The sequence below is a fragment of the Vipera berus genome (assembly GCF_964194415.1).
Source record: "Vipera berus genome assembly, chromosome: 3".
Taxonomy (NCBI): Eukaryota; Metazoa; Chordata; class Lepidosauria; order Squamata; family Viperidae; genus Vipera; species Vipera berus.
Window position 1 is genome coordinate 52413787 of NC_138204.1, and position 57663 is coordinate 52471449.

The 57663-nt window shown below is 40.4% G+C and overlaps 1 protein-coding gene across 1 annotated transcript; it reads left to right on the top strand.

The window, feature by feature from the left end:
* The first annotated feature begins 17657 nt into the window (after positions 1–17657).
* On the top strand, positions 17658–45152 carry TULP1 (TUB like protein 1). Its single transcript, XM_081322436.1, has 10 exons — positions 17658–17742; positions 22779–22892; positions 23801–23935; positions 26164–26252; positions 27188–27358; positions 29021–29133; positions 33930–34038; positions 35194–35292; positions 37112–37283; positions 44950–45152. Exons 1-10 carry the CDS (start codon positions 17673–17675, stop codon positions 45081–45083), a joined length of 1206 nt encoding a protein of 401 aa, XP_081178562.1. The 5' UTR covers positions 17658–17672; the 3' UTR covers positions 45084–45152.
* The last annotated feature ends 12511 nt before the right edge of the window (positions 45153–57663 follow it).

Genomic DNA, 57663 nt, shown 5'->3' on the forward strand with positions numbered 1-57663 from the left:
CATGACATGACATGTCGTGACATGTCACGACCTTTTTTGCATTGCTGGAGCTGGGGTGGGTGCAGCCTTCGCATGATGCAACCGGCCTGCAGGCCAGCAGTTTGAAACCCCTGCCATGAAGCTTGTGTCATCAACTCCTGTGATGTTTCACATAGATTCTAAATTTTGTTGTGATGCAAGAAATAGTTATTCCCTATTTTTTAAATTCTACAATCCACCATCACCAAATCCTCTCTCCATTTTTCAGTGAAACACCAAGTCCTAATCTCCCGATCACATTTATTTGAACTCCTATATAATGTCCAGGGTAATAGTAAACAATCTTTGATATTCTGTAATAAATGCAGCCAATGATTCAGATCATCCAACACTCTCTCTCTCTCTCTCTCTCTCTCTCTCTCTCTCTCTCTCTCTCTCTCTCTCTCTCTCTCTCTCTCCTCTCTCTCTCTCTCTCTCTCCCTCTCCCTCTCCCTCTCCCTCTCTCTCTCTCTCACACACACACACACACACGGAGAGAGAGAGAGAGAGAGAGAGAGAGAGAGAGAGAGAGAGAGAGAGAGAGAGAGAGAGAGAGAGAGAGAGAGAGAGAGAGAGAGTATTCATATCTGATCATATGTGCTGCAGCCTTATGCCATTGCCATTGTGTAACAAAGGAAGATACATGGGTGGAAAGTGGTGTCTTCTACCTCCACCCTTTTATTATGTCATCTAATAGTGGGTGGGCATGTTGATACTTTCTGCTTCCTTGTATTTGAAAAGAACCTATATGTTGGAGCACACCATGGCTTGGGGGGGACACACAAATTAGGTATGTAACTACATAACGCAACGTTGCCTGCAGGTTTTCTGATTTATCAAGGACTTTGTAAACCTGTCCTTGTCTAAAAGTCTTGCTTTTCAATAGTTTGCAAATACCTGCTCAAGTTGATTAGCCCCATCATTTGAAGGCAAGGATGACATAACTGCTTTAACCTTGTCCCATAAAGAAATGCACACTCTTTTCCCACTAGAGAGTTAAGGAGTGGGTTGTTGTATATCGAGTCCTTCCATAGCCACCTTTAAGAAGAAATAATGTTTCAGGAGTCGTGTCTCACATCACAGTATAACTTGGCTTTCATACAGACTCTGCAGTTTAAAACATTCTGCTTCCTCATATGAGTTTTTTAAAAAAAACAAATGGGCATCACTATTTCATAAATAAATAAATAGGAATCAATAACTTTCACTGCTTAAGTCTTCTTATATCTGCCAGTTCCAATAGTGTAGCTAGAAAGCAACAATATTCCCCAATTTGTACTGGCTTGTTGAAAAGAATATCACTGCAATTGGAGAGAAATAACATCTGGTCTTGCCATGACATAAGCAAAGACATAGTGTTTTCTCTAGCATCTAGGCCGAATTGCAATGTTCTGTCTCCCTGCTACTCCTTACTTGACCAGCTTAATAATAATAATAATAATAATAATAATAATAATAATAATAATAATAATAATAATAATAATAATAATAATAATAATAATAAGTTGGAAGGGACCTTGGAGGTCATCTAGTCCAACCCCCTACTCAGGCAGGAAACCCTATACCATTTCAGACAAGTGGCTGAATAACAACTTCTTGTTTCTTTCTTTCTTTGCTATCAATTGGAACTCTGACTGGTAAGTTCTTTCAAGGATCATTTCTATCTTATTCAAATATGCAAACTTCTTGGCATGCTTATAAGGAGGAAACTTTGGTTATAGAGTGAAATTTTATAGGCTTTATTTTTATTTGTTTTTAAATCAGTAACTCTAACAATGAGATTAACTTGTATAAACGCTGCCGGTTAAATTCAAGCAAGCTTGATGGTGTTGAAAATGGTAGCAAGAAGTTAAGCTTTGCTACCGTTTTTCATATTAGCACTCTTTAGATATTAATCTCGTTCTGATGAAGGATACTCCAGATGTTTCTGAATTGCTGCAGCTTCTTCTCATATGCCTATGTGCTTTTAAAGTTATTGATGCAAGAAAAAAAACATAAACATTATATTTCTTGGATTCCATACGGACTGACTTTCAAATACTGTCAGATATCAAACGCAGAACATCAGATACTGATTCCAAATACAGGAATTGGACATACATCCTTAGAAACCATGGTGCAGGGTTTTCAGTGCAACTCTAAACATGTTTATGCAAAGGCAGATCTCATAGAAGATGCATAGAACTGCAGTCTAAAAATAGTCAGATTTCTTGCAGTTGTAATAAACATTGCCTAGAAAAAATGTTACAAACCTTATTACTGTTTATTAAATGCTGGAATCCCGAGTAAAGGTTGACAATGAAAAAAGGCATTATTCTACTTACACTATGCACTATGAAGCCATATATGTCTAAGCCTACACGTCAAAGATTTCTCAGTCCTTGTGGTGCTATTTAATGATCCTTAATAAAAGTTGTCCATCAAATAACCGATGAACTATTTTTGCCCTATCTGGGACAAAGTCATTCCTACTTTTCTGAGCCACATTTCAGATCTTTATTTCAGTGTGCTAAGGTAGTAGAGATAGTTCACAAGTGCAGTATCTTCAGCCAGTTTTGCCCTGGCTTCCAATAATTGGCTTGAGACGCTGAGCTTCCTATTTGAAACAGACACCGATTCACCTATGTGCTGGGTGGATTTCACTTCTAGGATACATACTGAGTTTGCACAACACTACCTTTCTGTTATACAACTTTATGGAAATCAGATTATCAAACATAATTGTTGAGTTATGCCCAAACCAACCAACAAAAGAAACCATATCATGAGTTTCATATATCATAATATATCTTGGTTCACACACCATATTAAGACAATGGCTGAGATCCCATAACACAGAGGTCCCCAACCTTTTGGGCACCAGGGACCAGTACCATGGAGAAAGGTTTTTCAATGGACCAGAAGGGGTGTGGTTTTGAATACTGCCTGCATCCCGAGGATGGAGCTTTGCTTGTTTGTGCAGCCCACTTGCTGGTATGCTGCGGACTGGTGCCGATCCACAGACCGGGGCTTGGGGAACCCTGCCATAACACACTCAATCAAATCAATTTTAATGTATTGCAGTTTAAATGTGAGACAAATCTACCTAATAAGTTGCAGTTTTTAGCAGAAGTAATGGGGATATAGAGCAAGCATCTAGACTACTTATATTTATGTAATCTTAAGGTTTTCCCCAAAAAAATACCTGGCATGGCTGGCTCAGGAATTCTGGGAGTTGAAGTCCATGAGTCATAAAAGAGCCGAGGTTGCCTACCCCTGCAGTAGGTGTAGTTCAGCTACTGAAACTCTGGATGACCACTAGATGGCAGCAAAGAAATACCCAAAACCTTAATTGATTTAATAGCCACAGATAGTCACATCCCCTACTTTCATCATGTTTTCTTTTATCTTTTTAACTGGAGATGAATGAAGCCCAATATTATTTGGGGTCATAACAGCTTACTTGATAATTTAAATTTTAAAAACTTTAACTTGAGTTGAAAGTAATGATTATTATCATTGCTTTAATTATCTTTCTTCTTATTTTTATTTACTTTTTCTTCCCATTCCCCTCGCCTTCCTCTTTTATTTTCTTCTTTAAATTTCTAACCCTGTTGGTTAGGAAGAAGATAATGATAATGTGATTATGGCTTACTTCATATGTTTTGAAAAACTAGTAACTATATTTTAAAAAATCTTTTTCACCAATTCATAATTTTAGAGGCATCAACCCTGAACTTTTAACTTGTGGGGTTGGCAATAGTAGATTGGTTTTATGTATTGGCTGCTTTGTTTATTTTGTAATATGCCCATGACTGCAAACCTCTCTGAAATTACTCATTTACTTCTTCTCCTGGTATTTTTCACTTGTAAGTAGGCCTGAGTTATAGTATCTTTTCACACTGTGCAATCATAAGAGACTGGTTTGTTCTTAGGTTTTGATTCAGAGCCATCCCCCACATCTCCCTCTTTTTTTCAGGCAACCAATATGAGTTGCATTTGTTTGACACAAATGGACACAACATTAACAAACACAGAAGCACCCAGCATTTACCACTGTACATGTTCTCATAAGCATAGGTCAAAAACTACAGTTCAAATACTGTAAACCAGCAATTTATAAATTCTGTTCTCAGGATAAATTTAACATTCATTTTGCTTTTTGTGACCAACATAAACATATTCATGTATTTTTTAACAGTAAAGACTAGATCAATACACCAAAGGCAGAAAACTTGGAAACACATAGGTAACAGGAGGAAAACTGTCACTACAGGGCAAGATTTATAAAATATTTTCAGATTTTTAATTTCTGGTGGGAGGGAGGGAGGGAGGGAGGGAGGGAGGGAGGGAGGAAGGAAGGAAGGAAGGAAGGAAGGAAGGAAGGAAGGAAGGAAGGAAGGAAGGAGCTATTTTTGTGGATCCTAATGTACCAAGGTCAGCTCTGGTGTCAATGATCAGTTTGCTGCCCTTATCCCCTGCCGCTCTCTATGTGGTCCTTTGTCCCCACCCTACCCCAGACTCTCGTGTTCTGAACCTTTACTTTGAATACTATTTCTTAGTATTCCTCTATACTCTCTATCAGATGCTTTGATGCAGAGATTCCAGCAGTAGAACTTTCGATATCCATAGCAAATTACAGAGGTCCATCCCGCATATGACAATACTGTAAAAGGCTGTATCTTCTCTTTGAGTATTATTAAGCAATTTTTTAAAAAAGTATCCTGTAGAGATTTCCACCCCTTCATGGATTACTGCCTTGTCGTGGCGAAGGGGCTTGCGTAATTCAATGAAGCTATGAGCTATGCCGTGCAGGGCCACCCAAGACGGACAGGTCATAGCTGAGAGTTTTGACAAAACGTGATCCACTGGAGAAGGAAATGGCAACCCACTCCAGTATCTTTGCCATGAAAACCCTATGGACAGTACCAAAAGGCAAAACGATATGACGCTGGAAGATGAGCCCCTCAGGTCGGAAGGCGTCCAATATGCTACTGGGGAAGAGCAGAGGGCTAGTACTAGTAGCGCCAGAAAGAATGAAGCGACTGGGCCAAAGCCGAAAGGACGCTCAGCTGTGGATGTGTCTGGTGGTGAAAGGAAAGTCCGATGCTGTAAAGATTTTTTCTCCATAGGAACCTGGAATGTAAGATCCATGAATCAAGGAAAGCTGGACGTGGTCAAACAAGAGATGACAAGATTGAACATCGACATCTTAGGTATCAGCGAACTAAAATGGACAGGAATGGGTGAATTTAATTCAGATGACCATCAGGTATACTACTGCGGGCAAGAATCCCTCAGAAGAAATGGAGTCGCTTTCATAGTCAATAAAAGAGTAGGAAAATCAATACTGGGATACAATCCTCAAAATGACAGAATGATCTCAGTTCGAATCCAAGGCAAACCATTCAATATCACAGTAGTCCAAGTCTATGCCCCAACCACCAGTGCTGAAGAGGATGAAATTGACCGGTTCTATGAAGCCCTACAGCACCTTATAGAACTAACACCCAAAAATGATGTCCTTCTCATCATGGGGGATTGGAATGCTAAAGTAGGAAGCCAAAAGATAACTGGAATAACAGGCAAGTTTGGCCTTGGAGTACAAAATGAAGCAGGGCACAGGCTGATAGAATTTTGTCAAGAGAATATGATGGTCATAGCAAACACTCTTTTCCAACAACCCAAGAGACGGCTCTACACATGGACATCACCAGACGGTCAACACAGAAATCAGATTGACTATATGCTCTGCAGCCAAAGATGGAGAAGCTCTATACAGTCGGTAAAAACAAGACCAGGAGCTGACTGTGGCTCAGACCATGAGCGTCTCCTTGCAAAGTTTAGGCTTAAACTGAAGAAAGTAGGGAAAAGCACTAGGCCACTCAGGTATGAATTAAATCATATCCCTGTTGAATTTACAGTAGAGGTGACAAATAGATTTAAGGAATTAGATCTGATAGACAGAGTGCCTGAAGAACTATGGACAGAGGTTCGCGACATTGTACAACAGGTAGCAACCAAAACCATCCCAAAGAAAAAGAAATGCAAGAAAGCAAAATGGCTGTCTGAGGAAGCTTTGCAAATAGCTGAGGAAAGGAGGAAAGCGAAAGGCAAGGGAGAAAAACATAGATATGCCCAATTGAATGCAGAATTCCAGAGAATAGCTAGAAGAGATAAGAATGCCTTCTTAAATGAACAGTGCAAAGAAATAGAAGAAAACAATAGAATAGGGAGGACCAAGAGATCTTTTCAAGAAAATTGGAGAGATGAAGGGAACATTCCATGCAAAAATGGGCATGATAAAGGACCAAAATGGCAGGGACCTAACAGAGGCAGAAGAGATTAAGAAGAGGTGGCAAAATTACACAGAAGAACTATACAAGAATGAGCTTAACGTCCCAGATAATCACAATGAGGTGGTCACTGACCTTGAGCCAGACATCCTAGAATGTGAAGTGAAGTGGGCCTTAGAAAAGCTGAGCAACAACAAAGCTAGTGGAGGTGACAGTATTCCAGCTGAGCTATTCAAAATCTTAAAAGACAGTGCAGTAAAAGTGCTACACTCAATTTGCCAGCAAATTTGGAAAACTCAACAGTGGCCACAGGATTGGAAAAGATCAGTTTACATTCCAATTCCAAAGAAAGGCAGTGCCAAAGAATGTTCAAACTATCGCACCATTGCACTCATTTCTCATGCTAGTAAAGTCATGCTTAAAATCCTACAAGCTAGACTTCAGCAGTATGTGGATCGAGAACTACCAGAAGTACAGGCAGGATTTCGAAGAGGCAGAGGAACTAGAGATCAAATTGCCAACATACGCTGGATCATGGAGAAAGCTAGGGAGTTCCAGAAAAACATCTACTTCTGCTTCATTGACTATGCTAAAGCCTTTGATTGTGTGGATCATAACAAACTGTGGCAAGTTCTTAAAGAGATGGGTGTACCAGACCATCTTATTTGTCTCTTGAGAAACCTATATGCGGGTCAAGAAGCAACAGTGAGAACTGGACACGGAACCACTGATTGGTTCAAAATTGGGAAAGGAGTCCGGCAAGGCTGTATACTGTCGCCCTGCCTATTTAACTTATATGCAGAGCACATCATGAGAAAGGCAGGGCTAGATGAATCAAAAGTTGGAATTAAGATTGCTGGAAGAAATATCAACAACCTAAGATACGCAGATGATACCACTCTAATGGCAGAAAGTGAAGAAGAACTAAAGAGCCTCTTGTTGCGGGTGAAGAAGGAGAGTGCAAAACCTGGGTTGAAACTTAACATTAAGAAAACCAAGATCATGGCATCTGGCCCTCTCAATTCCTGGCAAATAGATGGGGAAGAAATGGAGGTAGTGACAGATTTTGTTTTCCTGGGCTCCAAGATCACTGCAGATGGGGACTGTAGCCAAGAAATTAAAAGACGCATGCTCCTGGGAAGGAAAGCCATGGCAAATCTAGACAGCACACTAAAAAGCAGAGACATCACCCTGTCAACAAAAGTGCGTATAGTCAAGGCTATGGTCTTCCCAGTTGCAATGTATGGCAGTGAAAGTTGGACCATAAGAAAGGCTGAGCGCCAAAGAATTGAGGCCTTTGAACTATGGTGCTGGAGAAGACTCCTGCGAGTCCCTTGGGCTGCAAGGCGATCAAACCGGTCAGTCCTAGAGGAGATCAATCCTGACTGCTCTTTAGAAGGCCAGATCCTGAAGCTAAAACTCAAATACTTTGGCCACCTAATGAGAAGGAAGGACTCACTGGAGAAGAGCCTAATGCTGGGAAAGATCGAGGGCAATAGAAGAAGGGGACGACAGAGAATGAGGTGGCTGGATGGAGTCACTGAAGCAGTAGGCGTGAGCTTAAATGGACTCCAGAAGATGGTAAAAGACAGGAAGGCCTGGAGGAATGTTGTCCATAGGGTCGCGATGAGTCGGACACGACTTCGCAGCTAACAACAACAAAGAGATTTCCAATAAATGTCTATTGCTGCCATCAGAACTTCTTTCCTGTGGTCAATACTAAACAATTGGGGGCAGAAATTTATTAAAAAGATATACTCGATTTATAGGTGGGCACTGATGGTATTCTTTATGTAGCATAGTTATCAAGTTGTAAAATTACATAATTCAATGTATCATGTATCATTTTATCATTAAGATACTGCATTTCCATCACTTTTTGCAACCTGTTTCTACCTGCAGCTCCCCATCTGCTGGAGCAGAAGCTGAGGAAGAAATTGAAAGACACTACACTGGAGGCAAAGCCTAAAAAATCCAGAGTGAAAAAGCAGGAAAAATCAAGCTCTGCAGAAGAAGCCAATAACGCTTCAGCTAATAGTAAGGGGAGGAGCAAAAGTTTATGGTCATACCAGAAATATAGATATTGGTCCATGAAGAGGAACTCAATGCTATTATCTTCTTTTTGATAGCAGATGGCCATAGAATCGCTGACCTTTCAGGTCATCACGCTGGCAAGAAGCATATGGGGAAGGGTGATGGGAACTACTACAATTACATTTGTGTCAGAAGCACCTACTAAGGTGCTTCCGAGTTGAAAGGATTAGCCAGTGACATTACCATTGCCCCAGGCACAGCCGAGGGAGCCTCTTTCATGTCCATATTATTTTCCCACCAAAGTGGTACCTATTTATCTACTTGCATTTGCATGCTTATAAACTGCTAAGTTGGCAGGAGCTGGGTCAAATTGACGGGATCTCATTGTGTCACATGTGTCACTCTTGGGTTTTGAACTACTGAGCTATTGACCTCTCAATGATCCTCAGACTCAGTGTCCTAACCACATGAGGCACCATGTCCCCTTGAAAAGATGGCTAAACCACACTCAGGGGTACAACCGCCATCTTTCTCTTTCTCCTGGATTTCTGAAAAAAATATGAAGTTTTAGTACATAAACAAAAATATCTCCTTCTATCAAAGCGCTTGGCAGATGAAAGTAGGATTGCTGATATTTTAATGTTTTAAGATTACTAATTAATATTTATTTCCTACGCATGCTAGATTTATATGCTACCTCAAGGTAATATGCATCGTATTCCTACCTCACCATAATGGCTGCTCTGTGGCTGAGGGTGGACTTGAACCTTTGTCTCTTAGGTTTTAGTCCAAAGCTATAGCCACTATACTATGTTGATTCTCTATAAGGTATTTCATTTAATGAGCTAACAAATATATTTGTTGTGAAGAGCAATAAACACTTGATTGTATCTGCTGGGGAAAAAAGATCTGCATATAAGTTTAGTAAATAAAGGAAAAAGAAGCAAAAATAGCCAGAACAGGAGCTTTCATAGTTTTGTGCAATCATTCTATCCGTGGTACGGACATGATAGCGACTTTACAAATATACACTTGTTGGTTGTTTAAATTCTTTCATTCTTATTACGTCATAATATAAAATGGAACACTGAAGAGAAATCAAATCAGTTTAATACTTAAAGAAGCTCAGGATTTGGGGGAAAGATCGTTTAAATTTTGTAGGTGAAAAAGAAGGGACTTTCAACCAACTATTTGCCACTGTCTCATCTAAAAGAAAACAAGATGGGACAATAGCAGAAAAGAAAATCCACATGTCAGAATTAGGTTCCATTTGAATCACTGTAGAGTGAGGAGGAGGCCATTTAAACAGTAAGAGGGACTAAACTATCCCACCACCACCCCACCACCCAATCCATGATTTTACACTGTCTCCAGAAAAGATGTTTCTAGTTTTACTGGTAAAATGATAAGACCAGAGGTAGTTGCTGCCCAAAAGAGGAAGGAGTACTTTAATGGGTAAATCTTGACTGAAATGGCCTTCCATGACTAGTATGGTACTTTGGATCCCCTACTTTTATGAGAATCTCTACTGAAACTGTTAGAAAATGTTGTTTTTCCATCATGTGATCAGCTCCTAATAGTACAGATACCATATTGTAGTCAAATTCATTCAGACACACATTAGCCAGGGCACATCCAAAGTATCCTGTAGCAATGGGGATATCACCATCTTTTTTGTCTCAATAATCAGCATAGGACAACTCAATTTGAACCCAAAAGTCAAGGTACTTCCTGCTTTTCCAAAGCCATCCCATTCATCCCATTGTCTATATCAGGGCTTTTCAACCAGTGGTACAGGTACCACCTGTGGTACATTGGCACCTAGCAGGTGGTATGTGACCATCCTAGAAAAGTGGTAGCAGGGGAGGGGAATGAGCTAAACCAGTGGCAGCACCGCACAAGCCTGAGCAAGAGACGGCTGGAGCTGCAGGGCTGTCAGGGCTCAGTGGAAGCGCCAGGATCAGCGCTTCTTTGGGGCTGTCAGGGCTCAGCAGAAGTGCTAGGATCAGTGCCAGGCTCCAGCTGGAGTTCGGCGCTGATCCTGGCACTTCTGCAGAGCCCGGAAGAAGCGCCGATCAGCTGGAATGTTGCAGCATCTCCAGGGTCTTGTGGTTTACATTCAGATGCTTGGCAACTGATTCATATTTATGATGGTCATAGTGTCCCAGGGTCATGTGAAGAGACCAAAACCTGCTGCAACTACCCAGCAGACAAGGGGAATAAAAACCAAACATGCCCCCACCCCATCCCCGCTGCCAATCCTCAACAGAAATGCTCACAACAATGAAAACCTCGGACAGGAGGAAGAGAACCGCCGGGCGGGCAGGCAGGTGTCTTGCTCGGCTGTGGCTTGGGGGGCACTTTTTTCAGTGCCATTGTAACTTCGAACAGTCACTAAGCGAACTGTTGTAAATCGAGGACTACCTGTACTTCATCACTTTTTTTCCTTTTTTTTTTTTTGGTCATCAAGTTTTTGACACCTTGCTAGGCGACTGGTGGTACTCAGATATTGCCATATCCTAAAAGTGGTACAATGAGTGAAAAAGTTGAAAAGCCCTGGTCTACATTATATCTGCACTATCCTTCATTTCTCAAATACCTGTCTTGACTCTAGTGTCTCTTCCTAAGCTGTTGTCAGAAATGTAAAAAAACCTAAAAAGGAGAAGCCACGAGAACAGGATGAGAAAGTCACGTATGCCAGATTAATTAAGGAGCCCAGAAAACAGAAGGAAATCCCTTCTTCTCATTCCAGCGTGAGCAAGACACCAAAAAAGAAACACGGTAAGGTACCACCAGCTCCTGCTTCCTATGTTACAAGTAAGGACATTTCTGTAGAACAGTGTTTCTTAACCTGGGCAAGTTTAAGATGTATGGATTTCAACTCCCAGAATTCCACAACCAGCAGGGAGATGGAGCATGGAGAATGGGACATCAGTGGGAGCGGACATCATTCTGGGAATTGAAGTCCTCATCTTTTCAAGTTGTCAAGTCTGAAAAACACTGTTGCACAGGCAAGCTTGAAAAACATTGATATACTAAATCTTTTTTTTCTCCCTGTACATTTATCTTTTGGGGGGGAAAAACTCATCACAAATGTGGAAACTGTTTTTCCAATATCATGCTTCAATTTTTGAATTTTTAAAAATATTAATTTAATCGCCAACCTGATGAAACTGACAAATCCTGAAAGTATAGCATTTCCCCAATCATGGGCACCTGTGTGGTATGGTAAAAAAAAAATCAAAATGGCAGCCAGGACAATGTAATCACATATAAAAATGTGTTCCAGGTAAAGAACATAAAAAAGAATAACAACCAGGCTGAGCATTGATCACAAGGATTGAACAAGATTGTGGTCAACATCCTGTTTTTTGACCACACCTTATGGACATCTCTGCCCCTAATGTATCCAGTAGCACACATAGAGTGAAAGTATCATACAAAATTTATTTATTTGTTTGTTTGTTTGATTGATTGATTGATCTATGTGCTGCCCATCTCGTCTAGAGGCAACAAATGAGATAAATGTAATTGTGAAATTGCAGTAATCTGTGAACAAATTCTTCATCACTATAACAATAGCTACTGCCAAACAGAACGGGAACATTGTTAGCTCCACTACTGACAGAATATTGTTGTGTAGCAGGTTCTTTGGTGCAGGAATGAAGACGAGACAACTGAGTACAGGAAAACTCATGGTTTATTTCGTGCAGAGTCAAAACTAGGGAAATGGCTACAATTAGCTGCAATATATAGTCTAGCCCCTAGGCGGCAGCCAATAGGTTTGAAGCAACCATTGCCACCTAGGGATAGCCAATAGCAGCACTAGAGACTTGTAGTCTGGGTTGCTGGAGAGCCGTTAGCTGCTCCAGCAACCCACGTGGTATTACTAATGAGCCCAGTACATAACACCCCTCCCCTCTTAGATCAGACAATATTTAACACAAGTTAGTCTTAATGCAAGTATCAAGACTCATTATCAAAACAAACTTAAATAATAGTAATAGAAAAAAACAAACCATATAGGTTACAATGTTATTAAACAACATCTGAATGAATAGGCTTCGTTGAGAGCACACTAGACAGTTACATCATAGCACCTGAATGAATATGCCTTCATTGACAGTACGCCAGACAGTTAACATCATAACACTAGTTTCTGTAGTACAGTGGCAAGCTGCATGCAACAATATTATAGCTCTTTATTTTACAATGTAATCAGCAAGATGAGAAGGAGGCTTGTGTGCCCTTGTCTTGGAGTTCCAGTCACTTTGTGGTCTACCAGTTTACCCAGTGGACTGGGTAGACCTGTGTCCCTTGGTGCTCATGAGTCAAGGGGATTAGATGCTCTCTGGCTGGCCTCTCCAGGTTGGCCCACCCCAGAGTCAGACTGATCTGCAGAGTAGGCACAGCGGTTTCTGAAGTTCAGTTGGCTTGCTCCTTCAGGGGACCCATGTTGCATTCCTGGACTCCCCACTTCTCCCTCTGGTTCCTCCTCAGTTATGAAGGAAAAGTCCTGAGAGTCCATGTGAGGACTGGCTTGGCCACAAGTTTGAGTACCTAGGGAGGAACTTATGATGCAGTCCTCAATTAGTGGCCGTTCTGGAAACCATTTTCTGAGTTGATCAATGTGGCGTCTGACAACTCACCCTTCCTCCAACCCCACTTCATAAGACAGGGGCCTGGATGCTTTGGTAATTTGACCAGGAACCCACAGATTTCCATGGCCATAGTTCCTGGCCCAAACCCAGTTGCCCATTTGCAGTCCCCTAGAGGGTTTTGGTTGAGAGGCTTCTGCTGCCACTCTATCTGGATGCAACCTGTCCAGTTTAGTGATCAATCGCCTTCCCCAACGTAGTTCAGCAGGACTTTTGCCTGTAGCAGTGCAGGACATAGAATGCTGGCTGAGTAGAAAATCTGCCAATCTGTGCTGCCAGTCACCTGTTACAATGCACTTGAGTGATTCCTTCGTTGTCCTCACCATGCGTTCAGCTTGACCATTAGAAGACAGATGAAAAGGCACAGACATTGCATGTCTGATGAGATTAGCTCTAAGGAAGGCCTGAAATTCAGCAGCAGTGAATTGGGCCCCATTGTCTGAAACTAAGACAACTGGCAACCCATGTGTGGCAAAGAGTTTTCTCAGCACCTGGATGGTCCTAGCAGTAGTCATGTTAGGAACTGGAATTACTTCCAGCCATTTGGAGTGGCTATCCACAACTATAAGGAAGAGCTGTCCCTGAAAGGGCCCAGCGTAGTCTATGTGAATCCTAGACCAGGGAGTGTGCGTTTCCTCCCACATGTGAACTGGAGCCTGTGGCATTTCAGGCCTCAATTGCTGGCATGTATAACAACCATGGACTTGTGCCTCAATGTCCTTATCAAGGCCAGGCCACCAAAGGTAGCTTCTAGCTAAAGCTTTCATTCTGACAATGCCTAGGTGGCCTTCATGTAATGACTGTAAAACCCTGTCTCTTAGGGAAGTGGGAATTATGACTCTGTTTCCCCATAATATGCACCCCTTGTGGGCAGATAATTCAAGCCTTCTTACAAAATGGTTCTGAAATTCAGAACCCGGGCTTTTGTCCAACCAGCCCATGTATACCCATTACAATACTCTACTAAGTGTTTTATCTGTGGCAGTTTCAGCAGCAATGTCCACCGCATGGAGGGGGAATTCAGGTAGGTCCTGTATGGACAGTATTCTAGCAGCTGGAGCCAGATCTGGTTCCATTAGTCGCAGTGGTAGTCTGCTGCGGCCATCAGCATGGCCCATTTCTTTGCCCGGTTTGTGAATCAATTTAAAAGTGTATGCAGATAGAAAAATAGACCATCTTAGCATTCTTGGAGAAAGTATGTGGGGGGTTTGTTTGTCTGTTGTGAAAAGTCCCAACAGAGGTTTATGGTCTGTAAAGACCATGAAGTCCCTGCCATATAAATAGTCATGGAATTTTTTTATTCCAGCAATGATGGCTAGGGCCTCTTTGTCAATCTGAGCATAGTTGCGCTCAGCAGAGGACAACGTCCTTGAGTAAAATGCTATAGGAACCTGTGTTCCATTTTTTTCTATGTGACTTAAAACTGCCCCCACCCCATAGGGAGATGCATCGCATGCAAGACATACTGGTTTAGACTCTTTGTAATGAGTTACCATGGACTTTTCTGACAATAGTGCTTTTAAGTCTTGGAAACTTTTTTGCGGCCTTATGAGGTAGAAATGTGTGATAGAAGTTTAGGAGGCCCAAGAATGCTTATAGCTCTCCTTTGGATTTGGGCCTAGGAGCCAATTTAATGGCCTTCACTTTAGAATCAGCAGGGTGAATGCCATTAGCATCAATTTGGAAACCCAGGAATTCTGTTGAAGGAACCTCAATACTACACTTGCTCTTTTTTAATTTAAGGCCTGCTTCGCGAAGCCTCTGCAAAACAGCCCTGAGCCTACCGGCTAGCACTTCTGGGGAATCCCCTGCAATAAGATGCAGACACCCTGAATACCCTTAAGTGTACGCTCCATGATTCCCTGGAAAATTCCAGGTGCAACACTGACTCCAAACTGTAAGCGTTTAACTTTGAAAGCCTCCCTGTGAGTCACGATCGTCTGAGCCACGGCTGTGGCCTCATCAACCGGCAATTGCTGATAGGCCTGTGCTAAATCAAGTTTAGCAAAAATAGTAGCCCCTTGCAAGGAGGCTAAAATGTGGTTGACCACTGGGACCGGGTAAGCATGTTGCTTGAGGGCTTTATTTAGAGTGCATTTATAGTCAGCGCAAATGTGAATTTCCCCATTGGCTTTAAGTGGAGTGACTATAGGAGTTTCCCACTCCCCACCATCAACAGGCTGTAAAATGCCTGTTCTACAAGCTAATCAATTTCTGAATCAATTTTATGTTTTAAGGCAAAGAGGACCCTACGAGGCTTAACCCTGATTGGGACTACGTTGGGATCTAGCTTAAATGAGATAGGCGGGCCTGTGTATGTTCCTAGGTTTGAATCAAAAACATCTGCATAGTCTTCGCATACTGATGCAAGGTCTGCAATTTGTGTCCAGTTGATACCAGTAATCTGAATACCTAAGGCATCAAACCAATCGAGTCCAATGAGACTCATTCTCTGTCCCCCTACTACTATGACATCCAGGTGCCCAAAAAACCCCTTAAATTTTACCGTCAAAGTGGCTTCTCCCTTAACTTTAACTTGAGCATTTTGAAAGTCAGTTAGGATTATGTCTGAGGGCCTTAGTTTGGCCCAGTTGTTACTGCGCCTACACACGAAGTTAAAAGTGTCTTGAGAAATAATGGAGACTGCAGAGCCAGAGTCCAATTCCATCTTACATGGTACTCCTTGTAGCTCTACCAAGAGTCTGACTTTAGGTTTCAGTGGGCATCGGGCACCGGTGTGGCACACGCTTCTGTGGCTTCTGAAAAACCCCACACTAACTGGACCCTGGGCCCCAATACCTCTCCTAATTGGTTCTTCCGACTGGTGCTTGGGTGGTCAGTCTCGCTGGCAGGCTCTGCAAACCACTGTGATGTGGCCTGTCCTTCTGCAAGCTTTGCACGTGGCTGATCGGAATCTGCAATGGTTGCCGCCGCACCCTTTACAACTAGGGAAGAGAACTGTCTTGTAAGGGTTCTCTCGCTACTGGCTGTTGCGGTGTTACGCCTTGGTTTGCTTTTGGAGTCTGTTGATTTCAGGCTCTTCTTCCTCGGAAGATTCTTCGGTGCATTTGGCGTCCTCATGGTGGATTGTTTCTTCCTGCTTTGTCGTTTTGGCGGGCTGTACCATTTGAACATAGGGACGCGGTGGCTCAGTGGGTTAGGACGCTGAGCTTGTCGATCAGAAGGTCGGCAGTTTGGCGGGTCAAATCCCGAGTGCCGCGTAACAGAGTGAGCGCCTGTTACTCGTCCCAGCTTCTGCCAACCTAGCAGTTCGAAAGCACGTAAAAGTGCAAGTAGAAAAATAGGGACCACTCCGGTGGGAAGGTAACAGCGTTCCGTGCGCCTTTGGCGTCTAGTCATGCCGGCCACATGACCACGGAGACGTCCTCGGACAAGCGCTGGCTCTTCGGCTTTGAAACGGAGATGAGCACCGGCCCCTAGAGTCGGAAACGACTAGCACGCATGTGCGGGGGAACCTTTACCTTTACCTTTACCTACCATTTGAACTGTGCCCCCGGTGGCTTCGTCGGCCATTACTTCGTCTTGTGCTTCTGAAAATGTTAAGTTTTGTCTGGCAAAGAGTCTCTGCTGAAGCGTTCAGTCCCGTAGGCCGCAGACGAGCCGGTCTCGTAGTCGCTCTTCTAAGTTTGAAAATTTGCAAAGGTGTGCGGCCTGCTTCAGGCCCACTATGAATTCTGAAGCTGATTTGCCGGGTTGCTGCACTCTCTGGATGAACTTGAACCACCAAGCCATTTCAGACATCTCGGGCTGGAAATGCTCAGTTAGCTTCTTTTTGAGGTCTGCATAGGAGACCACTTCTATCGGTGTCGGGGCGAATAGGTTCTCGGCCAAATCAAAGGTTGCTGGGCTGCACAGACAGAGTAGCATTGCCGCCTTCAATCCTTCTTCCACGATCTGCTTCACCCGTAGGTAATTTTCTACTTGTGACAAATAGGATGGCCACTCCTCTGGGGGCTTTATGTCAAATTCTCGAAGTATCCCGACCTTCGGCATTCGGCCTTTGCTGGTTCCTGCATTTCTTCTGAATCCTGATTCCCAGGCTCAGGGAATGAGTCCACTGAGCACGAGGTTGCTAGCATAGCTTGCTAGCTGACCTTGAGAGAGAGGGGGGGGGGAAATGCCTTTTCCCTCCGGCGTGTGCTGCCTTTCTCTTGTATACTTCAGCTCTTTTTAAGGAAGCAGGATCCCACCCTTGTCGCCAGTGTTGTTTAGCAGGTTCTTTGGCGCAGGAATGAAGATGAGACAACTGAGTACAGGAAAACTTATGGTTTATTTTGTGCAGTTAGAACTGGGGAAATGGCTGCAACTAGCCACAATATATAGTCTAGCCCCTAGGTGGCAGCCAATAGGTTTGAAGCAACCATTGCCGCCTAGGGATAGCCAATAGCAGCACTGGAGACTTGTAGTCTGGGTTGCTGGAGAGCTGTTAGCTGCTCCAGCAACCCACGTGGTATTACTAATGAGCCCAGTACATAACAATGTATCTGTATCCAATACTTTTCTTCTGTTTTTTCCCCTCTTAACTGCTTAGAAACCTTTGCCTTTTTATTTTCTATTTATTGACCTCTACTTATTCAAACCTTTAGAGGATTCTGACAATGAAGATGAGGAGGAGGAAGAAGAGTGGGAGGAAGAGGAGGAGTCTGAAAGTGAAAAGGCAACAAAGATGCCCAAAAGAAAGCTTCTCAGGGGTACTTCATTGGACAAAACTAAGGGGAGGAGGATCAAAAGTAAAGGTGAGTCTCAATTTCAGGGTCATTTATGGGCCATAGACAAGTTGGCTTAGCTGTGGCTTCATCTCCATGAGACTTCTATAGTTCTCAAGTGTAGATGAAAACTATTCCCCAAAATCCTTTGGGAAATCATATCCATAAGCTGCTATCTATTGTACAGATATAGATATAGCCAGAATGAAAAGCTTGTTTCTGTTTTCTAGTGTTTTGGATGTGTGGACTTTTCAATGGGCATGTTTTTAAAACTGGTTAAATTATATTTTAACTATTGTGGAACTCACTTTTTAAGCTACTACTGTTGCAAGTTTAGTTAGACAAAAAGAGTGAAAAATTTTTAGGACGTGGGAGGACCTCCACAAATCTAATGCCGCAAATAGGCCTATGGTTCCACACAACATGGGAAGAGATTCATAACAGCAAACACTGAGAAGATGTAAAGCAAGCAATCACTTTCCTCCTCTGTAGCTAAAAGTGTAGCTTCTTCTCTCACTTCACCTAAATGTTTATTTATTTAGCCATATTAGGAGCCCTGGTGGCGCAGTAGTTAGAATGCAGTATTGCAGGCAAACTCTGCCCGCAGCCTGGAGTTCGATCCTGATGGGGCTCAAGATTGACTCAGCCTTCCATCGTTCCGAAGTCGGTAAAATGAGAGCCCAGATTGTTGGGGGCAACATGCAAATAATTACATTATTGCCCAGAGAGTGCTGTAAAGTGCTATGGTGTGGTATATAAGCCTAAATGCTGCTGCTATTGCTATATTTGTATCTTATGAAATCTACCCCTCGTGGCTCCATTTGGTTTATGGTACATAAAATTACAGCATGTGAAAATGAAATTAAAGGAGATTAATAAATACAATGGCTAATACTGCTCATAAAAATCTATCCCTAAACTTACATAGACCTTTCTGCTTGGATGCCCTTGTGGAGGAAACATGTTTCTTGAATTCATGCTCCAAAAGAAGGCGACTACTTTTCAAACAGTAACAGAGTTCTCTAAGTCCCAATCCTCCAACTTCCTTCAGGGTGGGCACCTAATACATTCTCTCCATTTTAGGCTGTGCAAGATGAGCAGATTGTACTTGGAGAAGAAAGTCTGGAATGAATGATGAATGAAGATCTGGAATGCAAGAACTGGCTAGTCTAGAGACAAGAAGGACTAGGGGTGACATGATAGCAGTATTCCAGTATTTGAGGGGCTGTCAGAAAGAAGAGGGGTCAAATTATTTTCCAAAGCACCAGAAGGCAAGAAAAGAAACAATGGATGGAAACTAATGAAGGAGAGAAGCAACCTGGAATTAAGGAGAAACTTCCTAACAGTGAAAACAATTAACCACTGGAACAACTTGCCTTCAAAAATTATGGATGCTTCATCACTGGAGGTTTTTAAGAAGAGACTGGATAGCTCAGAGGTCTTCAAACTCGGCCCTTTTATGACTCATGGACTTCAACTCTGTGGGTGCACCGGATTTATGGAACCATCTTCCGGTCGAGCTCCGGATGGCGCCCGATCTCCGCTCCTTCCGGCGCGATCTTAAAACCCATCTCTTTAAACAAGCTGGCCTGGCCTGATGGGACAGGGTGGGATTTTTATAAATGGACTTCAATTTTTAATCTGTATTAATTTATTATGGGCATTGTTTAATCACGTTTTAATAATTTTTAATTTTTGTATCTAGTTTTTATGTATTGCCCTGTTCACCGCCCTGAGTCCTCCGGGAGAAGGGCGGTATATAAATTAAATTAATAAATAAATAATAATAATAAACTCCCAGAATTTCTCAGCCAGGCATGCTGGCTGAGGAATTCTGGGAGTTGAAGTCCATGAGTCATAAAAGGGCCGAGTTTGAAGACCCCTGGGATAGCTACTTGCCTCAAATTATATAGGGTCTCCTGCTTGAGCAGGGGGCTGTACTAGAATACCTCCAAGGTCCCTTCCAGCTCTATTCTGATTGATTGAATGAAATGAGTGCCATATCTATACTGGTCCAGAAAGCTACTGACTGGCAGGATGAACTCAGCTCAGCAAGCAGACAGATAGACACACTCTCTACCAGCTGCAGTTTCTGAGTTATTTCACATGAAGCAAATTGCAGTCTTCTGAAAGATGACAAGGGCATGAGTCACAGTCCTCAGCACCACTTATGTCATAGAATAATAGAAGAGGACTTCCATTAAATATTGTTTAATGTTCTTCCTGATATATACTAATGACTGTAATTATATTTGATTATATAGTGATATTGTTCAGATATTTCATGCAAACTACCGGTGATAGACCATTTTCTCTCTGAAAAACTACTTTGTTATTTGAGTGAGGAGGATGAACAAATGGAAGACTGCAACTTGAAATGAAAGAGGAATACATGATAAAGAGTATGACTTAAGAAATGCAAACAAACAAACAAAAGCAGTTACGTATCTGTACAGGTTATTCTCAACTTATGACTGGTTGCTGAGCAACCAAAGTTATAACAAGTACTTATGACCCGATTTTGAAGTTACAATGGCTGCACCCCTTGGCAACCAGCTCACCTTTGCAGTCATTTGCAGTAACTTGAGGTGACATGACCACTTTTTTTTTCTTTTTTGCCATTTTCTAACCTTTACTTCCAGTTTCTGACAAAAAAATGGCCATAGCATTCCCTTAATGACTCCACCATTCACTTAAATTTAAAGCCCGCCACAAGAAATGCTGAAAAATCTGCCCTCAATGTACAACCATAAAGACTTATGACTATAATTTCAGGCTCAGTTGCACTGATAATTTGAGGAATATATGTAAAACTAAGAGAAAGGTAAGGAATAACAGGATGGAATGAAAATAGTTTGTTTTTGTGGAAAGGAATAAATTAGCTAGCACCCGTAGGAAACTGAAGGTATGTTTAATTATGAATGAAAGGCTTAAAAGGTATGTCATACTTAGGTTGTTGTGAGTTTGCATGAAAATAAGAATCCATAGACTGAAAATACATGCATGTTACCTTCCAGTGAATGATGATAATGAAGAACCAAAAGAGGGGTTTTTTAGCAATTATTCCACATTCTTAATAAATATTATTGGGTGGGGGGAGGGGGAAACGGGAAGATATTTTCTGGTAGGTGACATGAATGAGTTGAGTATGGATACAGTGACTGGATAATTCAAAGACCCAAGAATGAAATATGTTTACCTGTGGAAGAGGAAACAATATAAATATTAAAATGTGATTTATTTGATTGCTTATGATGAAAGACAAAGATAATTAAGGATTTAAGAGCGATGAGAAACCTGGATGTGAGACAGACAATTTCTTGGTAGTGTCAGGAGAGCAATTTGTGAAATAAACAGGAAAGGAAAAAAAGAAGCAAGATAAGCTAGAATAAGAGTTAAACAACCAGAAGAAAAAACATGAATGATGATTTTTAAGAAATTAGCCAATGCAGCACAGGATCCCAACAGGATCAGTGGAAAGTGGATATAAGAAGTTGTGGATAAAAGTGAATATAAGAGGTTGTAAAAGCAGCTTGGCACAGAATGAAAATAATTATACTAGACTGTGCCATAGAAGTGTGTGGAGTTACATGATGGGTAATATGAAAAATGATACCTGGTGGAATTGTAAAGTGAAAAGACCTGTGGATGAAGAAAATGCCTACATCAGAATGATAGTTTAAAATGAGAAAGAGAAAAAGAAACAATATTATATAATATGAATGTAGAGAGAAGCCTTGCAAAGTACGTACCGGTAATCAAATAGAAAAATAACAAAGTGCAGTGTCATTTTGAGGGGAAAAAGTTTGCCCCAGAAATAGGTGAAGAGGGCTAAAGAAGAATTCTCCAACAGAGTACATGACATTAAAAATAAAAGTGACAAGTGATTTGAGATGAAACTAAAAAGAAGGGATGCTGGATGGAACATTTTAGAGATATATTGGGATGGTTGCGGTATCCCTGAAGAGTGGATTTGAAGTCAGAAATTCTTTATAATTGAGAAAAAGAAAATAAAGTACCTGAATGCTATGAGACTATTGAGAAATTATAAGACTGCAAATGTGCTGTGTATTTGGGAAATCTTAAATAAGGGAGATGGTTTACTTATAAGGTGCCTATATGAGTCGTTGAAAAGTTTGTGAAGCCTGTGTCATGGTTCCGATAGATGAAACCCTTCAAAAGAACTTTGAGGCATTGTTTACCTTAATGTATCTTTTGTTCAAGAAACAAAGTATCGGCATTCATAGTTGAAACCAGAAACTAAATTCCCCTCCCCTGGATACAAAGTAACAAAGTACAATTCCCTCCTCCAATAAACAGTCATAAATCACATTCCCCAATTAGCTTAAAGTGCAGGCTTTCTCCCCAGCTCTCCAAACGGCCAAAACACTATCAACTCTGGGCCCAATGTCCTTGGGTTCCCACAACTAAGTTATTATTGTTATGACTAGCTGGACTCTCATCCCTATTCCCCCTCCCAGCAGCAACTAATTCTAAATAACGGAGAAAATGGCTGCATTTCCATCTGTTGTCAAAGCAAGAACATCCGATGTTAGCAGTATTGACAGCCTGTTTTTCTGCTTGACAATTGGCTGTTGTTCAACTGTACAAAGGAAAAAGTAGCAAGAGTGAATGTAACAGCTGTAGGAGGACATCTTTCTTTCTTGTGCACATTCTCTTTTTTTCTCATTCTATCTCACTTTCTTTTTTTTTTTTTGAATACTGTATTCTCTCAATCAGTTATTTTCAAGATTCTGTAGCACTTAAATCTGAAAGTTTTGGTTGATATGAGACTAAAAGAATTATCATGAATGTACAATGGCCAAGTATCCTACCTGTAAATTTCTTAATATTTGTTATGCATTTTTGATAGATACTAAACTCAGTACAAACAAATCATATTTTGGTATACAGCAGGGGTCTTCAGAGCTGGCTGAGAAATTCTGGAAGTTGAAGTCCACAAGTCATAAAAGAGCCAACTTTGAAGACCTCTGGTATATAACATGATATATAAAGCCAGGTCTCAGTTCATCTAATTCCTATCCTCATTCTTTCACCTTGGACAGGAAACAAGGCTGAAGCTGATGTCAAGGCAGGAACTATCAAGACACCGAAAAAAGACTCAACCTCTGTTTTCCATGTGAATGAGGATAACAAAAGCAAACGTGTCAAAAGCAAAGGTGAAAGGCTTTACATCCATATTTGCTCCACTGACCTTACAGGCCCATTGTCCAACAATGCACCTGTCTAATAATATGGGCCATTCTGGATACTATTTATTGAAAATAAGGCAGAGAAGGCATCACAGTTGCATTTATGTATACGTGTGTATGTGTATGTGGGAGAAAATCTGGGGAAGGCATTAGATGTGGCTGCATTTTAAGTACATGTGTGAATAGAGGAAAGGGTTGGTGCCTGTATGTGTATACTGTTTATGGAAGGACAGGGGAAGAGGATATGATGCCATACTTGTCTGTATCTCCTAATAGGGTAGGTATGAGTCCAGTGGCTTCAGCCAGACCAATAAAATGCAGTGTCTGGTGTATCATTGCATGGTGCCTTTAGTGGCAAACAGATTGCCCCCAATCCCTTAGAAATCATGAAGCACATTTGTTTCCTACCTTTGCTCAATATAAGTGCATGAATGGTTCAAAATTACTCTAGAACAGGGGTCTTCAAACTTGGCCCTTTTATGACTTGTGGGCTTCCATTCTTGGGAGTTGAAGTCCACAAGACATAAAAGGGCCACGTTTGAAGACCCCCTGCTCTGGAAGCAAGTACAAGCAGTTCTTAAAATTCCTCATGTTGTCATTGTTGATCTACTGTATATATACCAAGTATCAGGGCTTTTTTTCCTCATAGAACGCTCAGAACAGAGTTCCGGCACCTTTTTTGGATGGAACCTTGTAGGGTAGGCAAGGCGGGTTGTATGACATGTGTGAGTTCCGGCACCTTTTTCTTTTACAAAAAAAGCACTGCCAAGTATATATACTTGTTAATATATTTGTTTGGAGATTATGTATTATTAAAAAGAATCTAATCTGACTAATTTCTCCCTGGATAAATACGTCTCACTTAATAAATGTAGAGCCAAAGAATAGCGACACAGAAAATGATTCCCGATCCAATGCCAAGTCAACCAAATCAGAGAAAAAGAAGAGTGCGGCGTCAATGTTTCAGACTGGAGGAGAAGGCCTCAAGGAGAAGAAAACTAAAAAGAAGGGTAGGTGCAGCATAAGAAGATACATCCACTTACTCACGTGAACTCACACTCAGAATGCTTAGTACTGATGTGCTTATAAGTGAGAGCTGTGAACCATCACGCTCCTATTTCTGCGATTCTGAAAAATCCCCACTAGATGGTCAGGGACTTCTTGCCACTTGCTGAAACTAAAATCAATATGCAAACCTTGTTATCTGGTCCATCACTGACAGCTGCAAACTAGTAGCAGAAACGGAACTTTTTTTTTTTGAAGTGAACCAACAATTGTGAAATGTCTTTCCATAGAATACATATGGGCTTTCCCTTTTGCAATCTTTGGGACATGGTACCAAAAAGTACAGTCTAATTATATCTTTTGGGATACCTCCCAAGCCTGCAAAATAGATGAGGGCACAAAACTGAGCAGCTTTTTACATTTTGAAGGGTCCAGAGTTTTGTTTTTTTTTTTGTTTTGTTTTTTTAAAAGCGGGGGAGGAATTAAATTCTTAAAATTTGCAAATACCCTTTCATTTTTGAAGTTCTGGAATTGCCACTAAGATATTTAATTTTAATTTAATTTAATTTAAATTAGACTTATATACCGCCCTTCTCCCGTAGGACTCAGGGCGGTTCACAAGGTTTTTTAAAAACAATACAACAAATTACAAAAAGTAAAAACAATTAAAATGATTTCACTAACCTTGAACTAAAAACCCAATTACAATTAAGATACAGTTAAAACCCCAGTTAATACTCTCAGTCCAGGCCAGAAAGCTCGAAGAGCCAGGTCTTCAGGTCCCGGCGGAATGAGCGAAGGTCAGGGGCAGTCCTAAGCTCTACAGGCAACTGGTTCCAAATGGCCGGCGCACCCACAGAGAAGGCCCTCCCGCTGGGTATTGTCCGCCGGCAATCTTTTACCGGCGGTACCCTGAGAAGACCCTCCCTGTGGGAGCGCACAGGATGAAGGGAGCTTGATGCCAGCAGCAGGTGTTCCCTCAGATATCCCGAACCTAAGCCATTTAGGGCTTTATAGGTCATCACCAGCACCTTGAATCTCACCCGGAGGGCAACCGGAAGCCAATGCAGCTCGCGGAGTAGAGGTGTTACATGGGAGTATCGGAAAACCCCCATCACAACCCGCACGGCTGCATTCTGCACCAGCTGAAGCCTCTGAGTGGTCCTCAAGGGCAGCCCCATGTAGAGAGCGTTGCAGTAGTCCAATCGGGAGGTCACGAGCGCATGAGTGACTGTGCGCAGGGCATCTCGGTCCAGGTAGGGCCGCAACTGGTGTACCAGGTGAACCTGGGCAAAGCCCCCCCTGGTCACGGCTCCTATATGGTTTTCAAAACTGAGCCGTGAATCCAGGAGGACGCCCAAGTTGAGAGCCCTATCGAGCCCTATATATGTTCTGTCCTTCTCTCTATCATGCCTATAAGCTATGATCCCTGAGCCGATGGGAATTGTATACCTTGCTTTAAAATGACACTCAAAACATATTTATTCCACACCCCATTTAGTTAATTATACTGTAACAAGTTTCAAACTAAGGTTTTATCTGGTATTTATATTTGTTTGTTTCCTGCTTGTTACATACTATCTATTTTTTATTTGAAGCATATTGGAACTCACTTGGCAAAGATGCTTATCACTTTAAAAAAACAGGCTGAAAGGCTATTAGATAAAGAAAAGGCTGCATCCCCAGATCAATGACAAAAACATTTGCTTTTCCATCAGTGGCAGAGTGGGAAAAGTAAATTCTCACATTGCTGACAAAGGATAATCTAGATCCGTGGTGGCGAACCTATGGCACGGGTGCCACAGGCGGCACGCAGAGCCCTCTCTGTGGGCACACACACCGTCAGCCCAGTCCTAGGCCTTCAGCTGGGTTTTATAAAACCTTTTCACTTTAGGCCTCCGTCGCCGTGTGCAAAAAAAAAGGTTCAATCAATCAATTTCAACTTCTTGTGGGGAAAAAAAAACATCTCGCAAAGTTGGAATTGATTGATTGAACTTTTTAGTCCCACCCAGTCTGCCATTACCACCGCACCTATGCCCACCCAATGGGCCATGCCCACCCAATGGGCCACACCCACCCAATGGGTCACACCCACCTGGCACCTGACGATACATAAGTGGGTTTTGGGTTGCAGTTTGGGCACTCGGTCTCTAAAAGGTTCACCATCACTGTTCTAGATGTTGCTGTCATCTGTATAACCATCATGTTGTTGCTAAATTCTTTTTTACTACAGTTCCCCCCAAAGCCATGGAAAACGAAAGCGAGGAAGAGATAGTCCACAAGAACGCCAACCGGAAAGGGAAAACCAAGAAATCCAAAAAGGTAACTAGTGAGAGATTCTTATAGGACGAAGCCCAACTCTTTGGCATATTAAACCTGAAAATTAGGGTTCCTGCCCTTTACATTCACAGTCTCAGCTTCCCTAGTTTATATCTCTAACATTTCTGTTTGATTTTACTCATTATTTATGAATCAATTACAGGTAGTCCTCACTTATTGACTGCCTCCTTCAGCGACTGTTTGAAGTTACAGTGGGGCTGATATCCTCATGGTCACATGAATGCGATTCAAATGCTGCATGAATTTACAACAGCCACAGCATCTGGCAGTCATGTGATTGCCATTTGAGACCTTCACTGCCAGTTTCTGACAAGCAAAGTCAGCACTGAAGCTTGCAGGAAGTTTACAAGTTGCAGTCATGCAATGTCTTGCTTAACAACCTGTGGTTGTTCGTTTAATGACCACAGTGGAAAATTGTAAGTCCAGAATAGTCCACGAGATTTCATTTTACAATTGCCTCACTTAGCAACAGAAGTGCCAGTTCCAGCTGCCATCGGTAAATGAGGACTACCTGGACACATGAAAGTTGCTTCTTACATGTCGGAATCAGCCCTTATGCTTTATTACAATGGCAGATAAATTTTTGAAATAAATGAATAATTAAATAAGAGATGAATCCCAGCCTCTGTCTTCATTCCACTCTCTCCCACACTTAGGCAACCCAGCATTTTGTCATCATCTGCTTTCAGGACTCTGCACATAAGAGACAGAGCAGAAAGCTCTTTTCAGAAACCAGCTTAGGGATGTTATGGGGCCTTCCTAGGTCAGGAAGAACGATCATAGACTAATACACAGATGGTTGGGAAGTATCATCATTGCAATCTTCAAAACAAGCAACGCTGGAATGCTTAGGATAAGAGATTCTGAGGAGAGGGGTAAAGAAACCAAATCTTCTTTCATTTATTGTTGGACTACAGAAAGAAGAAAGACCACCGTCTCCAGTCATTGAAGAGGACAAGCTGGAGGAATTTGTGCTGCAGCCAGCTCCTCATGGAATGACCATCAAGTGTCGTCTCACTCGGGACAAAAGAGGAATGGATCGTGGTCTATACCCTACCTATTACCTTCATCTTGATAATGACAAAAAGGTGCGTGATTAAAGGAAGCATCCTTGGCTTAGTGTGTAGGTAAGCCCCGTATGTTTATCTAGGCTGCATTAACAGAGGGATAGAGTCAAGATCACATGAAGTATTAATACCACTTTATAATGCCTTGGTAAGGCCACACTTGGAATACTGCATCCAGTTTTGGTCACCACAATGTAAAAAGACTCTAGAAAGAGTACAGAGAAGAGCAACAAAGATGATTAAGGGACTGGAGGCTAAAACATATAAGGAACAGCTGCTGGAATTGGGTATGTCTAGTTTAATGAAGAAAAGGATGAGGGGGGACATGATAGCAGTGTTCCAATATCTCAGGGGCTGCCACAAAGAAGAGGGAGTCAAGCAATTCTCCAAAGCACCTGAAGGCAGGACAAGAAGCAACAGATGGAAACTAATCAAGGAGAGTAGACAGAACAATTAATCAGTGGAACAACCTGCCTCCAGAAGTGGTGAATGCTCCAACACTGGACGTTTTTAAGAAGAGACTGAACAACCATTTGTCTGAAATGGTATAGGGTTTCCTGCCTGAGCAGGGGGTTGGACTAGATGACCTCCATGGTCCCTTCCAACTTTATTATTGTTGTTGTTGTCGTTGTTGTTATATTTAATGTAATATTCACATCTTCTGTCTGCCAGACACCAAAAGCAGTGTACAGTAAGAATAGGCCCCATTAAAGCTCATGCAAGAAAAATAATCCAGATGAGCAGCAAAACCCTGTGATATTAAGATCCCAATGGCACAGAATGTCTTTACTTTAAAGCGGGTGAAGATGTCAAGGTCTTTCCTCTGTCTTTGCAAGAAGAGAACCTCAGCCAAGTTGCAAGAAGAGAACACAGCAAAATGCCAATCTTCTCTCTCTAGGTCTTAGGTAGTGAGATAGATAGGAAGCCTCTGATTCTGTTCAGACCTTACAGCAAGGCTCATAAGAAAGAAGACTGTCCTTTAGACATATAGGAATGGATAAATGGGATGCTAAATATATCTTCTCTGAGAGAGATCTAATGTCAGCCTATTTCAATGGGCCAAACAAGAAACAGTTTGTTATGAAAATGCAATCAATGTAGGTAAATCATAGGAAAGGGGACAAGAAGATTAATTCTTTTTCCTGCTATAGTCTTAACAAAAGAAAAAGAAAAAAAAACAGTTGTTTTGCATGTCAACTGAAGGCTTCTTGGAAGAGAAAATTGAGAGCTTCTGTTGAAACGCAGATAGGAGATTCAAAGGGAATTATAATCTACACACCCCTGTAAGAGATATCTAGAATCTAAGTTATAAAAGCAGAGTTCTAGGAATGTTGTAATATTGAATATACTAATGCAGGTTTCTCAAACTGTGGATTGAGTTGAACAACTTTTGGGGCAAAATCAAAGCCAGGAGTGACTTTTGGCAGCATCTAGCAAGCTGGTTTATAAAGGTAAAGCAGAGAGCAAAGCCCAGAGTGAGTTTCGCCAGGGGCTCCAGCTTTGCCTGGGCAAGCCTGATTTATACAGTCAAACTGGAGCATTGTCAAAACTTGCTCCCATTTTGCCTGGGCAAGCCCACCGAAGGCAGTTAATACTGCACCATTGAAAAACGTTGCATAAATTACATTATGTTAATTTCACATATCAATGCTGTGCTTTTTGGATCTCTTTTTTTTCATCTAGATCTTCTTGCTGGCTGGTCGAAAACGAAAAAAGAGCAAGACATCTAATTATCTGATTTCCACTGATCCGACTGACTTGAGCCGAGATGGGGAAAACTTCATTGGAAAGCTAAGGTTAGGGTTGCTTCATCAAAGTGATTTTGAGAAATCTAAGGTATTATGCCAGGGAGAATTCCAATCTATTTCCCTGTAAATACTGTACAGTTTGGCAGATTAGGGTGTTGTTGTTTTTTAATATGATACAGAACAGATACAAAGACAGTATACCGTGTTTGTTTTTCCCCACACAAAACTGTTTAATTGTACAAAAGTACAATTAAATGTTTACTATCTTAAGTTCCTGTCTTTATTCTGTTATCTTAAACTTTCTTATTCTATTATCTTCCTCTTACCATAAGTTTACAACTATTCTATTTGTATTCTTATTTAATCTTTAAATTTCAATAATAATAATAATAATAATAATAATAATAATAATAATAATAATAATAATAATAATAATATAATAATAATAATAATAATAATAATAATAATAATAATAATAATAATAATAATAATAATGACCTTGGAGGTCATCTAGTCCATCTACTTGGATATCCTTCAAGCTGACAACATCAAGCACACTGAAGTCAAGAAAAAGATTCAAGGTGAATACATCAAGAGAGTGAAGGAGATCTTAAAGTCCAAACTCAATGGAGGAAATACCGTGAAGGCAATCAACACCTGGGCAATTCCAGTCATTAGATACACAGCTGGAATAGTGGACTGGACTCAAGCAGAACTAAAAGCAATGGATAGGAAGACCAGAAAAATAATGACAATGAATGAATCATGCCCTTCATCCATGCAGTGACATTGACAGACTCTATCTCCCAAGGCAAATAGGTGGGCGTGGAATGCTGCAAGTACATTGAAGAAGAAAAAATGGCTTTGGAAGAATATCTGAAGGACAATGATGAAGATGCACTGAAATTAGTATATCAGGAAGGCTTACTGACTATTAGAAAGACCAAACTGACCTACAAGAAAGACCAAATGAATAGAGGCATGGGAAGACAAAGCACCACATGGCCAGTACATTAAAAAAAACAGCTGGGAAAGCAGAAAATAACTAGACCTGGCAATGGCTAAGAGCAGGAAAGTTGAAGAAAGAGACCGAGGGGCTAATTCTAGCTGCACAAGACCAAGCCTTAAGGACAAATGCCTGCAAAGTCAAAATTGAGAAGACAGCAACAAACAGTAAGTGCCGCCTATGCAAAGAAGCTGAAGAAGCAGTGGACCACCAGGTAAGCTGCTGCGAGAAGATCGCACAGACTGACTACAAGCAGCGGCATGACAAAGTAGCAACAATGGTGCATTGGAAGATCTGCAAGAAAGAACTGGTGGGATCATAAAATAGAGAAAGTCATAGAAAATGATAAAGTTAAAGTGCTCTGGGACTTCAGAATTCAAACAGACAAGCACCTGCAACATAACACCCCGGACCTAACAATTGTCGATAAGAAAGACGAAAAAAGTCTGGGTAGTGGATGTGGCAGTGCCTGGAGACAGCAGAATAGACAAGAAAGAACTGGAGAAGATAACAAAATAGACCTACAAATAGAAATAGAAAGATTGTGGCAAAGGCAAGCAAGGGTAGTACCAATAGTAATAGGCGCCTTGGTTGCAATCCCAAAACAACTGGAGCACCACTTGAACACCATCAACGGCATTGACAAATTCGCCATTGGTGAATTGCAAAAGGCGGCCTTACTAGGAACTGCTTCCATCCTGCGACGATATCTATAATACCATCAAACATCCACATCTGCCTATCCCAGCTCCTTGGTAAGGACTCGAAAGGTAGACAAAAATGCCAAATCCAGTCTGAACATCTGGCTGACTGTGTGATGATTAATAATAATAATAATAATAATAATAATAATAATAATAATAATAATAATAATAATAATAATAATAATAATAAATAATAATAATAATAATAATAATAATAATAATAATAATAATAATAATAATAATAATAATAATAATAATAATGTTGGAAGGGACCTTGGAGGTCATCTAGTCCAACCCCCTGCTCAGGCAGGAAACCCTATATCATTTCAGACAAATGGCTGTCCAGTCTCTTCTTAAAGACTTCCAGTGTTGGAGCATTCACCGCTTCTGGAGGCAGGCTGTCCCACTGATTAATTGTTCTAACTGTCAGGAAATTTCTCCTCAGTTCTAGGTTGCTTCTTCTCTCCTTGATTACGGTAGTTTCCATCCGGCGTTTCTTGTCCTCCACCTGGGCTGCTGCAGGCAGTGAGCTTGGTTTGGTTGCCAGGCTCTCTTGGGTTTGCAGATTCTAGTCAGACTCTTTTCCTTCCCTGTCTCTCAGCTCTGCCTTTCAATGGTTTTGCAGCTCCAAAACTGAAGTTTTCTATCACTGTCTCTCACACTACACTGAGGTGTTCGCCTTCAGGTTGGAGTTTCTCACGTTTCTGCTGTCCTCTTGACTCTTTTCTCAACATACCCACGCACCACATGCATTTTCTCTTTTATAGAACAATTCCCCAATTAAGGAGGGGCTGGGGCTGTTTTACCCTCCTTTGCAGGTTGCACCAAAACTTCAGAAGAAAGAAAGAAAGAAAGAAAGAAAGAAAGAAAGAAAGAAAGGAAGGAAGGAAGGAAGGAAGGAAGGAAGGAAGGAAGGAAGGAAGGAAGGAAGGAAGGAAGGAAGGAAGGAAGGAATTTTGCTCACTCCAGGGGGTGACTTCACTTTGCCACACAGATAAAAATCCTGGATATTTGAGAACACTTGGAAAAGAAATACAATTATGAAAAATATGTACAATCTGCAATACTTTAACTGTTCTGTGTAATTTTTCCCCCTTTACTTAGTATTCTGCAAAGTATGCACCATTTAATGTATGCATTCTTAAGCTATAGTTGTGAGAACCAAGCATCACACCCATCTTTCTTACGGTACTATCTGCAAAAGAAGGAACATTCACAAAACAGTATCTCATTGGCAAGTCAATTCAGGGACGTTTTAGAATACCAACCATCTTGTACCCATGTTTCTGAGGGTTTCAATGGACAGATATATGCTGCTTATTCCATTGAAAACCCCTTCTGTGCAGCACAGTGGTGGGATGTACCAATTAAAGCTTTTATTTACTGATGCAGCAGTTCTGAACACGGATAATCAAGCAGATTAAGAATGTAAATGAAAGTGTCTTGAGCCAAGGAGAAACAACTTTCTACTACAAAGCAGATCATATCACAGTTTTTTTTTCCTGGGACAAAGAAATGAATGCCACCCAGTGAATCACTTGTTTAGGGTAGAAAACCTCTCAAACAACATTTCTTCTTCATCACAGACATTAGAATTGCAGTCATAGTAATCGTATTGCCCTTTCACACCATCCTAAGTTAATTGCATGAAAGGATCCCAAACTTTACCATATATTCTACTCAATCCATTAAAGATTTAATAAGCAACCTAAGAAGTTTAATAAATCTTATCTTTATGGAATTGTCATTTGGAGAGGAAATATAGATTTCTAACAGTTTTTCACAGCTTCAGAAAAAGAAAAAGAAAAAAGAAAACCCCTTACAGTTCCCAGGAAACTGTATTTGGGAAGCACTAGTCCAGCCACTTCCGGTCTAGTGCCCTACAGATGTGTTTGGATTCCAGAGTTAAGTATTCCCGTGCATAGCCTCAGGCTGTGGAAGCTGTCAAATGTTACAAAAAGTGATGTCAATTTATAATGAATATTGCAGGCTCAATATTAATAGTTTTTAACTATACTTTGTGACATTATATATATTTAATATAATTTACTCTCAGCAGAACTGAAAATCTGATTTGGTAGATGCTTCCTTAGAGACCCATTTATTTTTTTAGCACAGAAATACCTCATCATTTCTTCATTAATAATGCTGTGAATTAAATTCAGTTTCCGTACAGTTCTAACTCAGATTGGACAATTTGTCTTCCTGCTTCTTCAGTTTCGTTGCTCTTTCATTGCCCCACAACTGAGACAGCTTAAAGTCACATTTAGCTATTGGCTCACACCCCCTCTCCTCTGGTTGCTGGGCGCTGCTCTCCATGGCCATCATGGCTTGGGCTGCAGGAGTGACAAAACACAAGGCTTCTGGAGAGTGATCTGATTGCACAATATAGTTAGTCAGACAGCTTGACAGGTGGCTAAGCCTGCTGTTAAAAGCACTTATATACTTGCCCCACCCCACCTCACATTAAGGGCAGAATTAGCGGCTGTTTTTCCACTAGCAGGTGACATTTAGTGGGAGGAGAAAGAGAGCCAGGAAACTCACCCATTATTTTCTTCCACTTATCCCAAATTTATATTGACAGCACCAGACATTATTCACTAGTCTTGCTATTGAAGAAGAGTAGGGCTTGGCCACAGAGGCAACGTATCTTGGTTGTTCGACTGTGGCCATTGCCAAGCTTACCAAAGTGTAAAGCTCAGACTTTTGTCATGCAGAGCTTGGTCTTATCATTGAGTTACAGCTGTCTCAGTTCAGAACTCAGGATTTCTTAGATCCAAAATGATAATCAAGCTAGTGCATAAACTAACAAACCAGACACATCTTGCTATCAGATTGTAACAGAAATTGTCCCTGGGGGCAGATATGAAACAGTGGTTGGGCAGGTTTTAGCCAGGGCAAAGGAGAGGCATGCATGTTGCAATTTCATAGGCCCAGAGATGCCCTGATTGAGTGACCTTTCCATTTCCTTCTTCTATCCCACACTGAAAACCTAATACGTTTGTTGCAGCTACTTCAGCGTATAATATAAAATGACATTCCAAAGAAATTATATTTGTTCAGACTGAAGAGTAGTGCTGTGCAATTTCTGCCCTTTTTTGTTCCAGGGATCTGATTTCTGTCTTTTCTTTTAGATCCAATTTAATGGGCACTCGATTCTCGGTGTTTGACAATGGTGTAAATCCAGACAGAGCAAATGCTGACTGGTCCAATGTACGCCAGGAGCTTGCAGCTGTTATTTATGTAAGGAACCATTCTGTGAACTATTTCCCCATTAAACGTCTATTTAATAGGCAGCCAACTAGACTAATCCATACCAAGATGGCAGGTTGCTTATCAGTACCAAGGAATTTTAAGAATTTTCCATTCACTACAAAATCACCCCTGACAGCTATATAGCTTGATCCAAATGTCAATCAAAGTATACTATAATATGAAGAAAAGAAGGAATGTCTGTTCTATATGTTGTGGTTGGGAATAATTTAATTTGTAGACATTTTTTTCCCTAAAGGAATTGTCATCTGCAAAGAAACAATGTAATTTAATCTAGGTTGACAGGGATTGTATTATGTCAGTTAAATTTTAATATCTGCATATTTCCTGAACCACCCTTCTAGATCTTAGTCCACTTAAGTATGCCATATAGCCACTTTATTATAATGTAATGGATTCTATCAACCTAACAGTTCAAGACATACGTGTTGGTTGAGAGTTGAGAGTTTTTATCAACAATTCTCCAGGGTTTTGAGGCAGGCAAAAATCAAAGGAGAGTCCTAAGTCCTCTGGTCAGAGGAGGTGACCCACAGAAAGACATCTTGTCCTATAACCAGGGCTTTTTTCCTCATAGAACGCTCAGAACGGAGTTCCGGCACCTTTTTTGGATGGAACCTTGTAGGGTAGGCAAGGCGGGTTGTATGACATGTGTGAGTTCCGGCACCTTTTTCTTTTACAAAAAAAGCACTGCCTATAACACCACCTGCGCCTCTGTAGAGACTGAGCTTCACACCATTCCACAAGCCTCTTTTCTGAGGCACCAATGGGGCAGGATTTTCACAGCATTCCCTAGTGGTGAAAGCAGCAACCTCCCAGTGGCAGGGAGTGGGGGAAAAGCAGCACCAAGGGATGGGGAGGAGAAGGAGATGAGATAAGGAAGGAGATTGGCAGGAGCAGGTGTGACACATTCCCTTCCTTAAATTCCTTCCTTTTTCTTTTCTTTCACATACTGTATGTGTTGGGACACTAAATCTTGGGTTTTAGGACTACTGAGACATGTGCAATATAAGACTTCGGGCTAGCAGAAAAATGGCTTTAAACTGTTAAGGATCAGCTGAAGTTGATCGCGTTGTGAAGATGTATGATGGTAACTCAGTTATGAACGTTTTGGTATTTCTATTTCAGGAGACAAATGTATTAGGTTTCAAAGGACCTCGAAAAATGACAGTGGTCATTCCTGGAATGAATTCTGATAATGAAAGAGTGCCAATCCGTCCCCGAAATGTAAGTTACGCATAAACCTTCATACAAGATTTCATTACTGCTAAATAATCCCAATGTTTGTAGATATCATGTTGCCATTTCTTTGATGTTCTGCTTATCATGGTTAAGAAAATAAAATATTGAAATGTGCTGAGAGACATTTAGTCACAGAGGCATTTTTGCCATGAAATTTTGTGTCAGCAAAAATATAAAATGCAAAACCTTCTTTTAGAATAGGAAATGTAGGGGTGTTTCCAATGCTTTATTTCTAAAACAATCTTCCTGAACTTGGCATCCTCCAGTTCTGTGTGGAATTGCAATTCCCATCATGGTTGGAAAGTGTTAAAGGCTGTATATTAATACATATAGAGAGCACTAAGTTGCAAAAAGAAGTTGAATTGAATTGAATTGAATTGAATTTATTAAATTTATATGCCGCCCTTCTCCCTAAGGACTCAGGGCGGCTCACAACAATAAAAAGTTAAAAAAAACATAAAATACAAAATTTAAAAAGAATTAAACCATAAATGTAATAAATACATAACAATTCACCCAATAAAACCAAATTTAAAACTATAGTCAGTCCAGGCCCGATTGTTGGAACATCCATGTCTTCAGGTCACGGCGGAAGGACCGAAGGTCAGGGGCCATCCGCAGCTCTGGAGGCAACTCATTCCAGAGGGTCGGCGCACCCACAGAGAAGGCTCTCCCCCTGGGGGTCGCCAGCCAGCATTGCTTAGCCAACGGAACCCTGAGGAGGCCGACTCTGTGGGAGCGAACCGGGCGATGGGAGGTTGACAATGGCAGCAGGTGGTCTCACAAGTACCCCGGGCCTAAGCCATGTAGGGCTTTAAAGGTAATTACCAGCACCTTGAATCGCACCCAGAGGGCAATTGGAAGCCAATGCAGCTCGTGCAGGAGTGGTGTAACATGGGAGTATCGAGAAACTCCCATAAGCACCCGTGCGGCTGCATTCTGCACCAGCTGAAGCCTCCGGGTGCACTTCAAGGGCAGCCCCATGTAGAGAGCATTGCAGTAATCCAGGCGAGAAGTGACAAGGGCGTGGGTGACCGTGCATAGGGCATCTCAGTCCAAAAAGGGGCGCAACTGGTGCACCAGGCGAACCTGTGTGAAGTTCTGCAACTAAGGATCTCAACCAGCAATATAATATAAATATAAATGATAAAGTGTTTCCACTGACAAAACAAGACTGAATCAAATGCTGTATAAGCATTTGTTATGTCATCCAGTTTGACATGAAGATATACCTTCAAATCCTTGGTGGGCCATCTTCTTCCAAAGAACAAACCTCACAACTCAGGTCCTCTGAGGAAGAATGGAGTACATGAGGCATCACTATGGATACAACTCTTTCTTCGAAACATTTGCAGCAAAAACATTGATTCTGAAATCTGAAGAAAGAGTCAAAGGTAATCTTCCTTGATCTGTGGCCTCCAATTCAAAAATTCCTAGTCAGTATGCACCAGGTTGTCAAAAGCTAAGGTAAGGATTGCAAGCTTTGATATATAATTTATATGTGAACATTGTCCTTTGCAAGTTCCCTTGAACTCCACTCATGAAACCTGGAGGAACAAATATGTGCATATTTGGTTTTTTCGTATATTAATATCAAATTTCAGTGCACAACTTTTAAGAGGAGCAAGGCTAAGATGTTACTGTAATTATGCTCAAAAATATTAGAGGACTTTTTGCGATGTACACTGTGAGAATCTATTGTATCTACAGGTGTTATTTCTTTGTGCAAATATAACCAAATAAATATTTAAGAAGATATGTTTTTGAATTACTTGTGGCAATGCTATTTTTCACAATTTCCTAGGATAACGATGGGTTACTCGTGAGGTGGCAGAATAAGATAATGGACAGCTTAATTGAGCTGCATAACAAAGCCCCAGTATGGAATGATGAAACTCAGTCTTATGTGCTGAACTTCCATGGAAGAGTTACACATGCCTCAGTTAAGAACTTCCAGATTGTGCACAGTGACGACCGTAAGTCTTGTGGGATTGTGGATTTTTTAAAAAATACTTCTATATTTGTGCTGACTGAAAAGCTATTGCTGCTGCTAGTTAGACCCATGGCTAAGGTAAGAGCATTTCTGCAAATTCAGAGTTCAGAGTAGACATAGTGCTGCATTGTCCATTCAGAAAGGAAGTAGGCAAGAAAACCAAAATGAAATCCTGGACTTGCCTGCTGGAATGGGCCACTGAATTGTGTTGCCCAATAGATGCTTTATGATTGACAAGGCACCCAAAGTTTCAAAGTATTTTCCCAGAAAATTAAATTCATGGGCTGGAAACACACAATCAGATCTACCTTTTTTTCCCCAAAAAAGTCCATTTTGATATTTCATTTGCTTTTTTCTCTCTTCTTCCCTTGATGCAAATTATCTAATCAATACAGCATTTCTCAGGTATCCAAACGGTATGGATGGGAAAAATTAGTTTAATGCTGATTAATTGCTTATGACAGTCTTCCCTCCATATAATCGTGACATTGGCAGGACCCACATCATTAATTTGGTGGAGATGGTTAGCTTCCTACTTGGTCAAGGGAGACATATTAGATCAACGTTTATCCCAGAAGTTGGGATACAATTAGGGAGTAGGGCAGTGCCAGATTTAGGCATAAGCAAAACAAGGTATAGCTTCGGGTTTCAAAATTTGCAGGGCCTCACAAACTTTCAGGGTGGTTTTTTGTTTTCTTTTGTTTTGTTTCAAAAATTCATGTTTAAGTATTGTTTCCAGAATATACAGTACTGTTATAATCTGTGTGAGAGATCAAGACAAACGATAAACATCTAATCCGTATATACTGCACATTCATTTGAAACGAATTTGTATTTGTCTCTTTAAATCAGACATGTCAAACACAAGGCCCAGGGTCCGGATCCGGCCCACGAAGTGGTTTCATATGGCCCGCGAAGCCTTCCTAGAAACAGTGAGGGAACGGCCCCCACTGCCTTGGCCCTGGCCCAGAGACCCTACTTCTGCCGGAGACCCTCAGATCTGTCCCACTCCTGCCCAGGCCCCCATAGGCACCCTTGATGCGAACGATGTAGAGCTGGCCACGCCCACCCAGTAGGCCATATGCACTCTAGCCACGCCCACCCAGTAGGCCATGCCCACCCTGGCCATACCCACCCGGCCCCCTGAGGGCAACCACAATGCTGATGCGGCCCTCAATGAAATTGAGTTTGACACCCCTGCTTTAAATGATATATGTCCTGTTTCAGTATACAATTTTACTGAGACTTTCTGGTATAACTTTATAACAAAAGTTCTCCAAGTTTAGGGCCTCACCAAGTCTAAATCTGAGAGTGGAGGAGGGATTTCTCCATATGAATGTGTCCCCCTTTCCTGTTGTAGACAGAACCAAATTAGATGTGGTGTAAGAGAGGTATGGTTAATTTTGTATGTACTTGTCTTCAAGTCAACATTGATTGCTAGTGAGTGTCTGAACTAGGTTTTTCAGAAGTTGTTTGCCATTGTCTCCTTCTTAAGATAGAGGCAAAGTGACTGGTCCAAGATCACCCAGTTGGCTTTGTCACTAAGGTAGGACTACAACTCACAGTCTCTCAACTTCTAACCTGGTGCCTTAACCACTACACCAAACTGGTTCTCATGGTTAATTAACATATACAATTTCAAATACTGAAACTGATGCCTTGGAAACAGTATTGAAATTAAAATTGACCTAGGAGGAGGGTACATTTATCTCTAGCTCCTCCAACATGGTTCCAATGAAAATCCCACTCCAGTTAATCTCAGGAATCCTATGTAAGAGAAACCAGGTTGTTCACACATACCCTTGGACTGGATTTGGTCCGTTACTGAGAACAAGAATCTAATCAAAATTTGGGGCAGTACTCCCTGAAGAATGGCTGGACCAGTGGTTGTTTTGTTTTGTTTTTGTATTCTGACAGACAAGATTGGGCTCAAAGCCATGATTTGTTTAACTATGATTTGTTGAGGAAACCATAATTGGCTGGGTCCACAAAATGAACTCAAATCAAAACATTGGGCTCAATAGGATATGTAAACTAATCCACAGCTCTTTGCTGAATCTATAAAGTTAGCTTTAAATGTTTGTCTTGACTTATAAAGTAGAATCTTGATTTATGATGGCATGCTCAGAATCATACTAAACTGATACATGAATGCAATCTGAGACATATGAGTCATTTGAAACTGCATCTATATAGGAAGTAGTTGTTCTAATTGAAAAACAAAGACTGTATATAGTGCATTTCTTTTCCATTTTGTTCCAAATTATTTATTTCCATCACGAAAGTCTAGTCAACATTTAAAGGAATTCAAAGGGATCTTCCATCCAAGGGCTGGTCAGTCCCTAATCTGTTTACCTTTAGCAATTTGTCTGTATCAGAGATTATGAACATCTCCACAATCATATAAGGTTTTTCAGATTTATATATTGAGGTGGCCATGTGAAATACTTTTGGCAATTGTTGAAGAGTACATAAATGAATCGCTGAAACCAAAAGCAAAGCAGATCTTGGAAATTAGTCCTCTAACTGCTTAGGATAGTGGTTCTCAATATTTTCTTCACCATACATCCCCTTTAAATACCTTTTGCGGCCATGAACCATGGCCACGGACCCCCAAGATTTAAATAATAACATTTCTTTAAGTCTTTGAGGACCCCCCCTATGATGACATTGCGGCCCCCCAGGAGTCCACGGACCGTAGGTTGAGAACCACTGCCCTAGAGTAATTTCACTCTGAGTATGTCTCAAGAAATATAGGGCTGTTCTCTTGAATCTGGCTATGGTGTTTAGAGTGGTTAGTAGAGCAACATCAAAGACATTTGTTAGACATACCTGTTTTGGAGTAAGCATTTTTCATATTGCTCAATTTCCAAATGATAATTCAGAATGGCTTCTGTGAAATCTATAATGTATCATGATTCCAGGGACACGAGATGAATTTTGCAATCAGGTTTGAACAAAAAATTCAATTGTCCTGGACCTGGATAGTACTGTATATAGAATATAGTAAGAGTCCACTAGAGGGAGCATTATAAGAGGCAGGCTGGAGTAATGGTTTGAATGGTTTGAGCCATCCAAAAAGCAAGCTTGATTTTCTTTTGCTCACTTGCTTCCATACAGTACCCTTCAACATTTGATCATAAACTCCTACAACTCTAGTAAACATTAAAGAACATGCCAGATGTTTCCTGAAAAGTCAAAAACTTCCAAAACTGGACAAAGTACATCCGGAACCTTAGCATAATTTTAGAATTTACTGGACTTGATTTGTAATCTCTAATTCAAGAAAAGTTCTCTAAATTTCCTGGTGGTAAGAAATATTTTGAGGATGGCAAAGTGCCATAGAATGTTACTGATACATTCTTTGTCAGTCAAAAGAAGAGTGACCACATATCCTTTATTATAAAGGACAGTCCTTTATTTCAGAAAGCTGCCCTTTATATTTATTTAACTTTTTTGTGTTGCTCTTGAATTTTTCTTTGTAAGTCAAAGTCATTTACATGAACAATTAATTTTTAAAAAAAATCTTTATGAACTTCTTTCAGATTTTTCCCTTTTCCAGGTTTGTCCTTTATTTCCCCCCCCCTCAAGAAAATATGGTCGCTATACTCAAGAGGGATTTGTATCCAGAGTTTCAAATTCAAGTCGTACCTGTTCTGTTGCTGGCCACATTGGACCATTCACAGATTTCTCTGTTGAACTATGGACAGCTCTCAGAGATAACAAGTATGTTATCTCTAATCTCAGGATGAAAAAATGGGAATAAAGCCTCTGGTCCTGCAGAAGCTTTTGACTTTTAACCTCCATTTCATGAACATATAAAACAGTGAAGAGAATCTCATTTAGTTTCACGCCTATCAGGATAAGTGAAACTGTAATGAAAGTTAATAGGTATTACTTAGTAAATAGAGTACATTACTGTAAAAGAAATTAGGTAAACAAATATAGATAAATTAGCAACTATGTGTGTGGTTTTAAAATTAAGCAAATAAGTGTAGAGTGTCTGGCAAGGTATAAAAATGATCCTATATAGCCTACACACACACACACACACACACACACACACACTATATTTATTTATATATTTTTAAAATTTATTGGCTGCCCATCTTACCACCGGGTAATTCTGAGTGAATTATATAACTACAATCTCCATTATTGTCCAGTTTCAGTCAGGCTTTCCATGACTGATATTCATTGGCAAAAATAGTTCCCAATGGAAATTTTTCTTTTAGTGTAAGTTGAAGACACCAAAGGCCAATCAAGATTGGGTGGGATATATGGAAGAGGTCATAATCCCTATACGTTATCTGCCATGGATTTGATCCAGATAAAGAATCCTGTATAGCCTATTTACTTTTAAGAAGCTATTAATTCAGATTCTGATTATATGACGGTAGTTGATCTTCACTGTGCTCTCCCTGGTGAAAGCACGTGGATGATATTGACCACAAGTCTTTTCTATTGATTAATCCTGATATGAATTTATTATGTTGAGTTCATATAAATGGGATCTAGGAATTTAAATGTGTGTTTTGTGTAGTCAATGAGATTCTAGTTTTTATGTTTATTATGCTTTCTTATTATTTTGGTGCTCAATCCAAGCAATTATTTTGATTCTGATACATAAGGAGGACCAAATATTATCGCAACACATTTCCTCCCACCTTGCGTATATAGTGGGGACATAGGCACACTCTGCAATCTACATCCGAACAGTAAACAGCAGCAGCCAAGCAATTTTCAGCCTGTGTGACTTGTCTGCTTGTCACCTGTCCAGCCCAATCAGGAGATGTTACTATCTGAGGGGGGGGGGTGTAGGATTACAGGATAGAAAGAACCTGCTCAGGGCCCCAGTTATTTTTACAGATTTCTTGCTGCCCTCATTGCAAACAAAGGGAGTCACAATCAAAACAGGGAATGAGAGAGGCCTTTAGAAGGCCGCACAGGTCTGGTGAAAGAGCACATCTTTTGGAGGGGGCACAAACCTGTTTTTATTCTTGGTCCATTTAGCTGGGGGGGGGGAAAGGACTCACTTAGTAACTCTGTTGAAGAGACATCAGCCATTTATTACCCAGCCGGTGACCAGTCAATTTCTAAACCTTCTGGGTTCTCCTCTGTCTCATTACACACTCATTCCTTTAGCATCTGAATATTTTTGCTTTGCTGCATGTGATCTTCAGGCTCAGTGGTTAAAGACGCTGAGCTTGTCAGCTGGAAAGCTGACATCCCAGGTTTGAGACCTTAACACTGCGCAATGGGATAAGCTCTCGTTCCTTGCCCCACCTAGCAGTTTGAAAGCATGCAAATGTGAGTAGATAAATAGGTACCACTTCAGTAGGAAGGTAATAGTGTTCCATGTGCCTTTGGCATATAGCCATACTTGCCACATGACCGCAAAAAATATCTTCGGACAATGCTGGCTCCCTTGGCCAAGATGAGCACTGCACCCTAGATGAGCATATATTGGGGACCTATGAACAGTGCACCCTAGAATCAGACACAACTGAACAGGAAGACCTTTACCTTTACTGGAAAATGAGACCCAGAGAGCTTTGGAATGAGTCTTTGATTGCACAGCTGCCCTGCCTAAGCCAGACATTTCTTTCTTTCTTTAAAAAAACAATTTATATGGCTATTTATTTCACAAGTGGGATATTGGCAGGCTAATGTAAGATCTGAAACAGCAACAATCCAAAATAATTTAAAACCGTTATAATAGCAATCAAATTAAGTGCACCTGAGGCCATCCCTGCCTATTCCTTGCCGGAAAAGTCAAGTCTTTAAAGCAAGGATCTTCAAACTTGGCAGCTTTAAGACTTGTGGACTTCAACTCCTAGAATTCCTCAGCCAGCCCTGCTGGCTGAGGAATTCTGGGAGTTGAAGTCCACAAGTCTTAAAGCTGTCAAGTTTGGAGACCCCTGCTTTAAAGCTTTAGAGAAGGTTGACAAGATAAAGGACGTTCAGAATTCATGAGAATTAGGGTGCCATATGGCAAACATTGCAGCAGAGAAAGCACATTTTCTATATCCCTCTTGCAAGTTTCTCTTAGTATAGCCAGTTTTAATAAAAGTAGTTTTAGCCATCATGTGGAATTGATCTTATGATCTGGTCTCTATAGTGAAACTGAAATCAATCTTGCAATTCTGATTGTGCTGTATCTCCTCCTCCTCCTCCTTCCTAAAATTCAGTGAATCAGGGATGGGGTCTGTCTGAGCTGCTTCCAAACATTATCTGGACATTCTGGACTTAAAAAATTACTTCAGTTCCTTTTGCGTAGACAGCAGCTCCTGCGTACCTCTGTCAAGATAATCTTTCTTATTCTTACTCTATTATTCATCTTCTCTACAGTATTATGGAGAAGATGAAATAGCTGTGCAATGCTTGTGTATTTGTCATGCTAGAAGATTTCCATTCAGGAGCATTACATTCTGCACTATAAGCCAAATACTGTTTTGAGGGACAATACACAGCAATAGGATTCAGATTACAGTGCCTTGACAATTGTAGCAGATATGTTATAATAATTATCCTACTTTTAAATTGAGTCTCATAGTCCAGAGGCTGAGCGAGATATTGATGAGATATGTGTGTTGTGGGAGAATGGGAGTTTCATTCAGCTCTTTTTATTGCTCTGTGAATTGCTCTTTCTGTTGTATCCTCCTCCTCTCTTGGCAATAGATCACAGATTCAGCTTTATTTCCCCAAATTCTTTTCCCGTCTTTCAGTGCAACCGATTGCTGTGCAAATTATCTAATGACAGTATTTACCTCATGTCTGTTTGCTGCCAATCTCTTTGTGCTGGATATAGTATAATTGCAGAATGTACTTAGGTGGCATAAGAGTCTGTGGCCAGGATTCTCCCAGGCAGAGGTATCTGTAGGGTGTGTTCAAGAAAAGTTTGGATGCCAATTATGATGTGTGATCACAGCTCTATGACACATATTAAAAAATCAGGTAGTCCGACCTGGCAGAGATGGCGAAGATTTCGGCCTATTTGAAAGATCATTCGCAAGAACGCTATATTATGGAATGGAGAAAATGGATTGATTTTATCCAGAACAAGTATAGGGTTAAGAAGTTTTATGTAGCATTTGAATAAGTCTTCTTTCGTTTTTTTTCTTTTCTTATCTTAGTTTCTTTTTATACATATTTAATATTATTATTATTTGTTTTATCCTATATAAGCTAGAGAGTGATGGATTTTAGAGTTTATAATTGTTAGTATATGATTGTTTATGATTGCTTTTTATACATATACCTTGTATTTAGCTCTGGGAAGTCGGGGGGGAGGGGGGGAGGTAGGGAGGGGGGAGGAGGGAGGGGGAAGGGGGGATTCTTAAAGGAAAACTGTATTTTAAAACTTTTCAATAAAAAAAAAAAATCAGGTAGAGATTCAGTTGCAGCCACCATCTTGACTTTTTTGACCATACCCAAGTTGTGCCTTTCCTTTTAGAAGGAACAATGCTAAAACAGACAAAAAAAAGCATAGGAGAAAATATCTCCTCGGTCGCCTTTATTAATAGTAATCCACCTCCATCCATCCTGGTTCAATTTTGTCCTGGAAAAATTGTCCTGCACAAGACCAAAAGTTTCCATGGTAAACTTTTTATCTGCTCACCTGATGATGTTATCTTTCTTTCCTGCAGCTGAATACATTGTCTTGCAATTTGGCCGAGTGGCCGATGATGTTTTTACCATGGACTACAATTACCCACTTTGCACTGTGCAGGCTTTTGCCATTGCCCTCTCAAGCTTTGATGGGAAACTAGCCTGTGAATAGCATACCTACAATGCCATCATGCCAAGGTTTGTACCAGGTCTGGACCTGCCAGGTCAAATTCCCTCTGTTTGGTCTGACAGTGCAAGCACAAATAGGCCTAACAATGAAAGCCAGCAGGGATGATATGAAGGGGAATGAGAGCTAAGTTGTTATTGTTAAACACCACCAAATACTATTGGGAGAAATCTGGCAGAATTCTGAGTGCATATTAGTGTAGGTGTCATGCTAGCTAGTAATACCATATGCACATATTTGTCTTTATCATCTGCCTGTGAACATTTCAACATTTCACAAAGACTGAAAACATCTTGGTTGTGATACTGTTAAATTACCCACTCTTAAGGGATTTGGAGCCAGCTACTCATCTCAGGCTGTCCATGGTTTATTGCATACTAGTTTGAATCTCAAGAAGATTTGAGTGTTTAGATAAGTGTTTCTCAATCTCAGCAATTTTAATGTGTGGGCTTTGATGCTGGCTGGGAAATTCTGGAAGTTGAGGTCCAGGTATCTTAAAGTTGCTAACACTGGAAAACACTAGTTTAGGTAATTTGCTCGGCTGGTGGGTGGGTGGATGGTTTTATTTGGTTTTTTTATAATTGACATGGGAAAAGGAAGTTGTTTTCCTGAAATGATAATGATCAGTTGAAAAACAATGGATGGGACAAGCTCTGCTTTGTCGTCTTTTCCAAAATCATGGCCTGCCTGCTAGTCACAGGAATCTAGATGAATGTGTAAATTTGTTGGTTTATAAAAATATAAATTATTTATGAGGGAGGAGCAACTAATGGATTAGAGTTTGTTTGCAAAATGGGGTCTGAACACCTTTCTTTAAATGCTAATTTAATATAGTAGGAACAATATATATAAATTATGCATACCTCAATGAGTAGGGAGATTTTGGCACTTAGATAAACAACAATTCCTTTGGAATGGAGCTATTTATAAAGCAGAGTAGAGAGCTGTAATATAATACATTTCCATCATTTCCATCATTCTATCTCTGTCTTTTTTCTCCCTGTTGTTCTTTTCTTCTTCATCCCCAGCGTCAATGACGTTTCCTCAGCCAGGGAAGAGACATGCTCACGTCTTCAAATTAGTACTGCTTTTCCAGAACATTCCTGAGCATTACCTTATCATTCTGAAGAAGGTGATTTGAAAAGGTTGCAAATTATCACCTTAACTTATTAGCAACAAATATGTCTGGCCCAAACTTGCTTGGCAGGATTCAGTTCCACCCTCTTTCTCAGCATGCCCAGCAATTAAGGTTAATCTGTATGACCAGGTTGCCCTACTAACCATTTCTCTAATGGCAACTTCTATCCACCCCCCCAGCCCATCAGGAAGGCAGACTGTACCCATCTTTCCTGTCATGAGCCAGGAAAATGGTGTCTTCCTAATGCCGTGCTTTGTTTCTGTAGAGAGAAACATCTCCACTCCAATTAGCTATTATGAACAATGGTGGGAAAACCTCTCTCGTTCAATCACTCCCTTCCCTTCGAGTTGGCATTTTGCATTTTGTTCTGGGATCAAATCTTGGTTGATCTGAAAAAAGCAGACCCTGCACTTGTGGGAAATGACTAGGAAGAAAAGGAAAAGCCAGAAGGCCTAAACTAAGTTGATGAACCTGTTTCCTTCTTTGTTTCACAAGTGGACATGGTGAACTTTTTCAGGTTTCTTTTAGCTTCTTTGTGCCCACCTCTTTACCTAGTTTCCACTTTGTTCACCTGCCTGCTTGTGCTGTAATTACATCTCAACAATTTGGTGGGAAAAAAACCAAGACCAGGAGAAAATGAATTGCTAGAATAATTTTAAAAAATGGTCAGTTGATTCTTTCACTAATCAAAAGTGAAAGGTTCAACTTTTTTGTAAGTTCACTGATTGAGCCATGAAAAACCTTCCTTCCTTCCTTCCTTCCTTCCTTCCTTCCTTCCTTCCTTCCCTCCCTCCCTCCCTCCTTCCTTCCTTCCTTCCTTCCTTCCTTCCTTCCTTCCCTCCTTCTTTCTTTCCTTCCTTCCTTCCTTCCTTCCTTCCTTCCTTCCTTCCTTCCTTCCTTCCTTCCTTCCTTCCTTCCTTCCTTCTCCACTGATGGATATGCCAGTCAGAAAAGTCTCAAGTAACAAAGAGAGTCAACAGAGGGGACTTCATACAAACGTCCTAACAAAAGAAACCACTGTTCTCAAAGACTCATCCACAGAAGAGAAGGATGTTGATACTTGTTTCCCAGTATGAAAAGAAGCATGTGGTGTGTGGGTTTGTGTGTGTGTGTGTGTGTGTGTGTGTTCCACCAAGCAAGAGCTATGGTAAGCAAAACATAATCAGAAACTCAGGCCACTGCCATGGCCAAAGCAGAGAAGAAAGTTGGAGTTCAGAAATGGATTTTTTATTCAGCTTCATTTCCATCCTATTTTTATATGGGAGCTTAAGCCTGCAGCATGGAAATACTGTAACTAAAAATATTAGAAATATTTTTATTTTTAATTTAATGTTCCTTGAGAAATCATCCATCTCTTGATTCTACAGGAAACACACATACCTCCTAGAAGCTCAGAGGGTATTTTGATTAGAAACTACTCTAGTAGTCATTACTGGACTATCATGAGAATGTATGATTTGGCTAAGAGAATTTAGACAAAACAGGTAGTTATTTGTCAAATATCTTCAATATTCTGTGAATACTATTTCTTTAACTGGATATTCCTGAATTTATTTGAATGGTAATTTCAACTCCGTATCATTTCCCCACAGTATCATTGTCAGGGTGTTAACATCCACCTTTTAAAAAACCAGTCTGATATCTTTATTATCAATGTTATACTGTAATTTTCAGAGTTAGGACCAAGCTGCTCCTAGTTAAAGATAATGCAAGGAAGGAAGGAAGGAAGGAAGGAAGGAAGGAAGGAAGGAAGGAAGGAAGGGAAGGAAGGAAGATATTATACAAAATAAATTAGCAGATCTCAATCAAATTTATCAAGAGGTAAAAGCACAGGGATGAATTGCAGTAAATGGTATTAACCTTATTTAAGTTTTGTTGCAAATGTATTTTTAGTTATTATTCCACCTTGCTTTCCAAGAATGTCAAGAGGAAAGCATAGTACTGCAGATGCATTATACATCATATACACTATTTAGCCACCTGTTGTTTAATGCATAACTGATAACTTCCAATCGCACAATCTGAACCCCCTCCGATCAAACTATTTCTTCATTGAAATAAACTGTCAAAAGCAGCAGAAAGCTCCAGTGGAAGGCTAGGTTGTTGCAGGAAGTACTTAGTAACAATGACTCAAAAGGTGTGGTTCTCTTTGTGAATCACAGTGTGGCACTTCACAAGAGTATCGATGAGGGGTGTTATGCTTGCTTTTTCTTTTAGAAGCCTTCGCATGAGCCTTGCCTTCCTGGGGGTGCATTTGGGGGATTTGCCTGAAAATGGATGTGCTTATATTTGAGTAGGAAATCAAAGGTGCTTAAGCCATCAACAGAACTCTTGTTTCCTCCAGGGTTCAGTTAGGTAGAGTGAGAGCCTTCACTTCCTGTCCTCATGTGACATTCATGGTTATTCCTGTGGGATGTAGGATGATGCCTGCAAGTCACAATGAATCACACATGTAGGTGTGGAAGGAAGGCTGAGAGCTGTTTTGTACATGTGAGCTGTAATTAATTGTTATTATTATTCTGATTAATTGTAAAAGGAAAGACACATATTAATCGTGGCGGTTTCTGAGTGTTTCCCCCTCCCCCTCCATTATTTAACATGAACCATTGTTATAATAATACAGAAGCCTTTCCCAACCTGGTTTCCTTCAGATATATTAGGCTTTAACTCCTATCATCCTCAGCCAGCCCTTGACATGACACATTTGGAAAACACTATGCCAGGAAAGGGCAATTTACATCTGGATAAAGAAACAAAGGCACCAGCAAGCACCAGGTTGAAAAATGCAGTGTTACAGCCAAAGTTTGCTGCAGTTTGTAATGACCTCCTACAAGAGGAGTTGTGTAAGAATATTATTCAGACAAGTACAAATGTACTGCAGCAACTCGGAACACCAGAAAAAAAGAAAACAGACCATCTATACAATATCTGCCAACAAAATGGATACTCTCACAACTTTTTTTAAAAAATGTCTGATTAACACCAGACAAATAAGCATAAAACAATTCCCCAATCAAGAAACTACCAAGGAGAAAACTATACACCCACCAATACTGGCAGGGCAAGCTACTGTGTATAAACAGGGAGCCAAACTCATACTCACTAGCATGGATGATGTTACCTATTTGAGTAATGAAATGTCTGCAAACAAACAAGCCAGTTCAGAGAACTCCAAAGGCTCCACAGTTCAAACTTAAGCTACTTATATTCTCTTCTTTGTAATGAAGTATTAGATACAGTAAGTACATTTGCCTTGGGTCATTAGTCCCCATAAGCAAGTACTTTTGAAACCATCTATTATGTAATTGTTTTTAATTTATCACATTTTTAAGGCCACATCAAAGACAAGAGATTGACACAATAGAGAAAACATTTTCAAACTCCATGATAATTAACTAAAAGCAAAACATGAAAAATCAATGAAAAATTGTCCTTCTGTGAATTATTTTCTTCACAGTCAGACACCGAAGTCCATGATTAGTAACATGGTTAGCTATCTTCAGTCTGACATACTTTATCAAAAGAGAACCATTGGAAGAGAACCTTGTCAGGTGTGAAATATCAAGTGCATACTGTGAAGGTCCAATTAAACTGATTTATTGCTACTCATATTCTCAACTAATAGTTACCACCTGACAGGAGTTAGATAAGTCAACAGAATTCAAGAAGGTGGTGGGGGGGGTGGTTTGGACTTAGTTCGCTTGTGACAATGTAGAGATTCTAGGCTCATCCCTCTTTTAATTCTGCCCCCAGGTTCTGGCACTCCTTTCCCTACAGGCCTTGAAGTTGCCCAACAATAATTTTATTACCACCAATTGTGCCGTGAACACAAATTCTTCAGCAGTTTTTTTTCCTCCAGCAGTTCTCATTCAATTTGGTAAAAGTGGATTTGCTTTTGAAATTTCCTGCAAAGGTGAAAAGAATTTTAATCAATTTTTCATGGATAGTATGCGATATTCTGGGTATTTGTTATTTTTTTAAAAAAAATGTTTATGAAAGCATTTTTCAAGCAATACAAGAGAAATTGAAAAGAAAATATAAGAAACAAAGATAAAAAGAGCAGAAAACAAAACAACAAAAAAGGAAAGATTAAAAAAACACTAAAAGTAGGAAAAATAAATGAGTTCCAACCTTCTTTGCAATAGAAATTAACAAACTTAATATCTAGACTCCCTCAATATTACAAAAATCCTTCAGCTCTTTGTTTAGTTTTTTCTAATAAATCATCACTTTACTTTTCTCTGTTTTCAGCAAAAAAAAATCCATAAAAGGCTTCCAATCTTTTTTAAAAAAGTACTTATTGTTTTATCCTGAGTAAACAGGTCAGTTTTGAAATTTCTGACAATTCCAACATCTTCACAATTCATTTCTCCACTGTGGGAATTTCACTATTCCTCCACTGTGGTGCAGATAATAGTCTTGCTGGAATAACCAGGTGTGAAATCAGTCTTCCATGAGTTTTTCTATTTGACTGTCCATAAATTCCAACAAGAAAATATCTGGCTTTTTCTCAATATTTTTCAGTATTAACCTTTATGACTTTTTATATCATTGTACGTATTTCTATCCAGAATTTTCTACCTTTTTCGTAAATCCACCATGCATAATAAAATGTCCCTTCATGTTTTTAGCATTTCTATCGTTGATTTGAGGTACCTTTATATATCTTTTACCATTTCTCTTGTGTCATCTACCAATAATACCATTTTATTATTTTTAAAAAAAACTCTCTTCATTTATAACCAAATGTGAATGTTGCTTCACTTATCTACATACTCTCCTGTGTATCCATTTGTATAACCAAACTTCATAATCCTTTTTATCATGTAATACTTAGCTTATTCTTCATCAGTTTCAAACCTTAATAAAAGCTTGTATATTTTTAAAATCACGTGTTCATCATTTGTATATAATTCAATTTCCAATTCTGTCTTATGTTGCTCAAGTCCAGTTACCTTTTACCTATATTAAACATTTTTCTTAATTGTACACATGAAAACCATTGGATAGTATACCCCCTGCTGTCAATTGTTCTCTTGACTTTGTCTTAAATTCTCCTTCTGTATTAGTAAGTCTTGATATGTTACCCATTTCTCTCTATATTTGGAGAGGTAGTCCTTGACTTACAACAGTTTGTTTAATGACCGTTTGAAGTTATAATGGCATTGAAAAAAGTGACTTATGATTGTTTTTCACACTTACAACGTGGCAACATCCCCATGATCATGTGATCAAAATTCAGATGCTTAGCAACTGACTTGATATTCAGGATAGTTGCAATATCCCAGTGTCATGTGATCAGCTTTTGCAACCTTCTGACATGCAAAGTCAAAGGGAAAGCCAGATTCATTTAATAACCGTGTTACTAACTTAACAACTACAGTGATTCACTTAATAAATGTGGCAAGAAAGGTCATAAAATGGGACAAAATTCACTTAGGAAACGTCTCACTTAGCAACATAAATTTTGGGCTCAATTGTGGTCATAAGTCAAGGACTATCTGTATTTTGTAAGCTGCTCAGAGTCTACTTGGGTAGATAGCTATAAGAAAGTTGAATGACAATAATAGTAATAACTTGAACACCATGGGTATTGACAACATCACCATGCATAAACTGCAAAAGGCACTTTATATGGAACAGCTTATATCAGGGGTCTTCAAACTTGGCCCTTTTATGACTTGTGGACTTCAACTCCCAGAATTCCTCAGCCAGCAAAGCTGGCTGAGGAATTCTGGGAGTTGAAATCCACAAGTCATAAAAGGGCCAAGTTTGAAGACCCCTGGCTTATATCATACAATGATATTTTTAATACCATCAAACAACATCTGCCTATCCCAGGTTCTTGGGAAGGACTCAATAGGTGGATAAAAATGCCAAATCCAATCTAGACATCTGGCTAACTGGCTAATAAATTTTAAAGTCACAAGGTTAAAGCTTTTTAAACATATCCAAGTATGCCCATTAAAATGACTAAGATTTATCATGTCTGCCTGGCACCTGAATAATTGCAGATTAATCTCTTTGGGGTTTAACATGATCAGATATCACTGACAAGCAACTCTTTCTATGGACATGCAACACAGCTCATCTTCCTTTTGATGAAAGCATTTTTAGAGAAAAGTTTCAGGAAATGTTCTTAGAACAAAGGCAGAAGCAGATTCTGTGCTTGTAAAACCTTAACGGGATATTGCAAAAGTTTGCCAGGAGGAACTCAAGATCAAATCAGTCCTAAATACTCCTAGTTTTCTATATGTCTTCTCTCATCAAACAGGTGCAGTGAGGATCATCTATTTGCCTATTATAGGTTTTTTTTCCATCTTTACTTAAGTGTTAGGGCAAAGAAAGTTTGTCAAATAGAATAACCCTGAAAATATATTAAAATCTTTTGCAATGCACAGTGTTATGTCCTCCAGATAGGAATGTTCCATTAGATACATTAAATAAGTATATTAGGTTGGTGCATGGCAAAGAAATACATCCAAACATTCTAAAAATGATACCTTTTCTATACTGACCACACAGGTATGTGTAGGTTTGCAGAAAATGCAAATAACGTAGAGTTGCAATGATTGAAGAGGCATAAAAATCTTGATAAATAAATACATTATAAAAGACATTTTCCTTTTCTTGCTGATTATGTTTAAATTCATTCAGCAATAGACCTTCAATAGTTTTTCACTGAATCTCCCTGCAATTAAAATAACTTTTCCTCAATCTGGAATCGTGAGGAAACCCCCCACCCCCCGCCTTTAAGGAATGATGATAAATCTAGCTGGGCCTCTTCTCCAACTTTGGTTCTCACAAGCAAATATACTAATAAAATTTCTGGTGATAACCCAAGAAGTTGGCAGGGTAGTTTTATAAAGAGCAAACAACCAAATGAAACCTTTTCTGAATGCCTGAATGAAAGTAATAGAAGAGAATAAGAGTGCTTCCTTTCCCTTTATAGTCCACTCTGTATATCTGATCTCCTGGCATCATGGAAACTATTTTTGCCCCGTCCGCTGCAGAACTCAAAACTCCCCACAACAGCCCAGGATTTCAGAGGCAGGAACCTTGAGGGTGAAGAACCACATAAGAAACAGGGACAAGGAAATCCTTACTCTTGGACAACGTGAAGTTACTCAGGCAGAAATGCACACTACTGTACATCTTTGCCTGCAAAGTCTTCAAACTAGCAGACACCGACAAAATATGTTTAATTGATCAAGTGAGAAGCATGCAGGGAAGGAAAAAGAACACATTTTGTTAAACATCCCGCACAGTGACAACGGCCAGTATATATACAGTATAAAGGTAAAGGTAAAGGTTCCCCCGCACATGCGTGCTAGTCGTTTCCGACTCTAGGGGCCAGTGTTCATCTCCGTTTCAAAGCCAAAGAGCCAGCGCTTGTCCGAGGACGTCTCTGTGGTCATGTGGCCGGCATGACCAGACGCCAAAGGCACACAGAATGCTGTTACCTTCCCACCATAGTGGTCCCTATTTTTCTACTTGCATTTTTATGTGCTTTCAAACTGCTAGGTTGGCAGAAGCTGGGATGAGTAACAGGCGCTCACTCTGTTACGCGGCACTCGGGATTCGAACCGCCAAACTGCCGACCTTCTGATCGACAAGCTCAGTGTCCTAACCCACTGAGCCACTTCAGTAATTAATGCTTATGTAAGGGTAACAGTGAAATATATACACAGGCCACATAATGAATACAGAAAACAAAACTTAAACTTGGTTTATTTGATTTTTGAGTTCTCAGAATCACTTCATTCTGTGATGATACAGTCTACGTATGGTTTTTTAATTAAAAGGAATACAGTATATGGTATCAATAATTAGCACATGCACTCTCACCCAGCACTCTTACACAGTCCATGGAAATACAATGCCATGAAGAGAAAATTTAGGAATCTTTGTATTAGAGTAATATAAATTGAACATTAATAAATCATGGATCAAGATAGGTTCATGTTGATTTACCTGGTAAAGGGCATTCTGTGCAACAGAAGAGACTATGGTCTCTAAAAACAAATCAACACATGCCAATTATTTTTTTGGGGGGGGGGAAACATAGCACTATCATGAGGTCTGAGCCTTGATTTACTGGCCTTCATCTGGCACATTACCATGGCTAGAAAATATGATGAAAAATCATGACAGCTGATGACACTGTGCTTAATATTTCAATAAATGTGTTCAGATATTTTGGATGTTGAGTCTTAATCAGTAATCCCACAGTAATTGAGCAGAAACCAACCATTTCCAATTTCTGAAAAAAGCAGAATCATGTTTATGAGCATGATTAGAAACACTGTTTACATCACTGTTCTACCTATTCTAAACTAGAAATCTTCTCAAGAAGATATCGTGGTCAATGGTACTGTAAGCACAAGAACTCCAGAAGAATCAACAAAATATGGAAATTTTGCATGTTATCATACTGTACATCACAAGAAACAATGTTTAACTATTTCATTGTATGTACTTATGGCAAAAAGATGCCACTGTTGACACCAATGTGGTACATAGAGCCAGATTGGTCTAGTGTGGTTAAGGCACCAGACTGGAAAGCTGGACACCAGGAATTCAAGTCCCATCTTAAGCATGAAAGCCAGCTGGGTGACTTTGGGCCAGTCACTCAGTCTCTCACAACCCAACCCATCTCACAGGGTTGTTGTTGTGGGAAAACTAGGAGGAGGAAGATATGTTGGATATGTTGTCCACCTTGAGTTATTTGTAAAAATTATAAATGCTGGATACAAATTACACAAATAAAAAAACAAACTCAGAAAAGTGTATGGTAAATAATAGAAACCCAAACTGCATTGGAAACTAACAGACGTTCAAAAGGATAATTAGACGGAAATGCCATTGGTATAGAAAATCAACTAGGTAAAACAGCCTTTAAGAAAAGGGTTAAAAATAAATTGTGAGGGGGTTTTTTAGTGTCTCTGGCAAAGGGGCAAAAAGATGCCTATGTGGTGTGTTTGGACCAGTAACAAATCGACGACTCTGAGAACAGTCACCAGAAACCTATTATTATGACACCTCCAGCCCACTCAGCTAAGTGGCTCAGCTAAGACTAAGGTGATGAGTTCAGGATCCAGTGCAAGCTGTTAAACTAGCAATAGTCCAATCCAGCTGCAAGCTGAGAAAGGCTGAACTAGGTTTCTGTACATCACAGTTATGCTGATGCACAGAAAAATGTATAACCCAAATACAACCTGCATCTTAAACAAAATTAAGGTGATTTCGTATGAACAACTTTAAACAGTGTATTTCTTTAGATTGGCTTAGGAGGGTGCACATGAATCCATTCACAAATTAGTGAAACCTCTTTCTCCCTATTCCACTCACTGACATAATTTGCCAAACTGAGAAGAATTTTATGTGGGTACTGGACTATAGGAGGCTTGAAACGCAAAAGTTCAACAAAGGTGTTGCCATTGACAGTAGGGAACAAGACAGTGTTTGTCAATTCACAATCCATTCAAATGTGTCTAATGTGGGTACCTCTTAATCCCTCTTCCTATACTAATATAAAGCCTATGTTTACTGCAGTTAGTAATTTCCCTTCTGTCCTTAAGCACTAACAACATCATAGTACAGCAGTGTAGTATGACTCATTTCAAAATACAGGGCAAAAAGTGTATATTTACATAAACACCGCTTTGTCTGTTAGGGATCACCCTCTACTAAGAGTATTTAGAATTGAAGTCTTACTTAGGGCATTTATTCATAGTAGCCCTTAAGCTTCTTAAGTAATCTGGAAATGAAGTTGGCATAAGACACTGATGCCCAGGTTTCAAGCTTTGGCAACAGTGCTGGCAAAGTAATTCTATGCAGGTAGTGGTTACTATGGCTCCTGATTGGTGGACTATTCAGCTTCTTTACTCCTTCCTCTGCCAGTTCTTTTCTGTGGGAAGCCTTTGAGGACACAATTACATGGTCCTACAGAGTTCATCTCATCCAACCTCTTCTTCAATGCATTTGCTGCTCATTCACAATGAACAATTTACCAGTTCACAGTTTGACAGGGGGGAAAACATTTCCTCCCCTCTCTCACACACACACAAATAATGCCATAATTCTTGCTCCCCCTTGAGCAAGAAAGGGAAACTGGCAAAATCCTCTCTGAGAGATGCACCCTAGCAGTTGAGTTTATTTATTTATTTATTTATTTATTTATTTGATTTATATACCGCCCTTCTCCCGAAGGACTCAGGGCGGTGTACAGGGCAATAAAAATAAGAATACAGGATGCAAGATTTAAAGTTAAATGATTGTGCCCAATGTGGTAAGTTAGTTAAAATAATGTTAAAACCCCAAACCCATCAGGCCAGGCCGGCTTGTTCGAATAGATAAGTTTTTAGATCACGCCGGAAGGATCGAAGGTCGGGGGCCATCCGTAGTTCAGCCGGTAAGCGGTTCCAAAGGATTGGTGCGCCCACCGAGAATGCTCTCCCCCTGGGGGTCACCAGCCGACATTCTCTGACCGGTGGTACCCTGAGGAGGCCCTCTCTGTGGGAGCGTACAGGACGGAGGGAAGTTGACACCGGCAGTAGGTGCTCCCGTAGGTAATCCAGACCCATGCCATGTAGGGCTTTGTATGTCATCACCAGCACCTTGAATTTCACTCAGAAGGAAACTGGAAGCCAGTGCAGTTCACAGAGCAGAGGTGTAACATGGGAGTATCGGGAGACCCCCAAAAGAACTCGCGCAGCTGCATTCTGTACCAGCTGAAGCTTCTGAGTGGTCCTCAAGGGCAGCCCCATGTAGAGAGCATTGCAGTAGTCTAAACGAGAGGTCACAAGTGCATGAGTGACTGTACGCAAGGCATCCAGGTCCAGATAGGGTCGCAACTGGCGCACCAGACGAACCTGGGCGAAGGCCCCTTTAGTCACAGCTCCTATATGATCTTCTAAGGAGTTTGCAAGATCCACCAGGAGAGCTTCAATAAGCCAGAAATATTACTGAATTTGAGTCCAGGCTGGTGTGGCACTTGAACTATGAAGTATATCTGCATTGGAGGAGAAGAGGGAAGTGAGTTTTTAAATTTTCAATTTCTTTACAATTATCAGGAAGAATTAACAGTTTACTTGCTTCTTTGTTGTTCTCACCTGCGTGAATGTGTGGGTGAGTGCCTGTGTATACACACACACACACACACACACACACACACACACACACACACACCCTTCCTTTACTCTTTCTTCCTCTTGCAGCCTTCCTAGCCCCACCAGATACTCCCAGCTTCCAAACCCTCCTCCATATTCTTGCTTCTAATTCTCCCACTGGACTCCAAAGGAAAGAAAAAAGGGGAGGGGAGAAGAGAAGAGAAGAGAAGAGAAGAGAAGAGAAGAGAAGAGAAGAGAAGAGAAGAGAAGAGAAGAGAAGAGAAGAGGAGGAGGGGAGGGGAGGGGAGGGGAGGGG

Bases quoted from the DNA above. Each gene is read 5' to 3' on its own strand.
- TULP1 (XM_081322436.1), top strand. From the start codon at position 17,673: ATGCCCAAAAGAAAGCTTCTCAGGGGTACTTCATTGGACAAAACTAAG. The intron at 22,893-23,800 runs GTGAAAGGCTTT...TAATAAATGTAG, and splicing joins CAAACGTGTCAAAAGCAAAG to AGCCAAAGAATAGCGACACA. The intron at 26,253-27,187 runs GTAACTAGTGAG...GTTGGACTACAG, and splicing joins AAACCAAGAAATCCAAAAAG to AAAGAAGAAAGACCACCGTC.